At 38.1% G+C, this 60,948-nt stretch overlaps 2 protein-coding genes across 13 annotated transcripts; one reads left to right on the top strand and one right to left on the bottom strand.

Annotated features, from left to right (window-relative positions):
• Positions 1 to 9,658: 9,658 nt before the first annotated feature.
• On the bottom strand, positions 9,659 to 37,890 carry LOC113637676 (regulator of G-protein signaling 3-like). Of its 11 annotated transcripts, XM_027138474.2 has the most exons (27): positions 37,724 to 37,890; positions 36,578 to 36,757; positions 35,507 to 35,682; positions 33,426 to 33,476; positions 33,121 to 33,179; positions 32,662 to 32,756; positions 32,101 to 32,169; positions 31,881 to 31,944; positions 31,221 to 31,311; positions 29,818 to 29,885; positions 26,728 to 26,809; positions 26,489 to 26,594; positions 25,026 to 25,395; positions 24,595 to 24,643; positions 24,188 to 24,444; positions 23,765 to 23,848; positions 22,127 to 22,238; positions 20,075 to 20,118; positions 16,902 to 17,024; positions 16,422 to 16,448; positions 15,044 to 15,308; positions 14,556 to 14,935; positions 13,287 to 13,357; positions 12,846 to 12,950; positions 12,569 to 12,630; positions 12,299 to 12,465; positions 9,659 to 11,912 (listed from the first exon to the last, which is right to left on the bottom strand). In XM_027138474.2, the coding sequence occupies exons 1-27, from the start codon at positions 37,792 to 37,794 to the stop codon at positions 11,700 to 11,702; spliced, it is 3,441 nt and encodes a 1,146-aa protein (XP_026994275.2). In that variant the 5' UTR covers positions 37,795 to 37,890; the 3' UTR covers positions 9,659 to 11,699. The 11 variants fall into 11 exon arrangements, with proteins under 11 accessions (XP_026994275.2, XP_026994271.2, XP_026994272.2 ...); XM_027138470.2 differs by having other exon boundaries at positions 14,556 to 15,308; positions 37,724 to 37,888; XM_027138471.2 differs by having other exon boundaries at positions 14,556 to 15,308; positions 31,881 to 31,941; positions 37,724 to 37,887.
• Positions 37,891 to 48,010: 10,120 nt separating this feature from the next.
• On the top strand, positions 48,011 to 58,088 carry ubac1 (UBA domain containing 1). Of its 2 annotated transcripts, none has more exons than XM_027138384.2 (10): positions 48,011 to 48,485; positions 49,221 to 49,341; positions 49,471 to 49,544; positions 49,662 to 49,769; positions 49,867 to 49,969; positions 50,073 to 50,181; positions 50,395 to 50,668; positions 50,811 to 50,897; positions 52,013 to 52,151; positions 55,189 to 58,088. In XM_027138384.2, the coding sequence occupies exons 1-10, from the start codon at positions 48,348 to 48,350 to the stop codon at positions 55,302 to 55,304; spliced, it is 1,269 nt and encodes a 422-aa protein (XP_026994185.1). In that variant the 5' UTR covers positions 48,011 to 48,347; the 3' UTR covers positions 55,305 to 58,088. The 2 variants fall into 2 exon arrangements, with proteins under 2 accessions (XP_026994185.1, XP_026994186.1); XM_027138385.2 differs by having other exon boundaries at positions 48,014 to 48,485; positions 50,395 to 50,647.
• The last annotated feature ends 2,860 nt before the right edge of the window (positions 58,089 to 60,948 follow it).

Genomic DNA, 60,948 nt, shown 5'->3' with positions numbered 1-60,948 from the left:
CCCCCATGATCAACAGCAATGGGCATTGAAGATGTCAGAATTCTTCTGAGACCATTAAATAAAAACACATATTCAGTAATGAAAAAATTCTCATGCAGGTAATGATTGTGACAGGTCAGGCTTATTAAAATAAAAAGAATCTTTAATGGAAAGAAATTCCAAGCACTGTTGAGGCCACTTTATTTCTAAGTATGGGTAATATCTGATGTTTGTGGTACAAAATGTACCGAGACACTAAATGTGAGATTTTTATGAGCCTGTGCTGACACTCACAAAATTCACTGCCTCTGAGAAAGAGCTGCAGTGCATAGCAGGTTGGCACAGAAAATTCCTACGGATTGTGTTACCCTCTGAAACACTCTTGGCTTATAATCAAGACGCAAGGCCATTAACCCAACATAGATGCCTAAGCATTTCGTTCTCCCCATATAATTTCAGCATTAAGTTTAAAGCAAAAACATGAACTTTCAGCTCGTATTTTCCTACACTACAACCACCTCATCACTCTTCGCTCAGCTCAAAAAGCTTTACACACTTTGTCCAAGAGACCCATCAGAGCCAGGCCAACACAGGAAAGCATTAAACCATGTTCTCATGAAATTCAAATTACATCTTTCACTGACATGTACCAAGATATTATTAATATTATTGAGATTATTATGAAGGATGTTTTTGAGGTAATATAGTACAAGAAAAGCGAAGTAACTGCTGGTACATCATCCATCTGAGGCTGTTAACTTGGCTTTTGTTTTTTTAGGGCTTCTCCATTTATATGGAATTCTTTACATGAGAATCATTTACATCCATTAAGCATACTTTGTTTTGGTACCGTCATGGTACATGGCTTTAAAATCGCAAATACAAAACCGTGAAAACAAGAGTGGAAGAATAGAACAACACACTTTCATTTGTTAATGAGACACACTTAAAGATTTCAATCATTATATTTTATGATTTTTTTCTCATAGTAAAATGCTATAAAACTTATCAGAATAAGCTCTGATTGAAGCAAAGGCATCTGGATTTAGGCCATTTTATACAATAAATCATTTTCTGTTTCAATAAAAACAAAAACAAACCATTTTAACACATAAAGAGGATGCTATGTCAGCCATAAATTGCTCAACCACATAATCATGGAAGCAAATAAAAATAGTTTTACAGTATAGAGAAACAGAATATTGAATCTTAGGACTAAATAATGCCTTTTATAATCTTCTTACCTTAATCTTAATCCTAATCTTAAAATGCTTTCCATTACAGAAGATATAAACCAGGTGACAACCTGCAAAATAACACAAGAGGGATATATAGAGGGAGTCATTTCCTCATACAAAAGGTTCTGAGTGTCTTGTATTTAAAAGTCAAACTCTATTGCAAGTGCCAGTTGGTGGGTTTTTGTTTATTATAGGGAAAGGTCACAGTATATACTGGCTCACAAATGTGATTGGAGGAGGATGTGCCTTACAAGTCTGAGTAAATCACCATGCATCATAAATCAAGGTGGAAAAATCCCATAGTTTCAATTAGAATGGGAAAGGTGTATTGCAGTACCATACTGTAGGAGATGAACTCTGAGGAAGAGGACACATTCAGTAACTCAAAGTGTTTCCTTGTTAGTAGGGATTACTGTTGCCATGAAGGGGTGTTCTTGGTCTGCAACAATGTGTAGGTGGTACATATTAAAGTTTCATTGTCCACAGCATCACACTGCCTTTGCAGGCTTGCTTTCTTCACTAGGTAAGTGATGCACACTCAGCTGGCCATACAAATGGTGTAAAAGCTATTGTTATTAATAAAATTAGGCCACCTTCTTCCATTGCCTTATAGTCCAGTTTTGATGCTCATGTTCCCAGTTTTCCCCAGTGTTCAACAATTTTTTGTCATAGCCAGCATGAAGGGTTTGGGTAATTTGTTCTACATCTTCTGTGGGATCAGGCTAGACAGGCTAGCCTTCTCAATCAGCCTTGTGTTCCCAAGACACTATCTCCAGTTCACTGTTTTCCTTCCTTTTTTACCTATTTACCTATCAACTACATATCGAGAACACCCCACAAGATGTGTTTCAATGATGCTCTGATCCAGTTATCTACCCTTCACAATTTAGCCCTTGTCAAAGTCACTCACAACCTTCCGCTTGCTCATTTCACCGAATCAGAATCAGAATACCTTATTAATCCCCAGGGGCAAATTAGGTTTGTTACCATTGCTCCAATTCACCAAAATAAGAATACAAAAATCGAGACTTATATACTCTAAGATAAAACATACAAAGCATATTATTAAACTAGGTTAAATAACTATACAGGGGAAGATATATTGTTGCACAGTGAGATATGTTCTTGTAAAGTCTTATAAAGTCCGGTTGACACAGATTGACTTCCCAGACTGAAGGGTTCCCAGGGTTGAAGGAGTCTGCAACTGAACATATTCATGTATCCGTTCATGGAGAGGGTGGAACATGCTGTCTGAGATGGCCAGTAGCTTAGACAACATCCTTCTTCCTAACACTACAGTCAGAGAGTCCAGGTCTACCCCAAAACATTACCGGTCGGATGTGTTTATTCAATCCACTGCCCCAGCATGCAACAGCAAAAAAGATTATAGCACTAGCTAAAATAGACTCATAGAATATCTTCAGCATCATCCTCAGCCTCCTCAGAAATTAGAGCCGGCTCTGGCCCTTCTTGTAGACGGCTTCTTAGTCCAGAGTCAAGTTCTTAGTCCAGTCCAGGGTATTATTACTGTGAACTCCCAGGTATTTGTAACAAATAAAATAACTCTGATAACTGACTGTTCACTTGCGTCATATGCTCTTGAGTCCTCTTTGTCATTTATATCTGTGCTACAACATCACATAACAATGGAAATACTGCCAAATAGCCCTGTTGTTGAACTTCATTATCCAGTGGATTATAAAAGAAGTAGTCAACACAAATAAAGAGATTTGTTTTCTAGGGCATGGGGTCAGGGCCGGTGAAGTGCATTGCTCTTAGATGTCACGCACCACAGATATGCGAAGAGCAATACACAGCTGTTTAGAATTAGCCAGGAATTTTGTTTGGAAGGCTGGGAAAGTGGGGGTGGGTTTAGGGGGGTCATGTTGTGGAAACCGGTAATCTGTTGTTTTGCTTGTCAATTCAAACCTGATGGACTGCATCAGGTGAACATTTTATACAATGGTAAGAGAAGTAGGTTTAGCACACTATTTACTACTAATAATAAGTAGAAGAAAAAAAGAAAAGTGAGCAAAAAAAAAATGCATGTACATAAAGTGAAATTTTCAGCATAAACATTATGCTAAAAAAATTTATTTTACTTGTTTTAACAATTAAACCTAGTAGTTATGCTACTAGAAAAGAAACTCAAATCAAGAAGCTTTTGTCATCAGTTCAACCATACAGTATATACTGTAGCTGGTGCAGGACACAGTGAAATGAAACCATCTTTCCCCAGGACCAGGGTGCTACATAAAACAACATAAAGCTACATAAAACAACACAGAGTTAAGGACACAGACTTGCAGTTGTCCTAGCCACATAAAGTGCAACGTGTGAAAGCTACTACAAACAGTGCGAGACAAAAGACACTGCAAACAGACAATACAATACACAACAGGACAAATACACAAAATAGTACAGACCAGTGTGCATACTGCAAACATATTCAAAAAAAACACTCTGAAAGAAATTGTTGAACATTTCCATTTACTTGGAAAATATGACTGATAATCCAAAATATTTTTTTTCTTATTTAAGGATAGTGGTCACATGAAGTCATCAATTATCACCTAGTTGTTTGACTCCTTATTAAAACCTAATGATGACTAAAATCACCCAAACAACCCTGATAAAAATTTACATATCCTTGTTTGGCCACATTATAAACATACAGGCTGACACACAGAGGTTTAAATAGCTATTAAAGGGAAGTTTTCATACCTTTGACTCATTGTAATTGTAATTAGTGTCTATGCATAAATAGTCAGTGAGTTTCTCATGAGGTGATGCACTGACTTGGCTGGATTCTGCACCAAGGGGAAGACGAAGAATTTTCAATGGGCCTGCATAATAAGGTAGAACTTTATAAAGCAGGAAAAGGATATAAAAAGGTACCTCAACACTTGAAAATGCCAGTCAGTACTGTTAAAGAGGTGGAAAATAAATAAATAATAATCCGTTGATAAGAGACGGTCAAGTAGACCAAGAAAGATTTCACCCACTACTGCCAGAAGACTTGTTCAGGATGACAAGGAAAACCCACAAACAACATTGAGAGAAATGCAGGCTGCTCTAAAAAAAAAAAAAAGTGGTGGTGTTGTTTCAAGGTGCACAGTAAGGAGGTAATTAAACACAAATGACCTGCATGGTCCAGTTGCCAGGCGCAAGCCATTACTGCACCCATGCCACAAAAAGGCCTGCCTTCAGTACGCCAGACCGCACATAGACAAGCCTCACAGCTTCTGGAGCAGTCGTTTGGAGTAATCAGACCAATATCTAACTTTATAGTCACAAACATAAATGCTATGTTTGGAGAGGAGTCAACAAGGTGTAAGGTACACCATCTCCACTATAAAGCATGGTGGTGGATCTCTTATGTTTGGGGCTGTATGAGCCCCAGTGGTACAGGTAAGTTAGTAAAAAATGATGGCAAGATGAATGCAGCATGTTATCAGAAAATACTGGCAGATAATTTGTATTCTACAGCATGAAAGCTGCGCATGTGATGCACTCAGATGTTCCAACATGACAATGATGAAAAACACAATGCAAGATTGGCCCTCTAATGGCTACAGCAGAAAAAGCTGAAGATTCTTGAGTGGCCATGAAAGACTTTTGGCCTCGAAAAATGGACAGTTAAACCAGCTGAGAGAATTTAGGACCTTAGAGAGAATTATTACAAAAGACTGCATGCCATCACTGATTCTAAAGATATTTACATTGATATCATTAAAATGCCTTACTGCTGAGCCAAATCTTCTGCCACTAAGCAACTGTGAACAAACCTCCAAACTGTGAAAGTTTTACTCTAGTTCTCTTACCCTACTTGTGTTGCTTCTTGTGGTTATTTGTTATTACTACTGGAACGCTGCTCTCACTGCACAAACAAGCCCAGAAAATACTCCATAAACCTGCAGGCAGTGGACAGCAGAGTGCTTGTAACCCATTACTTCATCATACCTCTTCAGAGCTTGGTTTGGCCTAGTTCTTGTTACAACCACAACAACCAACAACCACTCTGCGCAGCATGACTGGTTTAAAACTACCAGAATTACTGCCAACAGGCCTGGCTGCATGAAACTGTTGCTTTTTTACATGCCTTGATTTTTTTTTTTTTTTACCTAACCCTAACCCTAGGCTACCTACTTGCCGTTAATAATTTTCAAACCTACACTGTTGGCTTGTCCATTAACCTTGGATGCCCTTTCACTCCAACACAGCTCCCTGTAATTGTCCAGATTTTTAATCGGCCTGTGGCAGTGTTTGAAGGAGCAAAGCAGTGTTTGAAGGAGTTAAGCATACTTTGAGGTGAATGATGCAAAATGAAAACTTTGTAGGATTTCAAGCACTGGCAGAAGGACTGTGGAATGGGTTATTTACAGTGGAAAAAGGGAAAGCCCTAATTTGAACCATCTGAGCCTTTGAAAGGAGTTGGGCACCAGAAAGTGCAGCATGACAATGACGGACAAAAAAGTAAAGGGGGCCACATCATTAAAACAAGGCCCTGGTGGATTTTTATACTTCACGAATGATCAAAAATTCATCAGAGTCGCCATGACATACATTGTTTTTTTTTATAGAATATACCATGTTAAAATTAATAAAACAAGAATTAAAATGGCAGTGAGTGCTGCAGCCACAGTTTGGCCTCTCTAACTGATTTTATTTCATTCATCAAGCTAGAGATTTAGTTGCCAATTCACCTCAGCATGGCCTATTGATTAAAGTCCTAAGCACAGGATTGATGTCCTCATCAGAGAAGTCAAGAAACAGTGCTACGTTGGTCATACTCTTTATATTACACTCCATAAACTCTCTGACATGGAGAGCCATGCTCGAGTACATGATACAGTCTGGGAAGTCAGTGTTGCTCTGCAGGGTTTTGGAATTATGCTTCACTGGATTTGGTTTCATTTCTAGTGGAATCAAGCTGCTGCCACAAATTCTTTTTTCTTCTGATTGTCTCAGAACAAAGCTTATACATTTCACAGACATAATCAATATCCATAAATTTGCCTGAATTGTGCATGTGAGAGAGGGAGTGTAAATGAGGAGAGTAAGAACAAAGTCTGACTTTCTGACATATAAGTACGTGCAAGAGACAAAGCACCAGATAGGGAAAGAGCAGACAGACAGTGATAGTGTGAGATAGGGTGTGAGGGAGGACTGTTCCTTTAAGAGAAAAGAAATCTGGCACAGAGCCCATTCTCCAATCTGCTGATGATGAGGCGAGGAAGGAGCCGGGAGCCATATTTAGCGATGAGGTCATCCTTTATGGATAAAAAAAAAGAGAAAAAGATAAGGGGAAAAGAGCAGCCATAGAAAGTGCAGTCACTGTTACTGTCTGATCCTATCAGCCATCATATGGGATCACTGCCTTTCTGCATCTGAAGATCTCTGAATTCATGAGACTCCTACACGTGACTGTCCTTTACTGCATTGTGGACAGTATTTTTTTTATTTTATTTTTTTTTAAAGAAAAAGAAAAGAGGACTTAATAAATGCATATGCAACAGGTTTGATTGATTCGTCACATTTGTGAACAATTTGCTACATCAGGAGGCATGTTCATCGGATCATAAGCATTGTTTATCAAATGGAAATACAAATTTATTTAAATAATTCTAACCTATTGGCTTAAATGTAATAAACAGGTTTCACTGTACATGTTAGTTCTTTACCATATTGCTAGAGAATTAGTGAATGAGAAGAGAAAAGAAGTTTGATGGATTGGGATTTGCCCTCAAACACCCTTACTATTGAACACACACACACACACACACACACACACACACACACACACACACACACACACACACACACACACACATTCAACTGTTCATCCCTCTAATAATTTACCTAAATATAGACAGTGTGGCCAGGACAGATGTGCCAAAGGAGTAATATGGGATTATAGCGCCATCTATAGGAATAAATGCAATTTATAATCTAGCAAACAAATTTTATTGTAACTGTTATTACCAATGCATAAGTCCAAAAAGTCTTATGCCAAAACTATACATATTTTCTTTTCTTAATTCATTAATTTAATGAATGGCACCCTGTTGCTCTGCCAGAAGCCCCCCCCCCCACACACACACACACACAAAGCCTCCCCCTCCCACACATAAACACACACACACACACACACACACACACACACACACACACACACACACACACACACACACACACAAACACACACACACACACACACCGGATGTTAACAAATGCTCAACCCAGTGTACCTTTCTTTCCACTGATGATGTCATTGCCTTCATCCTACACACCAGAAACAAATATGTGAGCATGCTGTTTGTGGAATGCATCTCATCATTCAACACCATTGTGCCCCACAAACCCAGTGCCCACCAGCACTTCTATTGCTACTGTTTCTTCTTCCTCACTTCCATGCACTACAGTCTTTTATGGACAATGCACCACCCTCAAATGGGAATCTCTTCTGTAAATGGTGCATAGTCATTGTCTGAGGTGAGCGTCCTTCCCTCCTGGACATCTACAGCAGGTAAGGAGAGCACAGTGGATCATCAGAGGAGAGACCACGGCAGACAGTATCACATCTTTAGATTCTCACTATCAGAGACCATATTCTTGCAGTTCATCAGACTGTCAAACTATAATAACAACCACAAGCACAGCCCAGTCTTCCAAAGACTACCATCGTACCCTATTATTACATTTATATTTACACTGGATAAAAATCTATACCATTTCTTACATTTATATATATATAAATAGTCAATGTAAAGTTGTTCATTTTTGACTTCTCAAGAAATGTGGTATTGTTTGTATCATACAAAAAATGTTTGTATGATACAAGAGTGAGTTTGTGGTAAAGATGTATACCAAGTTTAGCCAGACCAAATAGGATAAACAAACGTCCTTTGTTTAAATAGAAGATTATTTAGTGTGCCTGTGTCTGATCAAAATGTTGTTAAATGCTATTCACCCTGAAATTAGCTTCTGCGTCCACATGCAGCTGATTTGCATAAGTCATGAGTCAAAAAACTTCACAGAGCTGAAAACAACACAATGATTGTTATTAACAATGATATGCATTGTTAAAGCTAATCTGCGAATGTGTGCCTCACAAGCAGAGAACATGTAAAGCTACAGCATCTTTTTTTATTATTATTTTATTTGAATGATTAAAATTTCATCCAAAAAAATTTATAATCATTAATAAGACATTTATTAATATGAAATGGATGAGTAAAAAATAAAATTTGAGTGTGAATCAAATAAATAAGCTGTTTAAACTTTACAGGATTATCTTTATATAAAGTTGCAGTAACTCAATTCAATTATATCATTTTAGATTTTCAAAAATATCAAATTTGATTCTGTGAATGATTTACATGTTAAAATTCACAATGCATGTGAACAAACAGAAAATAGTGTATAGCTCTGGTAAATGGCTCCACAATAACAAATATAAACATATAGTAAAGGTTTCTGGGTGATTTCAAGGATTCATTGCTGAAAGTTATCTGACACATCCAGGGTCACCAGTTTGATGTTGAGCTCAGTGTATTGTTTGTACAAATTCTTTATGACAGTTTATGGATTTCCTCCAGGTTCTCTAGTCTTCTATGTGCCAAAATCCTGGCTAAATTACCTACAAAGAAAATGAGTATGTGTCCGTGTGTGTTCTCACTCCCAGTGTTCCCAGAACAAGCTCTGGATCCATTTTGAATCTCACCAAGTTATAAAAGGTTACTGAAATGGTGAGTGAGAAATTTTTTCTTAATATTACCTTATGGTGTTTATGTGCACAACCGTTGGTTGACTAACATATCAACTATCTACAACTAAAGCATATAGACATGCCAAAAGGAAGAAAGATTCCAGCTTTCAATTTCATTCAACATGTTTTTAGGCCTTAAGGCCTGAATCAGCCAAATACAGTCTTGTTTTCTTACCAATGTCTAATTTCCTTTAATTTGTTTTTGTAGTATGTTAGCCCTCGGCTTACAGGGATGTAACAGTTTGAAAGCTCTCCTTAAGAAATCCTTCCAACCAGATAGCTCTCACACCTGCACATTGAGCTTTATCCTAAACTAAACACTAAGACATAGTTTTAGTTTTTTTTAAAACACATATTTCCTAGTGATAAAGAGGGCATTCAGTCAGTAAGTCACACAGAGCCCCATTTAGTACCTCAAGAGGGTCAACATCAAGCTACTGTAAAAACATTAATGCACTGTCACCATCTACACCTTAATATACATTACACTTTTTTCATATTTAATACAGTTTAGCCAAAAGACAACATTTCATGAATGTAGTGGACTATGATCAGAAAGTCATGAGTTCAAATCCCAGTATTCCTGCTGGACCCTTTAGCAAGGCTTTTAAACCTAAACCATTTCTGAGAACAGCAGAGAACATGTAGAGCACATAAATACATCAATAGCTGTGATAGCACATAAATATTTTTTATTTCCTTATGTGACTAACACTTAGCCAAACATCTGCTGTCCACTAATGGTATGACAAATGAAGTGCATTAATTAATAGACAACAAAAAGAAGTCTTACTAAAATGAAATTATTGATGAAATGTCCCTGATCCAGTAAAATACTTTTACAATGCAAAGGAACTTTGTAAAGTTATGTAGCTTTATTAAACTCAATTTAAAGCACTCACAGGCACATGTAAGTGAATGGTGAGTGCACAAATAAATATAGTAAAGATCATATTTATAGCAAGAAGTTTGAATTAAAAAAAGGAATTTAACATAACTCAGATCTCCCAGAAGTCTAAAACGTTAAAACGCTGTCCCCTAAATGAACATGGAATTGATCACTTCTGTTTGCACTAAATATATGCTCTATGCTTAGTTACTCCATAGCAACTAGAGAAAGAGTAAGGGGGGGACGGGGACAATATATGAGGTTTTATTATTGTTTAACATCTCAGATGTATACTTAAATAATATCAGACCTCTCTACAAACAGGAAGCAGAAACATTACAAAACAAAAGGTTTTACCATGACTAAATCACGTGTCTCCTTATAATCACCTTTATCCACTGGGAACATAACATTTATTTAGTGCCCATTTATTTATCAGTTGTGAGGTCAGCTGGTGGGGAGAGCTCATGTATTGCACTTTTAAATGAAAACAGGTAGACATGGAATGAATCCTACAGTGCTGAAAATGTGTTACCTAATCATGTATTCACAATTTGTGTGTCTGATTCAGACTGATACTTGTATGAAATGCTGCATTGGCAATGGATCAGATTTAATGTTTACAAATCTGATCTACTGACAAAATTAATAAACATACCATGAACTTGTGACATTTGTTTTCTTTCCTTTTTTCTACATAAAAAGCCACTAAGATGGCTGGTTACATGATTTATTTATTTATTTTTTATTATAGCTTCACTGGATATAAGGTCAAAGCTCTTAAGAAGCTTTTGTAATCATCAAATGGAAAAACTTCAGTATCTGTTATTTCAAACCTGCTGGAATACACAAATCATTTGTCATGAAATATTATAAGCCAGGAGCAAGCTGCTTTTACCTGTTTTTGCTTCCCTTAACAACTCGATTAGTATGAAATTTAACAAAGTCCATCTGACCTGTTATAAATCCTACAGAATTGTAAGCTCAGGTTTAAATCTATGCTATCAAAGCTCATATTTATGTACTGAAATCTCATACATGCAACAACCAGCTGTTGTAATCACTGAAATCATGTGATTATGATTCTGTTTAAACTCTCTGATGTACAGGCAGGTGACAAATTAAAAAGGATAAAAAACAAAATAAAGCATCTTAGAAAGGCACTTGTGTTAGCCCAACACAGGCCACCAGAATAACTCAAGTTATTAATTCATCAAATTAATTTGCTGGAGGGGTTAATATAATTTTTTCCAAAAGCTATTGCCTTAGTTGGTGTTTTGGTGTTTCCCCAAAGTTGTTCAACTGGGTTAAGATCTGTTTAGTGTGATATGCCATAGGATAAAGGACCACTCCAATCAGGACAGAAAAGTTTCAAGATAATTAAAGGTGATCAGCAAAATACCACTACAGCATGACAGAGACTGTTTTTTTCCTTCATTTGTCACCCATCTGTGTCTAGGTCATTTTGAAAAACTGATTAATGAAAATTGCAACAAAACAGTACCAAGCTTCTTCTTTGCTTCATTATCCAACATGCTTTTCACCCTCTTGGATGCTTGTAATACAGCCATAGAGATCAACATTTCATTTTCATTTTAAGTCCATGTGTCATCATTTTTACCAGCATCATCCAACAGGGGTCAGCATATAATCAAAATACACCTCAGTGGTACATACTGGGTTTATATCAGCACGAGAAACAAACACACACTGTGCCATACACAGGCTAGAAAGTCTGAACAACAAACACTGTTTACTGCTTGACATCCATTTGATAAGGAAAGCTTCATATCTCCCTCATGCTACTGACAGATGTTAAGACTTAGCAGTCAGAATCAACAGCTTTAAGAGAGCTCTGCAGTAGCACTCTCTTTTGGTGGGTTAAATCCAGGTAGAGGTCAGATCTGAGGAAGCGAGGGTATGGGTCTTTTTCCATCAGTCCAAAAATCCGTCTTTGAGCTAGGTCAAAACAGTCAGCACCAATGTTCTCCATGTTCTCCTTGGTCTGCTCTCTGGTGAAAGAGTCCAGATTAACCTGGGAGAAAAGAATAAAGAAAAATCATGCTTGTGGTGATTTGACCTGGTTTAATTTTTTTAGTACCTTTGAATACTTGGATGAATTTTAAATGGCTGACTGTACAAAATTCATATTTCACAGTCTTCTAGCACTTGATGTAAACAATGTCTATAGACTCAGTTTAAGGCAGTTTTGCATATATCACACCTGTGATAGCAGTTATTGTGAACAGCTCTTGACCTGCAGCTGAAGGTGCTGCTGCCACATGATTGGCTGATTATATACCTGCATTGAATGTGCAGGTGTACATGTGTTATGAATAAAGTAGACGAGGACTGTAAATCCTGAGCTACATTTAGCAGACATGCCTACAAACAAATTTTCATTGGCACGTTTAAGACTACCTCTTTAGATGACTGGATTGAGATATACACTTCAAATATCTTTTTTGCTCTTGAAGCCATCTTGGATAAAGATTTGATCTTCCTGTATTCCTCACAAGCAAGCCAGAAGTCCAGATTCTCCTCACTGAACTCCGTCTGCAAGAAGGCGTGGAACACGGCGAGTCCATCTGTTAAAGCAGATAACAGTTACACACACACAATTTATTACATGCCATTGTACAATAAAAATACCGTACAGTGTTTGAATGATAGAAAACAAGCTGTTCTTACATTTGTGAGACAGCAACAGGTCAAAAGATTCTCCCCATTTAAGAGCTTCTTCTGGAGAAGGCCTAGTAGAGCAACAGAGCAAAATCCTTGAATTTTTGCATTCAATCCTACCATTTACTTCACCCCAATTCCAGAAATGATATAAACACTTAAACCTTGGTAACTTTATATTTATGACCATTCACATGTTTCTTTTCATTCTGTTAAATGACTACACCATGACTCATCCCATCTTACTCTTTTCTGGTAAATAGATGAAGTAACTAATTAAACTAACTTGTCTGATTTAAGGACTTTCTCAAGCTTGCTGGAAGGATGGCTTCCGGGTCTGTTGTTGTTCTTCTTCCTGAGGAAAGTCAGACGATCCTTCATATCTTTTGCACTGCAGGAAGGAAAGAAACTAAGTCTCACCAGCCAGCTGAATGTTCTAATGTGTGCAGTTGTTTGGTGGTTTAAGAAACACACTAATAGACAGTTAAAGAAATTATCATCAAGAATATTGGGACAGCTGCTGTGTTTCATTGTGTAATGGAGCCAACATTCCCTCATCATGTACTCTATTGGCAAGATTCAATCTGTGTTTAACTGCAGTGTGAAGGCATCAAGCAAAGAGCATATTTTTTGAAGAATAAAAGGTGTTATAAATACATATTCAACAACAAATGAATTGCAACACTCAATACAGATTTGGCAAAATAGATAAAAATAGATGACTTACAGATTTTTAGATTTCTTCTTTTTTATGGCACTTTTCCCCATTTGACATTTACAGTTTGGCTCCCCACAGACCTAGTCATAGGAAAGGAAATGCATTAATACTGTATAACATCCTAAAACAATAAGTCAAAACACAGGCAACAGAAGTGTATTGCTATATACCCTGAAAAATACCGTGCAATATACACTGGCCTGCCACTTGACCCAGTCCTCCAATTTTGTGGCATCACAATGGGGAAAAATGTGATCTCAAACTGTGGCGTGGTTGTTGATGCCAAATGGGCTGGTCCCTTGGGATTTTAAACAGTGTGTGGAGGTTACACAGAATGGTGGAAAAAAAAGCATTGAGTGAGCAGCAGTTGATGATAGAGGGCTGAAGAGATTGGTTTGAGCTGACTAGAATACTATAGTAACAAAAATAAGCACTATTTAACAAGTTTTGTGCAGCCAAGAGAATGCTCAATAGATTGAACATTGTGGCAGATGTGCTACACAGCAAAATATCATATCAGAGTCACATCAGGTTTTACATCTGGGGCTACAGTTTACGGTAAATAGAGTTTAAAATTGTACACTCTAGAATAAAAATACACATGAAAATCCCAGGAGATCAGCAGTTTTTGAAATACTCAAACAATCACATCTGAAAAAACACATGAGATCACATCACACACAAAACCTTCCCCCATGCATGGGCTTATAACTCGTATGTGCATGATTTTATGTACTGTATTCATTGCAGCAAACAGTAGTTTATCTACTCTATTATTTTATATAATTTACACATTGCATTATTAAATTATTTATGCATATAAATAATCTATCCATCCATTATCCGCAGCCATTATCCTAAGCAGGGTCACAGAGAGCCTGGAGCATATACCAGGGGATTTGGGGCACAATGCAGGGGACACCCTGGACAGGGTATCAATCCATTGCAAGGCATAACTGTGTGCACGCACACACCCATTCACACACTATGAACAATTTAAACATGAGAACCCAGAGGATAAGGGAGTACCCACACCCCCAGCAGAGAAACTCAGCACACAGGACAGAGACTGAAATCAAACCCAACCTTGGAGGTGTGTGGAAAGCATCCTAACCATTAAGTCACCATGCCACACTGCCATATAAACATGCAACATATGATAATGGGATTATTATCCATTTTCTACTTTAATGCAGGGGAACATTTTGGTGTCACCGAATCACTCACGTTATACTGTTGTTTGTGAGGAACATTGCATTCAGTGAGGGATGAACCTACCCTTCTACCAGTGAAGAGTAGGCAGATCTGATGGACTGATCCTCTGTTCTTTGTGAGCTCTTTCCTCAGGGTCTGAGGTGAGGGGACAGTCCAGCGCTGCTGTGTTTCTCTGCTGTTCTCCATGCAGTGTATGGCCTGGTCAGAAATAAATCGTGGTGAGCGTGGCTCCTGCAGCAGGCTGCCCTCACTGTGTGTGCGTCGGTGCAATGAGCGCTGCACACACAGTCTCGAACTCTGCTGTCCCCTGCCAGGTGACATCTCCACCAGGCTCCTCCGCTTTAGATAGCCTTCATCACTATCCTCTTCTTCCTCCTCCTCCTCGAGGTCTTCATCATCATCAGTGGATGGTGAAGTGAGAGCATCTGGATTGAAGGAGCGATCTAGGCACAGTTTAGGGATGATAAGAGGTGACGAGGAGGAAGATGAAGTGGGCCTGGCACTCTCACCTTCACCCTGTTCCCTCTTTTCAAACTCTGGCTCCCGTTCACCTTGTTTTGGCTCCTTCACCCTCTCCTTCCAGATGGCAGCAGGCTCCATGTGTACAGATTTAGAGGTGTCTCCCAGTGTAGGCGGGGGTTGGACACACTCACTGGGATATAACACACAGTCAGAGGGAATACTGGTTCTAGCTCTTGTAAGACCACCGAGAGGTAAGCTGGTGCCTTGTGATGGAGAACATGGTTCTGAAACAGTGTGTGCTGCGAAGCCCAGCAATCCCAAATCAGCCTGATCGCCATCCTTTTGCTCCAGCATCTGCCGAGAAAGCATTCACCAAGTGTTACTTTTATAAAGTCCATCTGGCTGAAAAAGTCCAGTGCTTTTCAACCTAATCTCTATCCACTGAGCCTTACAATGTGTTTATAGAATGTATTAATTCCTTAGTCAAAGATATTTCCACATTTTAAATCTGTACATATTTTAGAGCTGGAACTACTGCTACACAGTTTTAATGTTTTACCCTACAAAAGTGTAAGAAAGCAGTGTTTTGCAGAGAAGAAAGAATCCAGAAAGAGGCAAGACACAGAACACAAGAGAAAACACTGGTAAAGTTTTTCAGTGCTAATAATTTTGCCGAGAATCAACACATATCTAAGGCCTGTGTAGCTGCACTTACCATTTGCTTGTATGTAGATTTCAAAAACACTGACATAGCTATTGCCTCAATGACAATTGATCCAACCAATAATTTGCATATCCAATCTGTATCATCACTGATAAGCTTCTTTAACTGGAATTAGGTGTCTGGCATTTTCTGTATTTTAATTATCCATTCGTTATCCCTTTAGACTGTGTACATCATTTTTTTGTTTTAAACACAAGAAGACTAACTAATATAAACTGTATATGCACATGACAGCTTTAAATGCTGTCATGCAGTGTTGTTACAGACAGATATTTGATGCCACATCTGATATGTTCCATTTCAGGAAATTACAGCATGATGTTTATACAGCATTAAGGCAATAACACTCACCTCTTTGACATTAATCATATTCTTACTAGATTTACAGCTTAATTCTCTTTAAGCAGAGAATAAACCAAACACTGTCCACCAAACATTAATCCAACACAACGCATTTTGAGCTTTGCAATATTGGCAAAATAACAATACTATCTGAATGGCAAAGTCAAAAATGTCATCCATCAACATCAAACACTAAAGCCGCTGTTTACTTTAAACTATGCATTTGGCAAAAGCAAACAAGCAAAAATGTGCAAAAGGAAAATAAATATATAAATGTAAGAAAAAATAGTTTAAAAGAAAAATCACTGACAACGCTTAAAATGCCAAATGGAAATGTGCATTGAACATACAGTACATGCAAATATCTAGTATATCTATTGACAAAATTCGAATGACCTCACCTTCATTAATGATCCCGTGTTTATCTCCTAAAAACAAATAATGTGTTCTTTCATCAAGGCAGCAGCACTGGAACAGCTCTGTGACATCTTCCCTTTCCACCCTCCCTCCCATTCGCCCTCCCTCACTTTCTCTCTCCAAGTCACATGTACATATCTGTTTGTGGTGCTCTGATTAATGATGCCGCTGCTGAATCAAATGTTGGTAATGCCAGCCCAGGGGGCACTGAGTCGCAGCAGAAACACGAGATTGACAAAATAAATCTGATTTCTCCTTCATCGTTTTCAAAGGGAATAAAAGAAGACTGAAAGAGGCATCCTGTTTAAATACATACTGAATTGAATTTAAGATGGAACTGTGGTATAAAGCACACAATCTCAGGGGAGAGACTCTATACAAAACAGTGTACCTTACACCAGTGTGATGTTGAGTGTGTCTGAATGTTTATGTGAGACAAATTGAGAAAGGTGAGTACTTTGTACCTGATCAGGACCCATTCTCTCTCCCATAGTGAGCTGCTTGTTGATGTTGTCTCTCAGACACTGGTACACTCTTCTCTTCTGCTCAGCCGAAAAGGCCTCCAAGCTGAACAGACATTCAGCTCTCTACATGCAAAAAAAGAGAGAAGGGGAAAGAAAGGTAAACAGAAAGAGAAACGCATCTCTTTCATTTAGCCAAAGAGCAGCCAATATGTGCTTTATTGTCAGGGTTTATTATGTGTGTCCTTCTACTGCTCAGGCTCTGAAAGGCAACCTTTGTCTCACACACTGCACTGAAAAAGAGGTGAGGGAGCAAAAGCAAGGGACAGAAAGAGGGAGCGAGGGAGAGAAATGATGAGAGAAGGCAAAAAAGAAATGCTGTGTGTGTGTATGTGTGTGTGTGTGTATGAGAAGGAGAGAGAGGTGTTGTCAGGGAGATGGGCAGATGGCCGTGTGTTTAACGCTTCGCCTCTGCGTGTATTTGCTGGAGTGAGCCGTCTGTCTTGCTGACATGTCTACTCTTCTGGGAGAGAGAGGAGCTTGGAACAAACTCAAACGTGACGTACGCCATATCATAATTAAGAGTCACTCCAGCATGGACATACTGTAAAAGCTTCTAACATGTGGTAATTATATGAATCAAGTGCATGAAATGTAATATATGGTACTGTACAGCAGGGCCCTCAAAGTCTTATGAAAATGTATTCAAATTTTATTTTCATAAAAATTTTACTCTTTCAATGGGATTTGGTCATAACAGCAAGGGAACTATTACGATGTAAGTATTTAATACTAACAACATTCAAAAAAAGAACTAACACTGGCAGCAGAGCTGTGACACTATGCATTCATATTGCACCCTAAAACACCTGTCGTTATATCTTATGACCTTTGCTTAAGAAGGAACATTTATCCTTTTTACTGACATTTGGTCACAAGTCACAATAACCTGATTGGCTGATATGATTTATAGAGCAAAATAATTTCTTATTTAAGGATAGTGGTCACATGAAGTCATCAATTATCACCTAGTTGTTTGACTCCTTATTAAAACCTAATGATGACTGAAATCACCCAAACAACCCTGATCAAAAATTTACATATCCTTGTTTGGCCACATTATAAACATACAGGCTGACACACAGAGGTTTAAATAGCTATTAAAGGGAAGTTTCCACACCTTTGACTCATTATAATTGTAATTAGTGTCTGTGCATAAATAGTCAGTGAGTTTCTCAGCTTATGAGGTGATGCACTGACTTGGCTGGATACTGCACCAAGGGTAAGACAAAAGAACTGTCAATGGGCCTGCATAATAAGGTAGAACTTGGAAAGGGAGGAAAGCAGGAAAGGGATATAAAAAGGTACCTCAACACTTGAAAATGCCAGTCAGTACTGTTAAAGAGGTGGAAAATAAATAAATAATAATCCGTTGATAAGAGACGGTCAAGTAGACCAAGAAAGATTTCACCTACTACTGCCAGAAGAATTGTTCAGTATGACAAGGAAAACCCACAAACAACATTGAGAGAAATGCAGGCTGCTCTAAAAAAAAAAAAAAAAAAAAAAAAAAAAAAAAGTGGTTGTTTCAAGGTGAGGTGCACAGTAAGGAGGTAATTAAACACAAATGACCTGCATGGTCCAATTGCCATGAGAAAGCCATTACTGCACCCATACCACAAAAAGGCCTGCCTTCAGTACGCCAGACCGCACATAGACAAGCCTCACAGCTTCTGGAGCAGTCGTTTGGAGTAATCAGACCAATATCTAACTTTATAGTCACAAACATAAATGCTATGTTTGGAGAGGAGTCAACAAGGCCTACGGTGAAAGGTACACCATCTCCACTATAAAGCATGGTGGTGGATCTCTTATGTTTTGGGGCAGTATGAGCCCCAGTGGTACAGGTAAGTTAGTAAAAAATGATGGCAAGATGAATGCAGCATGTTATCAGAAAATACTGGCGGACAATTTGCATTCAACAGCACGAAAGCTGCGCATGGGATGCAGTCGGATGTTCCAACATGACAATGATACAAAAAAAAGGCAAGATTGGCCCTCTAATGGCTACAGCAGAAAAAGTCATCACAGTCTCTTGACCTTAATATCATTGAGACACTTTGGGGAGACATGCAGTTTGTGCAAGAAGAATGGGCAGCTATATATATATATATATATATATATATATATATATATATATATATATATATATATATATATATATATATATATATATATATATATATAAAATGTAAAATAATGAACAGAAGTGAAATCCAAATCTAATGTTTTCTTGTATGCAAAACAGCATACATTTTTCTAGGTACACTTGGAAAGGAATTTGTCGGGTAGATTGTTCCAGGTAGATTGTTCCAAACAAACAATCCAAATATTCTGCTGCTAAAGAAATCAATCATATTCATCCATTATAGAAGTGAGTGATGAATAAGTATCTGCCTGTATCCCTCATCACTGAGGACACCATTAATCCCACAACATAATATTTTATATTTTGACTGTCACTGCTGGACATCTGATGTCAAAGTTCATTGGCTGACCACTGCGTATCCGTTCCTCAACATTGCCCGCTTTTTGTGTTTCTTCAAAATAGCTTGAACAGCACATCTTGAAACCCCAGTCTGTTTTGAAATCTTCAGCTGGCAGAGACCTTGCTGATGCAGTATAACTACCTTGTGTCTTGTTGCTGCGTTCAGACTTGCCATGGTGTATGACCTGTGACATGAAACGGTCTTCCACAAAGTCACTTTAGTAGCATAGTTTGCTGTTCCTCACCCAGTTTTGATCCTCCTACAATGCTGCTTCTGTTTTAGTTACTGAATGTTTTAACCTATATATGACATTGATCATTTGCACCTGCTTGGTATAATTGGTTAATGATTCACCTGATGCTGATCCTACAAAATCCTTGAATTTTTACAAGTATACAAAGTGTGCAAGAAGCTGGTTTGAAGCCATAGGGTAGTCACATCAAATATTAATTTAATTTAGATTTTTTTTCTTCTGTTTTCTTTGCTGTTCTTTACTGTAAATGATTTTCTTTACTCCCACCTAAAACATTTGCACAGTACTGTATGCACATATAAACTATCACCTTATGCATTTATTCAGAACCTTTGTGGGGTAACATTTTTGGGTGGTGAGAGATGTGCTCTTACCTCTATTCTGTATGAGACATACAGGCGTAGTTTTTCTGCAGGAACTGAAAGGAACAGATACATGTCTTAAAATAATCAGTGATGGTTAAATGGACTTCATGATTAGTCAACTACATTATTGTAAAGACTTTCATTTATTTTTCACCATAACCCACATTAATGTAATGAATACCCATTAGGCAATGACAGACTCTTCCGAAAAAAGGGGGAATTAAAAAGGTGCAGAAAAAGCCTAAAATGCCTGCTGTGGTGCGTCTATGGATATTTCTATCCATCATCAGGAAGATGAATAATACACACACCCTCCCAGGCAGCCTGGGACTGACTCTACCGGAGACAAGGCCATTGTTTATGGCGGACACAGCAGCAGAGTGCAAAGCAGCTCGGCAGCCAGTCTCAGACTGATCTCACACACACACACACACACACACACACACACACACACACAAAAACCCTGCTGCCTCCTTCCTGAGTGCTGCCGTGTCTCATATACACAGTTACAAATAATCCAGGGTGGGGCTTGTTCACATCCCCTCTTATCTAAACAATCAGCTCAGAGATGCTACACACAAATATACACACAGCTGTCTATTTCTCAATTCTGTAAACAGCAGTTTGGCAAACCAATGAAATACGCTAGCTGTTCTTTTGCACTGTTATTGCCTTTATTAAACATGCCCTGTTTCTGTGAGGAACAAAAATGAGGACGTTCACATGTACAAGGCATTTGGTTTACATTACCATTAGTGACATGAACAAATCATGTATTAGATGATCAGGTAATAGAGGTAATAGTTTAAAAAAAAAAATTCAACTTCCCATCACTCATCCCAACACTGTTTGGAAGTGTTGCATTAAAAAAAGCAATTCTATAAAGCACATCATAATATATGCCTCCTGAGCTTCTCCAGGTGCAATAAAATGACATTTGGCATTATGTGCTGTGGTCAGATGAGGTAATCCATCCCCATGTTTTGTGATAAAAGGAGTCTGCATACAAGGGAAAACACTGGATTCCCACTATAATTAATAAGGTGGCTCAGTAATACTTATTTTGTTGCTGGTGGATGGGATCTTGTAAGGATTGATAGCATTGTCATTGCACAGTACATTATTTAATGTACCAGGATAGTTAAGCCCAAACCTTCAGACTTTGCCATAGTCAGAGCATTCAACAATGTCATGAACCAAGCATACATTCAAATAACTAGAGAAATTTAGTCTCTGGATCCAAGAGAACCATCAACAGGTGTTTTATAACTGATGTTTCAATCATTTTCAAGCCTGCGTTGTACTATTTTACTCTATTTTGTACTATGTGAAAAATTAAAGAAAGCTAAACCATTTTCCTGTATGTTTGAGTTCACATTGTCACTTATTGCCTGTTTAATATTTGTACTCATTCCCATGAAGGGTGTTGATTTTTCTAGAAAAAAAATATTACCTTTTAAAATGCTTACATTTCACACTAATGCAAGGTTCTTGAATGTGTATTCTAGCTGGCAGCTAATGATAACACAGGGCTTTTACAGCTAACCAATAATCCGCTTTAATTAAATTCACACAGGAAGTGAACTTACACACTGGCATAAGGCTGTATATATGAAACTGAAATTCACTGTATAGTGTACAATTTTAGGAACATTAGCATTTAATTTTGATAATTTTTTGGTGTCCAAGCGAGATGCAGGGCACCAAATTGCCACAATATATTTTGCTAAAGAATTGGGAGACAAGGAGAGACAATTTGCTATTATTTCTCCTCCATTATCTCTGTGCTTTCTCTCTTTGTTGGTCTCTTATGTAATTACTTATTTTGTGCTTTTTTTTTCATTCTTCCATTTGTCTCTTTTTCTTACTCTCTTGCTTGTCCTTCTTATCTGTATAATTTCTCCATGAATTTACACCTCATTTAACTCTTAATCCCTTTTTACCATTTTGTGGGTACCCTTTTATTTTCACAAGCCCAGGGTGTGTTTATTTAGCAGAATATCTGAAAGCAAAAAAGAAAATACCCCTCGTTATGCAGTAAACCAAGGTAAGTAGACATACCGTCTTGCAGCTGGATCTGGTGGAGGTAGAGAGGACTCTGCAGTACATTGCATCGACTGGATTCGTCCTCTCTAGTCAACAGCATGAGGTCAGTGTAGATAAACACTGTGACCTATAGGGGGAGATAGAGTCAATTACCAAAGGCATACTCAAGAAGCCATTGTCCTTGTAGTAGCCATGCATCATGTGTATGTGTTGTAGCTTTTTTCTATTGTAAAATCAGTATGTTGTATAACTGGCTATCATCTGCAAATCTCCTGAGCTAATTGCTTTGCTTTTTATTAGGGTTGAAGAAGCTGATGCTATTTAATTTATATTAACTTTTAGAAGAATTTTTTACATTTGTCTTAAATTCACCCAAACCCTGTTGAAGACCATTATTTCAGATTAGTCTGCAAATATGCACATACTTAGTAATAATAATTATATCCTTTTATTTTATATGATTCAATAACACTTGCCTATCAGATATTCAACAGTAAGATTTTACACTGAAAGCCAGGTTTCCTAAAATACTGCAGCAAAACCTCTGCAGTGACAGTGTTTCATCTTTCGCTTGTTTGATTCCCACAGAAAAGCCAGCTGGGTCAGTGTTTGTTTTGATCCCTACTCCAGACTGGAGCAAGGCCAATCTAGTAAACTCTGCAGCTGAATACCACAGGCAAATACACACACACAAATGTACTTGTGGGAGTCCACTGGGGGAATGAGAGCTAGTGATGAACAGCTTCTCCTTATTAAACACACCAAACTTTACAAATGCCAAACTCCTCAGCATGCATTCACAAGAGCTTCAAAAGAGAAAAAAGGTCAGTTAACAGTGGACCCCTAGTGAGAAAGCACTAGGACAGGACAAAAAGAGAAGGCTGGATTGCTATAGATACACCATGGATCAAGGTGACTATTGTGGCACAGAGAGATTTATCTTTACTCAATATGACTCAAGCTGTGTTATCTAGAGGTCAGACTATTCCCAAACTCAGAGTTTCTCAAAAGCTGCTGCCAGAAGAAAAGTCAAATCCAGGTGTCTCCTTGCCTGAGTCTAAATCTGATTAGACATAGTTGCTAAGTACTTTTGATCAGTACTTTTTGTATTAAACACACCACAAAAGACTTTAATGGAGATATATTATTAGCACTAAATAATAACTTTGCATATCAAAATAGTGAAAACTGGCTCCAAGGAAATTCTTGTAGCAAACCTGAAACAAATAAAAAAAATAAAGAAATAACCTTTTGGGGTAAAAACTACTAAGAATTAATACTGAAAGATTTGATCTATACAGCTAGCAAGGCAGACACAACAGTAAATGTATTACAAGTATCACCCAACCTATAGTCAGACAGCATGGCTGCAAGCTGCTAGCTTTATGTCTGCTCGGTTGTACTGTTCTTGATACAATAGATGTGTTACCTGTTGCACACTTAAGCAGTAATATCATTTACCAGAACTGACCAGTTTTAGCAAAATCTCCAGACCAAACTACATGTCAAAAGCCCTGAAACTAGCCCAAAAATGCCTTTTTAGCTTTTATGCAGAAAATAGAAGCTGATATTTGTTCCCCATAATCCCCTTTTTCTCATGAATAATGTAGCCTTTAGTTAGTAAAACATTTCTAGGGAGCATTTTGGCCTTACCTTAAGTGCTATGTTTGTGCTGTCATGAAGAATCATCTCTTCAGATAACAATAGTGTTCTCTCTGGGCTGCATAGGTCCAATGGCTGAAATTTAAAAAAAAAAAAAGGAAATTTACAGTATACAACTGTATATCCAGTTTATACCATTCCATTAGTGTGTGTATATTTGTGTGTGTGTATATATATATATATATACACATATATATATATATATATATATATATATATATATATATATATATATATATATATATATATCTATATATATATATATATATATATACACATATATATATATATATACACATACATACACACACACACACACACACACACACACACACACACACACACACACACAAAATAAATCGACATAGAGAGAGATATGATCATCATTGTGGGAATAAAAACATGGTCCTCCACCTGGACAAATACAGGGAAGATGAGGATCTTGGGGGCAAGGCTGACGTAAGTGCCATAGCTGGAGTGGGGAAGATGTGACTGTACAAGAGTGCAGTTCTGGTAGTTGGCAAAGCTCTGTCTATAGGATGAGGGTGGAATTGTAGCTGTTTTACTGTTCAGAGATCTGCGTAATGTGGCTTGTGCCTCCACTCCAGTGTCCTGCAGGTAGGCTGTGCTCTGTTGAATCCCTCTTGATGAGTGAGTCTGATAAATTCTCCCTGAAAGTGCAGAGTACTATTTAGGAAACGCTATTCCAAAAATTCACAATTATTTGGTCCAACAAATATTTTCAAATGTTTTATTAATTTACAACAGCATTATTATTAACATTATTAATGTGTTAAACCACAATAAACTGTGGGTCTTACCAAGTGTTCCCAGTGTTCCATTGCTGTCTGGATAAACAGGTTGCAATATCTGAATATAAAAGAAAAATTAACCTGACAAAGCAATCTTATAAGAGCATTTAGCCTTGTTCAGTGACAATATCTAACAGGTCTAAGCCTAATAGGTATGATAAGACTAACCTCATTGTCCATTTATTGAAATATGGACAATATAGACTAATAGGAATCTACAGACTAGGACTTAGAATATATTATACTGAGCGCTTCTAAAGAAAAAAGATATAAATATGAAATCATATACGAAAACACATTAAAGAGATTAGAGCTCAAGCTGTGTAGAAATGCACCTTAAGAAAAATGGCCACAGCATGAGCACGAATGAGAGAAAAGAATTTATAAAACAATGTACCGTCTTAGAATATGCGTAAGAGATGAGCTGAATTAATATTTACCTGGTTTCCTGGATTTACAGGAGACAAGATGATGTAATTGTCACCATTTGATGATGTCACACGGGTGCCCTTGAGGGTCTGCGTACGAGTTTTGTAGTCATTTTCTTCCCGTTTCCCAGTCCATGACCATCTCGGCTCCCGGGTTCCATTTCCGCTGCTCTCAGAGCTGTTTCCCTTCTTACGTCGGCTTAGTTTGTGGTTGGAAGGTCGGGAAAGCAGCGGTGGTGTTTTGTTTTGGGTCTTGGTGGAGGGAGACAGACTGTCAAAGGCAGAGGTTTTATATGAGGGCCTGTGAATCAGGCCTTCATAATAGGGCTTCATGACTGGCACTGTCCTCCAGACCACCACTGTGATCTCGTTCCGACAGTTTCTAAAGGAGTAGAAACATTTTCTAAGCATACAACTTAAAATGTACATTTTAATCAATTATTTCCTATGATCTTTCCCAGTGGTCATTTCAAGGATAAACATATTTCCATAATTGGTTAGTTTCCATAAAAGGTTTCATCCCTCCAGCACAGTTCATTAGACATATTTTTACACTATAAAATTTTACTTTGTCAAATAATATGTCAGTAAGATAATTACTGTATTCTAGCACTTTCAATCTGATGTTTCCTTTGTGTATCGCAGGAATATAGGAGAAGTAAAGGAAATTAATGAACTGATGCTGAGAATTTATACATCCAATTTTTAACATCTTCTGGTTTCCTTTACCTATAATAATTGCAACCAGGCCTGTGAAATATTTTGTTATAACAAACAAAGCACTGAACACTTTATAATGACACTAAATGATGGCAACAATATTTATAACAAAAAATTTAGCTTGCTTTAATCACAAGGGACATAAAGTCAGTTAACTGGTTAAATTGATAAGAAGTTCAGTTAGCATTTTTTGGTTAAGACTTTTGGTTAAGACTTTTTTAATTTTATCAGTTGATTCATATAAGCAAAATTAGCAAAAATTATTTATTGCTTTATTATATATTATTTATTATATATTATTATATTATATTATCAATATGATATAAAAAGCTTTCATAGGCCATTTAGCACACATTATAAATGTGAAGTATTGTTGATTTCTTGTAGCTGTAGCTTACATTAGCTGTAACTTGTAGCTAGCCAATTTATTTTAGCCAACTGGTAACATGTAGCCAAGAGTAATGGTAATATCCAGTTCCAAGATCAAACTAAACAGGTTCACTGCTGGCACTAGAGTCTGATCAGGCTTATTAAGCTACTCAAAACACACAAGAAAGCTTAACCAGTTGTGAAATAATAACAAAATTAAATACTTTTAATTTCATGAAAGTCTATTTATAATAGATATTTCTTGTCATTTATTAGAAATCTCGAAGCATAATTAAAACAAGGCAAGACATTCAAGAATCTACGCGAGTAATGTTGATCACACACTAAAGCTGCTATGTGATATTAAAACAGTAAAAATGACAGACCTGATGGCATGTGCCAGGTCCACACATTTCCAGTGCTCTACAGGTTGGCCATTCAGCTGAAGGACTGTGTCCAACTGCTGCAAACCAGCCTGGTGTGCTGGACCACCTTAAATAATTTCAGAGAACAAAACTCCATCACTTACATTCCATAGTATACAATAATGGAAAATATCAGATATTTATAAACACATCAGTTTATGTTCTGCATGAACAATTTTCTAGAATGCCATGGGACTGACCTGGGTCCACAGCTTGCACACGCACAGGTGAGTCTGAGCAGATAGTGAAGCCGAAACCATCCTTTCCCCGCAAGATGGTAACCTGCATGAACACAGCATCAGAATTACTTCACCTTTTATGTGTTTAGCTCGGTCAAGCAATCAACATCTGGGTCAGTTCCCATTCAGAATCCAGTTGCTCAGGGCCTACACATTGTCCTTGGTCAAATTTATATCATTTATATTTATTATTGAGTTTATTATTGAAAAATGTCCAGGAAATATACTAAATGAAATATTTCATAAAAGATTATTAAATAAAAGACCACTTAGATTATTTTTGCTGGGATTAGAGAAAAGAAGGTCAAGCAAAACACACATTAAAGGAAAAGTACTTCATGTGAGAAATACAGTATCCTAGCAGCAGTAAAGTTTAAATGCCACAGCTCCAAACAGTCTGAGATATTAAAATGTACAAGTTGCTGGGAGATGTAGGGAGGCCTTTACTCTCAGTGGGAAGAAAGGGAAACGAGTTGCTTCTGAAAACCAGGGCTCAGTCAAACAGTGCAAAGGGGGATATTTGGACATGGCAGAGGTGAAATACCAAACGAAGTGGGTGCCAAAATAAATAGGGAAATGTGGAAAAAAAAAAGTCTTCCATGCAACAAAACTCCTGGTAGACAACAATAAAGTGGATAGATTAAGAGAGAGAGCGGACAAAACTATAAAATTTTGTTAGCATTCCTTTCATTTTTTTGCTTCCTCTGTGTCAGCTGGTTTAAGGACAGCACTGAAACAATATCAGATCTGGCTTTCCTCCTCTTCATCAAAACAATCTGCTTTCTTTTTTCATGTCTAAGGCCCACATTTGTAATGGCCTCTAACTGAACGATTTTACACTTCGTAGCATCCTCCATGGACAAGTACTTCTATGTCAGTAATCCATTATAATTTCATTCATGTAGTTTTACAAATTTCAGCAGATCTGTTTAATATCTTGTATTCCCTGAAAACCAAAGCACTGAAATAGTTTGCATAAAAAATGAAACCAGATCAATCTATAACAGAACAGATGCTTAATGCTTATTACTAAATTACTATAATGCTAAGAATATTTAGAAATAACATCAACTATTCAGTAAAAAAAAATATTCCATATATAAGTATGTCTCCTATATCAGAACAATGTAAAAACACTCCAACATTCAGCGTTTCCAAATTTCCCCATCAGCAAGACAAAAATAAGCAGCACAGACTAACCTGAGGTAAGTTGCGCTCAATGCAAAACCTGCAGAGTCCATGAATGGTATGCATAGCTCCTGACCTACACCTGCCTGCACATGTACACAACTCCCCTAAAGCTCTGTATGATTTGAAGAAGCCCGAATCACTACATGCATCAGTGCTGTTGTTCAGAGTGCAGTGCTAGTAAAACACTGCATGCCCGCTCATGGGAACCGCTCTGTATAAAAGAATCACAGGAAGTAACCTTCCAACCCCCCAGGCCGTAGCCAGGCAGTATGGCTGCACTTGATAAGCCAACAGGTTTCCTGAACAGTTCGGTACTGTAAGAGCTCTGCTCTCTCTCTCTCTCTCTCTCTCTCTCTGTCTCTCTCTCTCTTCTGCTAGGCCTGATTTCATGTAAACACAAAACATCCATTATGACTATGGGGCATTAAAGACATGTTTGTTTAAGCTGGGCACATGTCAGCAAGGTGTTACAGCGGGACTTTCTCCTGTACGTGGCAAAAAAACATGTGCGGCACAAGTTGTGGAACATTAATTTGCACACTTGATGATATGTATCTATAGGGAATAGGAATGCACAAAACAAAATAGATATGTTAAAACAAATTGAGCTTGTTAACTAAAAATAATAGCTCATTCTACAAAATTCACAAATGTAGCTCTTTACTAGATACATTCCCCTCAAGATTATATCAGCCAATTACTTCTTTATTAGTCCAATAAAAGTCAGGCGACAAACCTTAGGAACCTATAGGTCTCATTATTGTAAGACAAGAAGGAAAGCCATCTATGATTATAACTGGCTTTTTCAGTTTCCAGATATTAGGTAGGAAAACATGCCTTTGCCAAGAACAAACAGACTGGCAAGCGCAGGGAACGCAAAAGGAGATAAATCATAAACAACACGTAGAGGCGGGCTTCCTATTACAGCCACTTTGTTAGCCTTTCCCGTTTCCCAGCTTTGTCTGGAGAGAAAAGCCCAATTGGAGAGCAAGGCCTGGGAAAAGCTGCACGCTAAAGTGGATGGGCGGGTTTGGAATCAGTGTGAGGGAGTAAAAGGCAGAGACAGACAGAGAGACATAGAAAGAGAGAGAGAGAGAGAGAGAGAGAGAGAGAGAGAGAGAGAGAGAGAGAGAGAGAGAGAGAGCATGACAGGATCTGTGTGTGCGTGAGAGACAGAGAGAGACAGATATGAGAGACGGACAGAATGATGATGAACAATGAAGAATAATACAATGTATAATATCCACAACCACGCACTCCCGTTCTTCAGCATTAACACAGCTGTTTGACAATGACATTAAGCCATTAATGACAACTATGGATGTTTATTCATTTTTCAAGTTCTAAAATCACAAGTATAAAAAACAATCTACAAAATTAAATACTGTTAATACCCCACCATTTGAACCAAGCAAATAGACAAAGTTTATAACAACAGAAATATCCAGACTCTGGTTTATCTATCTTAAATGAAGTTTTGCAGTATGAGTAAAGTTTCAGTTATATTCCGTCACTAAGAAGAACCAAGGAGCACAGAAATTTGTCTGTATACAATATCTTCTCTCATGTTTGCTTTTTGCCTCATATCAACTTCGTACTATATCAGATGTCCATTTCTGCAGTCTGTCCATGCAAACAGAGACAGCAAATGACATTCGTCTTATTCTTGCAATCATCACTATGGTATGTGTAAAATTATGGATGCACAATTAATCAAATTTTAATTTGAATCACAGTTTTGTCTTCCTTGAGAAAATACTGAATTAAATAATTATGACGAAAAATTGTGATATATTTTTTTCCTTTTTATCGCTACTGTGCTACCTAATTAAAAGGTTTAAAAAGTCGAAGCTCACTCACGGTCAGCGATTGCATGTTCTCTGGGGATGAATTATCAGGTCCAGCATCATGTTTGGTCAGCGCAGCTTCTGAAACATACACAAGAGAGTCCCATGAGTCCCAGGAGGAAAGAGTGGCCTTTGAGAACATTGCTCCTGTCCTTGAGGAATCCTGAAACACAGCAGCACACTTTAACCAGAGTCTTGCTTCGGTTGACAGTCCCTCTGAGATGAAATGGAGTTAAAGAGATCTGTGTCTGCCTTTATTCATCTCACATGGAGCTTTACTCACTGCTTTAGCCAGAGAGAGAGAGAGAGAGAGAGAGAGAGAGAGAGAGAGAGAGAGAGAGAGAGAGAGAGAGGAACCAGCTTCTCTTAATGTATTATCCCAATCTAGCAACTACAGGCTCCCCCCACATCGCTCCCAGGAAACAATGTCTTTTTAAGCCTTCTTCATTGAAGGTGCTTTCAGCTGGGACACAATACAGCTGCCGTTCTCCCCTAAGGTCTGACCCAATGCTCTAACTATCCACTCTGTTATTCTCTCTCTCTCGTGTCATTTTGTCTCATCAATTTAATCTTTTCTGATTTCACACTTGGGACACGTGTCCTCCAGCTCTCTTCATCCTAACACACACCACAATTGTCAGTACTTTTGCTCACATAATTATTAAAGCAGCTTTACAAAGCCTTTAGTTAAATACAAAAGTAGAAGTTACACCCACTTGCGTTCGCCCTAACTAGTCACTCTGAATGAATGTCTCTGCAGGATGGTTGTGAAAGAATCTAATCTCAAAAGTAGATTTGAAGTGACTTGGACACTCCATTAAGCAATTAAAACAAATAAAAAAACAATAGCCTGTGTACATCTTTCTTATTACTGAATAGCACAATGTATTGAATACACTGTACAGTGATACATATGCTTCCTGCACTAAGATCCACACCTATGTAAGAAAAGTGCAAAGATGCTGCCATTGTCCATATTGTGAGTTTTAATGAAAAAGTTGATGACAGGAGCATTTCTGTGCAACACATTCAATAATGAGTAGATACAGTTATAAATCCATATAGGAAGTGATGCAAGTTTATAAGTCCATTTTAAGATTACAATTTGCTTAAATGTGTCTATTAAACAACATCCAGAGAGTGAGTAAATCAGCAAATCCAAGCATGAATACACTGTCCTTTCCCTTTATTGGTAAAAGGAAATACAGACATTTTCAAGACAATTCAACAATTCCTGGTTACAAAAATATAATTTCTGTTTTAAAAGGTCATTGCCCATATAATGAAAAGAAAAACATAAAATGTAAAAAGCATTAGAGAGGCTGTTAGTACAAACAGTTTTTCATGAATTTCTAGGCCTATGGCAGATAATCTATGTATGTAGCTATAAGCAGAGAAATAATCATCTTAACTCACCATCAGACTGCTTGATGTGACGTGTAGCTACTCGCAGATGTTTGTTCCTTCCCAGCTCCTCACCCAGGAGATAATACCAACCCCTGATCTCCTTCATCGAAAATTAAAAAAGTGAGCTTTGTCACAGGGCAGGGAGAAACACAACACACAGACAGACAGAGAAGGGGGGGGGGAGAGAGAGAGAGAGAGAGAGAGAGAGAGAGAGAGAGAGAGAGAGAGAGAGAGAGAGAGAGAGAGAGAAAGAAAGAAAGAAAGAATCTAAACAAATGTTCACTCAGTGTCTGTAAGGCCAACACTGATACAATGATCACCTTCCAAGAATACACGAGCCCTCACACCACAGGAGAAACCTTGGTCAATTTTGTCCTTGTCAATGTGACCTTTTTAGTTCTGGTGGGATAGCTGCAAGAAGACAGCGGTATATAAAAAATCTCTCTCTCTCTCTCTATCTATCTATCTATCTACAGTATATATATACACTGTATAAGTGCTCCATTTTCTGTTAATATAATCTTTAAGGGTCCAAAGTAAAGACCATCATATCTCTATGCATGTCCGTGTATATGCCTGGCCTTTACTTGTAATTTTATCTTATGCTTTGTTCATTTAAGTAATAAGCCCTAATGCACAAAAAAAGATTATTAGTGCTTATGTGTATACCTTTGCTGAAGTGATGAGGGAGTGAATACCAAAACTCATACAGCCCAGGAACTCACTCTGCCTGCTAGAACAAACACGCATCCAGTCAAACAGAAACTTTAAAGCTAAAACAGCAACAGGTTTAACAAACAGAAAGAAAATTATTGCTTATGGGTGCGTTGATTTTGCAGAAATGTATCAAATGATTCAGTACATAAATACAGAAATAAATATAGACCACCTAGAGGTCCGACTGCGATTCCAAGCGGTCACCAATAGTCTTTTCACTTGCTTCTCCTCACCCACATCTCTGTGCACAAACATCAAAAAACTCAAAACCATCAATCACTGTCCAACCAGATAAGGACAAAATACTAGAGCTCCGCTCCAGCAAATGCCTTCTATGTCTAATGAGGAAAAGCTTTTTTCTATTGATTCATTTTGGTCAGCACATATAGTTCCAACTATAAAATCATGCATGTAAAGCTAGGAACATGACAGAGCGAAATGAATAAACACGATTAATTATTCAGCTATGATAATGTGACATTTAGCTTACTCTTTATTTTCATGCATAAACTATTACTTTTGTGATTTAAAGCAAATGTATTAGGGATACTTAAATCAATAGCAATATGTTCCAGTAATATGCAAATAAGTCTGTAACAAATGCATCAAAGTATGAACCAGCAGCTACCTTTAAAGATAGCAAAGCATTTTGCTCATGTTATGTACCAGTTTAATCACATACTATTTCTGGTCATAAAATGTAGCAAAAATGTATAATGTATACTGGACTTACACAACAAAGGACTCATTAAAGACAGGACTCTTGCAATTGATGACAGTTCTGGTCTTTTGCCTTCTACTGTGGTCAACATCTGGAACCAGAGCTATCTGAAATAGAACATCTCTAATAAATGATTTAGACTAAGAAGTTTTACTATAACATGAGGCCATTTCTGTCATGGACGTAGAGGATGTCAGTCAATACATTGTATTTTAAGTAGTAATTAAGAGAACAGATGACTCGGACACTGAAAGCAGCACAACCTGTGTGGGTTCAGTCTAAGGGTAAAGCTCCTCAGAGGTTGACATGACAGAAATGGATGAAAACACAAATCTAATTTCCATTATATCGAAAACATTCTAAACATTCTAGCTACAATTAAACATTAAACATGTATTTTAAATGTTGCATCGTCCACTTTAAACACAAATTTATTTAAAACAGCAGTGTAAAGTACTGTATCTGACCTACCTTGACATACGAGTCACATGGCCTACACTCCCGTCCCAGCAGACCCCTAGCTTCTAGAACTGTAGGATTTTAACAGCAGAAAAGTTAGCATTTCCAAAGCAATGATACAATTATACAATTATATTGAAGCAAAGGTGAATAACCAATAACATTGATTTATAGCCTTTAAGTCATTTTAACTGTATACAAATACAAAACCTTCAAGTTTTCAGAACACACAATGCAGTACAACTTCAGTAGTGATTATCCAACTCACAACTAATTATCTAAACCTAATAGAGTACATGAGGGCTTATGGTACTTACTCCGAATATGTAGCAGATCATTGTCTGGTGTTACTGTCAGTTTCAGCTGACCTGTGTGCAAAAAGACATCCATTTTAAACACGTGTTATTGTATGAAAATCATGGTGATCTCAAAAACTCTACTTACTCTTTCAACAGTAAATGTATTTTTAACTATGACCATTTTGATTCTTAGACGATGATTTTGTAGTTGGGTTAAATCATGCAGAACTAAAAACCATTTTAGTTAACTGCCATTCACTAGAGAAACAATCGCTATAAAAGATCAAGACTCACCACAGGTTTGTAATATAAATGAGAATTTCTGCCATTTGTTAGACCAACCCAGTGCCTTGCTCTCTGTATGTTGACAGTCCATACCAAAAATACTTAACTAACAAAGCTAAATATTGCTCAAAACTCAAGGAACTATCATTTAACCAATGACAAAAAAACAACAGAAAGCAGGCACACATTTAACCGCCTTTCCACTTTTGAATAGCTGATAAGGCAGCTGGCATTCTGATTGGTCAGAGCTGCTTTAAAAGGAGCACAGGGGGTGTGTCAGCAGCTCTTGTTGGTCCTGCTGATATCTGAACAGACCAGTCATAATCTATGATCTGAGCGCAGTGTTGCCACGTACCTTATCATGCTTAACATATAATCTGAGTGAATAAAACAGGAAAATTTATCCAGAAGATAAATCACCTTCTCCTCGCTCCATACTGTATGCCTGTGCTCACAGCACAATCATTAGATCGCACAGATGACAGTTCAGCTGCATGTACATGGAGTGCATAGCCTTTATACTAAACCAGATACTGAAATCCATCATTGAAACAATACATATACTGCAGTCAGATATTTTATAGTAACATTTGTAATGTTTAAAAATCATTGATCTATAACATCATATATTGTATCAAAACTAAGTTCATGCTGCTGGAGGTCCCTGTTTAGTCTGTTAATGGACTTTACTTCCAGTGAGTCACTCATTAACCCAACAGGAAATAAACCATTCGTAAAACCCATGATGCCTCATTAATTCCTGCATGAGGTTATTCACGACCCTCAGCTAAGCCCAAGTTCACAGATCTGACTCATGTATGGAAACAATAACAGCAGACTTTGTTATTCCTATGTCATGAGCTTACTGTACATATGAGCTCATTTTTGCTGACGTGAAGGGCAGTGGTATGCAGGGGTCCCAGCAAAAGCAGAATAATTTTCATACTATATTATAACCCTAGAAATTGAACCAAGTAAAACACCCACTAAACACAGCATTACATGTACTAATGGCATATTGTTTCAAGGCAGAACAAATAATAGTAGCAGAATGAAACTATGCTTTACACAATAAAAGATGGTGATGCAGACAAATGCAGTGTTTTGTCACCAGCAGTTTTAGAGAGTGACTTACTGATACTATGCAGCATATGTAACTAAAGATTTGTGCACATTTGGATGTTAATACTTAAAATCAAAAATCAAAGTTTAACTGCATATAGTGTTTCTAAATGGGTCTTTCTTATCCAGTGCTTGGTATTTTGTGGCTAGTTTAAGGAATGACTTTCAACTGCCTATTACAGGGTTATTTTCACTAGATCATTAGTTAACTAAACTCTAAACTGAAATTTGTTTTATGCTATGTTGTTATTCCTGCTGTCGAGCCCTACAAAAATCTATGATCTTCAACCACTTTGACATGTTGGTTTATGGTTGTCACTTCTGCTGAAGCAGGATCCAAAACTTAAAAGATATTGCATGCTGCCATCTAGTGGTTAAAAGAGTGAAGATCCAGAACAAAAGATACTGTTTTCTGGACAGAGCATTCTCAAAATTTTAATTCCGCTGAAAAATGCATCATTACTGACTGAAAGAAATATGTACTCGAACACATAATACAACACAGACAGGCCTTTACTAATGATCTCAGTTACAAGAAGCGTGTATGTTTTACTGTTTTAAATATAAAGTCCCTCCTATCCCAACTAATAATATTCTTTGGGATGTTGAGTGTATTTGTTTCCATATTGGATGAGTTGTAAATCTACAGTGGCATGAACGTCAGAAATTAGAAAGTATAGAAATATGCTTGCCTTTGCCCCTAAATCCAGAGGGGTGAATCTTCCTTCTTTTTCTAGGGGCAGGTTTTGGAGAGGTACAGGTTTTCAGAGAGGTTTTAATAACTGTTGCTACTTTAACTTGTGCCCCTGGACTCCTGTGACACACCGTCCTCTTCCATTCACTGTTCTCTTGCCAACCTGGACGAACACTGACATAACCAAAAAATTAATAAATTAACTAAATTACCAAAAATTCTGTTTGTAATGTAGACATGGAACTGACCGTTTTTATTATTCCTATATCTACTGTTTAAAATTTCACCCTCAAGGTATCCAACCCAGTCTGGAACATCACCTGCTCAGCTCTGCCCATTTTGAATAAGAGACAACTCATGAGTGATATAAGTAGTTCCAACAGGGAGGGTTTTTGTGTGGGTGAAGAGGAACAATTCATGGTATGTGGACTCCAAGACAAATCACACTCATATGCACTTGATAAAATGCATCCCATTCCAGATTCCAGTCAGCGTTCCAAATCAGTCGATAAATGACCAGTGGGGTTGAGGTCAGGGCTCTGTGCAGGCCACTCAAGTTCCATTCAAACTCCACAAATTAATGTCTTTAAAAACCTTGTTTTGTGCACCAGGACAATGTCATGCTGTGCTTTAGAGGTTTAGCTTTAGATAGGTTTAGACTGCACCCCTTAGTTCCAGTGAAGGAAAATTTTAATGCTACAGCATACACAGTTTGGGGAAAGACCCAATATATGGGCATGGCAGTCAGGTGTCCACAAACCTTTGCCGATATACTGCATCATTCAATTGTACTTATATACTATGCTAGATCATTTTAGTGTGTATATACAGAAGAGCATCAACAGAATGAACCTCACAAGTTTGTACAGTAGGAGAGGTCAAGTTCTTCTCTTCTCTAAGAATGATCAGATGATCACTGGAACTGAAAATGGCAGTGAAACCATTTTTATGGCTTGGCTGAAAACTTTACATACTGTTATATTCAGATAAATATCACTAAAAGTAGATGTACGAGTTGCATGTAAAACATATGTGTTTTGATTTGAATAAAAGAAATTAAGTTGTTTACTTTAACTGATGTGAGGGAGCGAGTACCCTCCTCTGCCGCGCATCTCTTGCCGACGATTTCCTCTCCATGTTCTCTGGATGTCCTGTGATGTCTCTCCAATCTCTGCATAGCCTTTTCTCTAGTGGTCCTTGATAAATGTCTGGCTCCTGGAGCCAGCATGGCTCTTTAAAGGTGCTCCTCCTTGCAGAAGAAGAAGTAGAAATAATAATAATAAATAAATGATATGGCCAAAGGTATGTGGATACAAGAACATATCATACCCATATGTGCTTGTTCAATCTTCACACTCTAACAATAGCACCATTAATTTCAGGAAGGAGTTCTGGCACTCTTATTCAGTCCGTGATGGCTGTGTTTTGCCATCGCATTGACCTGAGCAAGCAAGAGCTTTATGAAGGAGAAGACTTTTAATTCTACATAACCAATCATGGTTAAAGATCATGTGTCATGATTAGCAGGTCAAGGTTATCAAGGTTAGCAAAGAGCCTCAGAACATGTAATTGAACATGCATCAGCTTTTGTGATAATCTTGAGTCTCCAGATCCACACATTCCCTATATTGGCAACAAACAAATGCCATAAAGTGAAAAAGTAGTCAAATTTTTGAGATAGATCATTAATGCATAATATTTTTGTACAAAATAAACAGGTTTCCTTTCCTTTCTTAGTATAGCAAAACAGGTCAATTAGTAGTAATTGTACAAACACTACAGATGCAGTAAATGGAGAGAATTTTGAAAAAAAATGGTGAAACAATCCTTCAAGGAATGCAAAAGAAAAAAGCTGCTTGAAAATTAACACAGCAGGAGTTTAATTAACTAATAACACAGTGAAGTCTAGATAAATAGGTTTACTACATAAAGAAGGATCTAATGTGTAGAACCAAAACAATGATTTCTCCTTAGTTATTTACTGTAAATCAGCAACATCAATTACATAAGTGAAAGTAAAAAAAAAAAAAAAGAACGCCACAACACGTTATGTAGCACAGCGTTGATAGCACAGTTTGGGTCTAATTAAAGCTCTAAGATTCACTGATGGATATTTCTAGAAAACTAAGAACCGTTTACTTGCCCGTGGCGGTCTTAAAAACGGTTTTATTGTTAACGGTTTCAAGAAAAAACTCCTTCTTGTATCAACACCCACCTTTTCTCCAAGTGTGCGGACTTCCTACGTCTTCTGCGGGTCTCCATCTTGGCGGTACCGACAGGCAGCATTCACACGTCCTGTTGTCAAAAGCTGGAAGTTCACAGGAGCCGCCTCTCACATTCAAACCCTTCGCGTTGTCACAGCGCGAGCCCGACATCCGCCAATCCGAGCTTTGCATTTTAAAACCGCTGGCTACGTCCATCCTCGCGCACTACCCTACTAAACAGTACAGCAAAAATCAGGATCTTCAGCAGTCACCAGAATAAACAGCATACTCATTATTAAGGTAGTATGCAGCTTAAAATAACATCAGTGCAGGGTGTTAGCAGAACTGCAGCCTTAACTACAGGATGTTTCGATTCTGTGTATATATTTTAATTTATACAATAATATATAGGCTGTTATAGGAGCCATAGAGTTTTATATTCCTTAACCTGCCTCTAACAAATCATATTAGGCCTTTATACGGTTAATAATACTCAGAAATAATAAAACATTAACATTAGGAATGGTTGATTTGTGATTTGAGAAACATGCATTTTATTAAGTCACTTGCAGGAATGGAACTGTATGATTGGTTGATAATATAATCATATAGAAGTGAATTAAATATGCGTTCAAATTTCTAAGTGAGTATCAGTGTAACAACTCCATACACAGAATTGTCTCTACATCTTCCAAGGAAAGATAACTATGTATATGTGTATCTGTACTGTTTGCATCTTATATGAAACACGTGTACTCTTATCTATAACTAAGATGAAATTTTAGATGTTTATCTAGATCTAAATTCCATGTAGTATAATAGGCTACAGCTTGTAATCAGCTTGTCTTTGGATTAACAAATAGTGGCATTCTAGATGAGAACTGATCTGTGCCTGTTTGCTCACTTGGGCCTGAGATTGAATGACTACTAGAGTGTCCGTTGTTGCCAGGAATCAGTGAAGAATTTCGATTCTTCCTTTTCTTTTTTCGGCTCTCAAATCGTAGGATGCAGTGTAAATGTACTGTAGACCATGAGAAGACCATTTGTTTTTTTCTCAACTGACTTTGGTGAAAAAACTAGCATCTACTCATGTATTCATTCATTTTTAACTGGAAATAAACTAGTACTTAAATAATTAAATACATAATCGACTTATATATTTATGGACAATTTGATTTAGTTTAAATCAACTACTGTGTTCCTCCATGTCAAAGTCGGCATGGTGAGATAAAACAGTAATTAAGCAAAATAGAAAAAAAACCTCTTGAGCAGCCATTAACACTTTTCACAGTGGGGGTCAGGACCAAGAGACAGTACAAAAGAATACGCTTGTCCATGAACGAGGGCTTAACTACTAAGGAGGTGACCTCCATTATAATGCAAAAGATGGAAAACCTTTAGGCATCAACATAACACAGACTTACAGGAGCGGATTTGCAGCGGATTGCTTCTTACTACAATTTTTTAAAAGTAGGTATGACTTTTAGAATGAAATGTTTTAGAATGAAGGTTTGTCATAAAATACTTATATTACGGGAATAGGTGTTTCTGGGTATTGTAAGACAAAAAAATCCATTCAAATGGAACATTTTGAGTGAAAGCTACGTAAAAAATAATGTGAGAGCTTTTATTTTGGACACTTGCTTTTCAGTTTCTCTGTTTCTTTTCTTGTTGCTTTTAACTCCCCCCACCCACCACTATACTAGCAGAAGATTGTACACACAATGTATAAGTGTGATTGAGTTAATGCTCATCTGTTTAGGCGAATGAGAGCCTTACTTTAGACTCCAGAATCCTTTTATCCCTAAAACCCATGGGGTGAAACATGTTTTATATCTTAAACAGAACTGTGCCTCATTGTGCAAGTATGTCATTGGAACCAGATGTAGGGGCTAGTTTCTGGGTTTCAAGTGACTCGAGACATGAAACAAATGCAGGAGTCTTGGATTGTGGTGAAGAACCTACACTGTATGGTATTTCAGTTTGGCCTTAATCACACTTTAAAGAAGTCCAAAGACATTAAAGATATTAAAATTTGAAGATAATTTGACCTGTGATTTAATTATCAATCCATTCATGAAAATTTTATAAGGTTTTCTTTGCTGTTTGGGGATTTCAAAGCTAAAAGAAAGATATGTGGTTTTAATGTAATTGTGATGATTAGGGAGTTCCTGTTCCTCTGATTTGAGCAGTCAAGCCTCCCAAGAGCTTTAGCTACACAGTGAACTGCTTTTGAACCTTAAAATATGCAGAGATGTGCTGTTACTCTGGATCGCCCCCAAAAGGCAAATATGCACATAACACAAACTCTGATGTAAAAAAAGAAAAAAAGAAAAAAAAAGACTTAAATCAAACTAGCTTATGAAAATGTTTATGATTTGTATGTTTTTGAATGTTTATGAATCTGAAAGTCACCGCAACCCTTGCCAGTTACAGAGGATGATTTAATGGATTTAAATTTCAATGTTTTTCAACTGATAACAATTGATATATGAATTTCCTTGGGCTAGTTACATCTTCCACAGTTTCATGAAAATACAATACACTGGCCACTTTCTCAGGTTGGATCAGTGGCATTAAGATCCAGGGGACACAAGACAGGCACAAGACACAAACACATTCACATTATACATTTAAACAGAACTACCCATTAGCTACCTAACAATTGGACGCATGTACAAAGGTACAGAAGGGAAATTCGAAGAGATGCATAACACTAAAACAATTAAAATCTGTGTATATCACTGATAAATATTGGGAAACATTGTTGTTGTTGTTGTTGTTTCTGTTTTTTTTACTTATTCTCAACATTTGTTGACTGGATATCTTTTTTTCATTTAGTCAGATTAATCCCATTTTCCCAGATAGTGCTATTGTGTAGCCTCTTTTTTGATTGGCTGATAAGTGTCAGGCTCGACTACTGCTTGATTCCTGCCCGGTTCCATAGAGACAGCGGTGCGGACTGATATATTTTGGGCGCTGCGGCATGTTAAATATATGATATATGATTTAGTCGAAAAGTTTTTCTGCGTGAGAAATACGATGTGTGGCGGGAGAGCGTGACAAAAGACCAAAATGCGTGCTGGGTCCATCTCAAATGTTGATTGTCAACACATTTGAACTTTTCACATTTGAACTAGTTAGCTCTAAAATTGTAATCCTGGCTTAACAGAATCCTGGTTTTGTTTTTATTATTTAGATTTTGTTTTGTTGTGATGGTTCACCCGTAATATTAGGTACACATTGTTCTTTTTCTAATTCTGTGTCTGTTGCTGAGCATCTAGCCTTAACATTTTAACACCTCAGCACCACAATACAGCATGGATATTGTAAATGTGCTGCTAACTCTGTGCTAACCCCACTTATAACCCCCCTCTTCTCCACACATAGTGAAGTGTGAAAAGCCTATAAATTTCCTAGGTGTGTGTGTGTGTGTGTGTGTGTGTGTGTGTGTGTGTGTGTGTGTGTGTGTGTGTGTTGCCCTGCAACAGACTGACATTCCAACCAGGGTGAATTACTAATTTGTTCGTTAAATCTTTGTTTCATTAACATGTATTCCATTAAATTGTTGCCACCATTACTTTGAGACACACTGCTTTTGTTAAGTCAAATGGTTAACATGTTTACCCTTTAAAGTTGTGCAATTAAGGAAAATACATCATTGATTTTTGCTAACATGTATGCCAACTAAATGAATAAATACATCTGAAATGCATATTTAAAACCAAGATGAATCATATTCCTTTCCTTTAGAGTTCTTGTTATAAGTCAAGCCCTAAACAAATGACTAATGGCTACGCTCTAGTGTGAGAACGAAAAAGGTTTCTCAGGGAAGTAACTGAATGAGTGAGCCAGTGTTTAGCAGGGGGGCTTTTGTTTGATGTAAGCTGCATTAAGATTGACCTTGAGAGAGAAGGAAGTGAGGTAGCAGGGGCAAAGGTCAACAAGGATAAAATATACTTTAGACTATATTTAAAAATATACTGAGAGAGGCTAATGTCATCTAGATGTCATGTGCTTTTATATTAAAGCAGTAATGTGTCCAATTTTATGCACAAAGAACCAGCATCGGTTGGAATGACACCTGGTTGGAATGAAAACTTGCACCCACATCGGCCCTTGCCGGAAAAGATTGGGCACTCATTTGTTAAAGTATTCAGAGGATGTGTACTCTAGCTGTGTCCCAAATGGCGTACTACAAACTATGTGCTTAAACCATGCACTATGTTCTCTACCACCTAGTATATGTATTTTAAAAGGGTAGTAACATCTCAACTAAATGGAAGTATAAACCCTTTCCCAGTCAATGCCAAATGACATCAAAAGCTTGTAGCAGAATACAGTTTTTTATGCTTAAAAATAAATCACACAATGTGGGCTAATTTAAAAGACTTTTGTAAAATGTCTCATCCACCAAACTGTCATCAGGTAGTAATTTTTATTTCTTATTACAGGTCAGTGCAAGAATTAAGTTTATGAGCATTCCAAATTTTTTTTTTTTATGTGCATTATCCAGTTAAATGAAGTGATTTCTTCTTTTTGCAGTTTTCAGTGTAAACAAGCAACTCACCCTTTTTGTACTACAAAATGACATAAAATAGTATAAGTTATTTGGGACACACCTTCCAGGTCTCATGTGCTGAAAGTCACGGCATCTGCTTCATTTATATTGTGTATAGCTTGTGCTGTTAATGCCATGGATAACCATAAGACAATCAATCACGTGTAAAGATTTGCGTGGGTGTGTTGGTGCTTGAGTAAGGATACAGTAGTTTCTTCCTGCCTGGAGGGATCCATTGCTAATAGTTTCTTGGGAATCTGTGGATCTATTGGTTTTTGTTTGTGATGCGGGAAGTCATCAGCTTCAATGATGACAACAAACAGACTAATACAGAAAGACAGAAAGGACAGAGCAAACTGTAGAGAACATAAGCAGATGTGTCAAATGAACAGACCGATATATTGAGATTAGTACAACACACACAAGCTATTCATGAAAACTGCATAGTCATGGTCATAACATTTTTTTAAATAGTCCCTTCCTTGGCCTTTTGCAAGTCATGACTTATAAAATGCCATGTAATTGTAGGATTGTGATAAAGATAGCATACAAGAACATTTTACTAATGTTAGCCAGGTAAACTGCTAATTAATGGTTATTATTAAGGTATAGTCAAAAGGTAGGAAGGCGTTGATTCATGTTCGGATTCAATTCTTGCATTAAATGCTGCCTTTATGTGCTGTTATGAAAATACACATTATTTGTTATTGACTAGCTTAATATAGCTTGTGTATACACAGAACAGAAACTTCGTGTATTTGAATAGAAATCTTTGTAGATTTTGAAGTGTGTTCTAAAATACTTACCTATAGTATGCCAAGGTATGTGTTGTACACACAGTTTGTAATTGTGGTGGAATGTGTTTCTGTAAGTACTCAAGCCGCACCTCTCCTTCTTTCCTGCCAGAGGGTGTTTTGAGCACTTCTGGGTTCCACAATCATTTCCTGTTTCCTAGGACATTTAACCCATTCTCACTGCAAACTATTGTCAGTTTACTGCCTTACCAAACCTTTGTTATCTCATTGCCATTGTGATTCGGTGTATCAACCTCACCTTTTTTCCCTGTTTGGATTCTGTTTGTTTGACTCACTGTTTGTCTTCCTGGTAAGTTCATCAATAATAATATATGATACTGAATTACTGATATTATTATACTAATAGTATTGAGAGGAGGCAAATATCATGAGGAAATCTAAAGTGTGAGTCAAGTTGTCAGGGAAAGCAGATGTAGACCCAAATGCAGGACAAAGGTGTAAACTCAAATTCAAAGTCTTTAATTGAAATAAGCAGGGTTCAATGTAGTGGCAGGCAATCCAGAAATTTGCAACACACAGGACAAGAGCTAGGCAGAGTAAACAGTACATCAATGTCACAGAGAGTCCAGTAATCTGAGCTGAGTAATGCAGGGCAAGCGTCCATCAAACCAGTGTCCATCAAACCAGCATCAAGAAAACAGTCCAATAATCCAGTACACAGGCAAACAGGGCAATGCAAAGCAGGTACAAGACAGAGTAATAAACAGTCCAATAATCTAGTACACAGGCAAACATACAGTAGCAATGCAGGGCAGGCAGAAAACAGAGTACAGTACAAGCAGTCCAATAATCCAGTACACAGGCTAACAGGGCAATGCAAGGCAGGCAGAACATTAACCAGAAACAGGCAGGGTCAAACCAGGCAGCTTGTCAAAGAGCAGGCAAGAATCGGCAACAGGGAACAAACAAGACAGGATGACTACATAAAATACATCCACATAAAATGGCTGCTGCCCTGGAAGTGAAAATTCAAGGTGGCCACCAACCCAAAATGTCGGTGAAACCATAAGTGCGTTTCTTTTGTGGAGAGGAACACTCATTGTCCAACATGGTAAGGAGGAGCTGGGTGGCACTTGCTGTTGGCCCAGTGAGCGTAACTCTGGGAAGACTTGGGTAAGGTGGAGCAAGCTCTCCTCTAGATCCAGCAGCAATGTCTGATAAAGGCCAAGGTGAAAGGAACTGAGGCTTCTAGATCTTGGGTGGAGAGCAGTGGTGGTTGCTAGCCATAGGCTGCTTGAAAAAGGGATAGACCGATGGCAACGGACGGCATGGAGTTGGCATAATCAACCCACAATAGGTTGGAGGACCAGGAAGAGGGATCATTGGCACATAGAAGGCAAAGCCCAGACGCAAGCAGACTGGTGTTGAGCCACTTGGCTGCTCTGATGAGTTTCAGATTCTTGTGGTCAGTCTATACCAGAAACGGCTACTCTGCCCCTTCCAGCCAATGATGCCACTCTTCCAGTGAAGCTTGATGACAAGCAGATCATGGTCCCCAACCGTGTAATTCCACTCAGACTGTCTCAGGCAACGGGAGAAGGCAGTGCATGGATCAAGATGGCTATCCTTGGGGTCTCTTTGTGACAGAATGCTTTGGACACCGAGATTCGAGGTGCCCAACTCCACCACAATCTGTTGGGGTGGGTCTGGCATAGTCAGGATGGGCGCAGAGGTGAACAGATCTTTGAGTCTTTTGAAGGTGTTCCCAGCTTCTAGAGTCCACTTGAAAGGGTGCAGGAAGGAGGTGAGGGCATGAAGAGGTGCAGCAACAAAGCTGTATCCCCGGATGAACTTCTGGTAAAAGTTCGAGAACTCCAAGAATTGTCGCAGCTGCTTCCTTGTGTGGGCGTGGCCAGTCCTTGACTGTGGACGCTGCCAGCCGAGCTTATGAACCCCAGGCAGGTGGTGGTTGGGACATGGAAATCACACTTTTCTGCCCTCACAATCCTGGTTCTGTAGGAGGCGCTGGAGCACAGTCCGGACATGAGTGACTTGTTCCTCCAGCAAGCATGAAAAAATAAACAATCACATAGCAGTTAAGCATGTCTCGGAGGATGTCGTTGACGAGGGCCTGGACTACTGTCGGCACAGTAAGGCCAAATGGCATAGTTCAGGACCTGTAAGAGAGGAGTATGACGGTAATGTCCCGTAAGGGTGTTAAAAGCCATCGTCCACTTGTCCCCTTCCCAGATGTGGACGAGGTGTTAGGCATTACAGAGATCCAGATTAATAAGCACAGTGTCTCCCTGGAGGAGTTCAAATGCTGAAGAAATGAGAGGTAGTGCCTTGTTTGTTTTAAATTAGTTCTAGACCGCCTCCTAGAGTAATCAAGTATTTTTAAAAATCAACAACACTCTCTCTCTCTCATCTCACTCATTTTCTACCACCTATCCAAACTACCTCGGGTCACGGGGAGCCTGTGCCTATCTCAGGCGTCATCGGGCATCAAGGCAGGATACACCCTGGACGGAGTGCCAACCCATCACAGGTCACACACACACACTCTCATTCCCTCACACACTACGGACAATTTTACAGAGATGCCAATTAACCTACCATGCACTCCAGATGCAATTTTTCCTCTGAGAATCTTAATGGAGAAGTTCCGAGATTTAGGGTAAGCATATGAAAGCGTGTCGAGAGAGGAGCTATGGTACTGTATGAAAATGTCAGGAGTGGCAAAGAAGTACGTGAAAGTAGTTCAGGATATGTATGAGAGGAGTATGACAGCAGTGAGATGTGCTGTAAGTCAGACAGAGGAGTATAAGTTGGAGGTCGGGCTACATCAAGGATCGGCTTTGAGTCCCTTCTTGTTTGCTATGGTGATGAACAAGGTGACAGATGAAGTCAGACAGGAATCTCCATGGACAATGATGTTTCGGATGACATTGTGATCTGTAGTGATAGTAAGGAGCAGGTGGAGGAACACCTGGAATGGTAAAGGTCTGCTTTGGGAAAAGAAGGAATGAAATTCAGTAGTAGTAAGACAGAATACATTTGTATGAACGAGAGGGAGGGAAGTAGTACACTGAGGTTACAGGGAGCTGAGGTCAAGAAGGTGCAGGAGTTTAAGTATTTGCGGTCAACTATCCAGTGTGACAGGGAGTATAGAAAAGAGGTGAAGAGGTGAGTGCAGGCAGGTTGGAGTGGATGGAGAAACTTGTCAGGTGTGTTGTGTGACAGAAGAGTGTCAGAAAGAATCAAAGGAAATGTGTAAAATACAGTAGTGAGACCAGCTAAGCCAGCGGTGTCCAATCTTATCCACAAATTGCCAGTGTGGGTGCAGGTTTTCATTCCACCCAAGCAGAAGCCACACCCGATTGCACCTGTTTAATAAGTTGTTCTTGGCTTTTAGTAGACTTCTGTGTGGCTTCTGCTTGGTTGGAATGAAAACCTGCACCCACACCGGCCCTTTCCGTATAAGATTGGACACCGCTGAGCTATGCTGAATGGGTTTGAAACTGTAGCAGTGAGGAAAAGACATGAGGCAGAGATGAGGATGTTGATGTTCTCTACATTGCAGGTGATCCCAGCCCTCTGGATTGCAGGTGATCCCACCCACCCATTACACAGCTTCTTCAGTCTGCTGCCATCAGGGAGGAGACTGTGGAGTCCCCGGGCCAGGACCAACAGATTGAAGGACAGCTTCATTCATCAGGCTGTCAGGAAGCTGGACTCGCTCTCGAACTTGCCTCCACTTCCCTTTTCTGCCCCAGGCACCACAGATCTATGAACTCAACTCACCCCTCCAGATCCCACATTCCCAGGTCCTTCCACTCCCCCTCCCACTAACATACGACAACATGCACCAGTCACTTTGTGCAGCATTGGTCTGCTCATTTGCACTTTATCTGCCTTGCACTGCTTTATTTAATTTCCATTGTTAATATTACCTGTATGCACCTTGGGACTGAGAGAAATACAATTTCAATTCTCTATGTATGTACTGTACTCCTGGAAGTGTTGACAATAAAGAAAATCTTGAACTTTTGAACTCTTTAGTAGTGACGAGGATGGACAGAATTAGGAACGAGCACATGAGAGGGACAGCTCAGTTTGGCTGTTTAAGGGACAATGTCAGAGAGGGTGAATTGAGATGGTATGGACATTTGCAGAGGAGGGAGATAGTTATATTGATAGAAGGATGTTGGAGGCCGCCAGGGAAGAGGTCAAGAGGAAGGCCAAAGAGGAGATATATGGATGTGTTAAAAGAGGACGTGAAATTAATTAGTACTAAAGTAGAGGATGTTCGAGAATAAAGTTAGGTGGAAAGGCGACCCCTAACTGGAAAAGCCAAAGGCGGAGGAGGAGGAGGAAGAAGAGGAAGAAGTAATACAACATTTTAAAATACCGTTTAATGAAGAATATTGATCAGTCCCATATTACACCTCAAAGATTGGGGGTTTGAAAACCAATAAATACACTGATTCTGCTTTGCTAGGTTGCACTAACAATGCCATGTCTAGTATTATGTCTAAAACTCTGTTTGGAGGTATTATAGAACACAGACAAACATTTTGTCTTTTTTTTGTTTGTTTTGCATAAATGTGTGTGTGCGTGTGTGTGTGTAAGTTTGTGTATAGGATAAATGCTACATAAATGAATGTACGGATGGATGGAAGTATGTTGACTACGATAAAATAGGACTTTATTGGTCCCATTGGGGAAATCTGAGTGTTCCGACATACAGCAAACACAAATGACAGGCAAATTTCTATAAAAATAAAGCTGGAATAAAAGGAGATAAAGCTAAAATAAAAACTAGAAAATAAAATATAACATCTTGAAAGCAAAAAAAAATATGAAAACGTCTGCATGATTTAGCTATAATACATATAGTTTAAACCTATGTTGTTGAGGCTAGATTGGTACGTAAACTTTTGATGGTGCTCTGCTCTATGGAGAAGAGACCCTCACGCATGCGTGTAGGAGCTTTCCCACTCTTCCGTGTTCCTCTGCTGCTGCCTCTATCACAGGTGCGAACGAGACTCTGCGAGTTGCTTAGGAGAGCCGAGGATATTAGGTTGCATTGACGGACTAAGTAAAGCACACGCTGACTGGCGGTATCTCACGGCTTGCAAAATGGTCGAATAACAATAACTAACCGTAGTCTGTTGTGGTTGTATTCGGCAGAAGGAGAGTGTAGCTTAGCCAGCTAATAAACAGTTAGCACGCTAGCTACAATACACTGACTGCTAGGCTGCGGTGCGGCTTTATTTCGGTAGAGCTGCTGCTCGGACTAGAGCTTGTTTCTCAACCATGTTCGTACAAGAAGAGAAGATCTTCGCAGGGAACGTGTTGAAGATCCATATCTGTACCATGGAGGGCACTGAGTGGATGGAGGAAGTCACAGAAGATAGCACTATAGAGAAGCTGAAGGAGAAATGCCTGAAGCACGTATGTATACAGTTAACAGACTAGCTGTCAAGAGCTGTGTTTGTTCACTTGGCTCACATCCATCAGTGGCTCACCAACGCGTTCAGAGAGGCCTTTTAAATCCGTCAGTGTCATTGCGGTGTATTTATAGACTCTAGAAGGCAAGGAGACACGGTGCTATTTATAATTAACCAAGCTATCTTGTTAAGACTAGAACTTATTTATCCCACAGAGGAGCACAACCTGGTCCTGTACACTGGAGTGTTTTTTCACTTGATTTGACTGAATTGTACAGTTTATTCTGAGCTGAATCAGGTGTGTTAGACCTGGAAAACACCTATAGACCTATAGATCCTTCCACAGTCCCATTAAATTATTATCATTTTTGGCTGCTGAAATCATAACCAGAGAACTGAGCCTGAGCAGAACACTCAATGAAAGTTATGCTGGTCCCCTGAGATCTGTTTCTGTCATGATGTTAACAGCTAGAGGAATTGTAAAGGGTCAGTCGGCATGTTCCACTCGTGATGTTAGTGTGAATTTCAAGAAAAAGAAAAAGGCAGCTTTTAGTTTTTCCCTTACACTTTATTTTCTGCCATGGACCTGCATATCCTTTAGTCAGAATTAGGTGCTTTCTTTTCAAATGTACTTTTATTTTGCAATTTATGAAAATAATTTTTTTTGTAAAATGTATATGTACATAGTTTTGGAATAGTTTTAATTGTTTTAATATATTGTGGTTTTTTTTATTGACAGTGTGTGCATGGGAATCTAGAGGACCCCAAAACCATCACGCATCACAAACTCATTCACGCATCTACAGAGCGGATTCTAACCGAATCCAAAACCGTCGCAGATGAAAACCTTAAAGATAAAGGTATAAGCACCCTTCTTTACACTTTCTATCGTTTTCTGATACATTGAGAGATGTTCAGTCATTTATTTACTTCACATTTATTGCTTAAAGCTTTTTTCCTTTCAAATCACAGCACTTGTTTCTTTCCAGACTGCTTGTTATTGATAAAGAAGAGAGCGCAAGCACCCAATCCTAAAATGACAGACGTATCTGCGGAAGAGAAGGTACCCCGCTGTTTTTGCACAGTTCTGCAAAATATCTACTATATTACATTGAACACGCAAAATACATTTTTTAACAAAAAAAAAGCTTTAATTTTTTTCCTTTCGGTTCACCGGCAGAAGAAGCAGGAGAGCAAGGCTCCTGATAAAGATGCTATACTCAAAGCCACTGCAAATTTGTCCATTCGTCACTCGGACCGCACTGTTACACAGCACAACATCAGAGACGTGAGTGCAATTTTTCTGTCAGTGAATTTTCCTTTATTTCGAAAAAGTGAAATTTGTTGGACATAAATGGGTTTCATGTGTGTTTTTTCTACACTAGTTCCAAACAGAACTGAGGAAGATTCTGGTGTCGCTCATCGAGGTAGCGCAGAAGCTCCTCGCTTTGAATCCAGATGCTGTTGAACTTTTCAAAAAGGCCAACGGTGAGTGTATGAAATAATGCAGGTGTAAACACTTGCATTTTCTGTCACAGCTTTTACCATAAAAGTAAACTTTCCTGTTACCAACTCTGTCTGTTTATTTCAGCGATGTTGGATGAGGATGATGAGGAACGTGTGGATGAGAACGCGCTGCAGCAGCTGACCGAAATGGGTTTCCCAGAGAGCCGTGCAGTCAAAGCACTGCGCCTTAACCAGTGAGTGTATACTCACTCTTTGTGTCTTTGTTCTGTTTTGCAAGTTAAAACAAATGCACTCGTATAGCATGAGCTTTAAGCTGCAAGTCACACTAGAAAAGCACTGGAAGTGTGAAAAGACTGAACGCAATGTTCAGCTGTAATTTCTATGTAATACAAAGTAATTTGTCCTAGCAGGTTCATATGCACTAATCACGGTCATTTTTCTCACAGCATGTCTGTAACACAGGCTATGGAGTGGCTGATCGAGCACGTCGACGACCCCACAGTCGACACACCCCTGCCGGGCCAGGAAGCTCAAGGAGCAGCCGGATCTTCAGCGCCTGTGTCTGTGTCTGCAGGTCCTCCTGCTACGGCTCAAGCAGCCACCGTCTCAAAGTCCAACGCTGAGGAAGCTAAGCAGGACGAGCTGACAGAGATCTTTAAGAGGATCCGGAGGAAACGAGAGTTCAGGCCGGACTCACGGGTTAGTGCCGTTTCACAAGAGGTTGGTTTTTAACTTCACTGAAAGTTTGTCATATTCCTTTGTTTTCCTGCGTTGACTGTAAACAGAATTGTATGTTGTCTTTGTGTTGCTGTTGTTAGTAATGTTTTGAAATAGTTGAACTGTTTACGTCTGTTGTTTACAGGCAGTGATTGCACTGATGGAGATGGGATTTGATGAAAAGGAAGTGATTGACGCCCTCAGGGTCAATAATAATCAACAGGATGCTGCTGTAAGTCACTCTTTCAAAGATTGCAAATTACCATATTGCTCATAGTGAAGTATTTATACTGAAACCGCACACGTCACAGATAGTCTCCTATTATGTCCCTTAATCATCTTCTCATTCATGTTAGTCTGTTTATATTTTTATTGTCTTTATATCACATTGTTTTGCTCTGCACATTTTTTATCCAACTTTAAATTTTTTTCAACCTTAAAGACAAATGCTTGCAGTTAAAAGTAGACGTTTTAACTCTATTTTAAAAACAGTGTGCCAGACGGTTCTATTCGGGGACAGTTTTAAAGGCTTATATAATGATTTGCATAATCTGAATAAAGATCCCAGAAAATTAACTTTCCTGGCATAAATAGTTTTGAATACAATGTCTCTATACAGAACTAAGTGGACAGAGTTGGAAATAAATATATAGAGGTGGAAATACTACCCCGACTGTGTAACCTGGAAACAATTATTTGTAAATCAGATATTATCAGTAATTTTCATAAAACTGACCGTTAAATGTTTCACCACTTACCTTACTATTCTACGTACGACTCCATGAAATCTAATACTATGTAACTAAGATCCAGAACAGTGAGCTTTGCAGCCCAAGTAAGTCTCTGCACACCTGAGTCTCGCAAACTTTGTCAAACGATACCAGTCTTTTCATGATGAATAATACCGCATGCTTCTTTATTCTTATCCTCAATTAGCAGAGTACACTCAATTAGTCCACACGTGTTGTGTTACCTTAAAGGGAAATCAAGTTAAGCTAAAACTTCACAAACAAGTCTACTGGATGTATCAGAAAGTAAAGTTATAATTAATTCCTACTCATAACCCAGGACTCAAGTTGTACTAAGTGTTGATGTACTGACTTCATGTAGCCAACTGCAGCCAAAAAGATGAGTAAACACTTGTGGTAACAGATAACAGGTTTATGTAGCACGCAGAATAATCCTCTATTAAAGACCAGATCTGGATTTGAGTCCTAGATATATCGAAGACATTAAAATGCTTTAACAGGCATAAAATTGTTATGATGATGTATTGCTATGTTAACGACATCCATTTGATTTTTCTGTACGTCACCCCTTGACTTTTTTTGGTCTCCTTTTACATAGTGTGAATGGTTGCTCGGTGACAGAAAGCCTTCAGCTGAGGATCTCGATAAGGGCATTGACACTGACAGCCCTCTGTTTCAAGCCATACTGGAGAATCCTGTGGTCCAGCTCGGCCTCACCAACCCCAAAATACTGCTGGGTATGTCTGTCTGTCTTTCTGTCTGTCTGTCTGCAAAAAAAAAAAGTGCAATTAAATTAACAAAAACATTCGTTTTATTCATTCAGCGTGATTACCCTATATCCTAGATTTAATATGACACAGCTTTGTTTTCAGTAATTCAGTAAATTGTGCACACAATTATATGTAGGCACACGGTATTAAAGAAAAACAACTAAATGATATGAGGAAATGGGTAGAATGGAAGACATTGTTAAGACTGGAAGACTAAAAGATTAAAATTAAAACTCAGCTTTGCCGCTGGAGTATAAATAAGGTGAGTAGCACTACACTACAAAAACAAGGGCATTTAAAGAACTCAGTTGATGCACTTATTCAGCAGAAAAAAAAAAGAAGTGTGGATAGTTGGCCGCTACAAGCATTCGACCCTTGCAGCTTTGCTTACATAGTGGAAGAGTGCAAGATGGCCGACAACACTCCAGTGGGCAAGCCGTCTTACGTCGCTGTCGGGCGGAATCCTCGTATCTCCAAAACCATTATTTTTCAGGAAATTAAAAAAACGGCGTATCTTATCTGCAATGCACAGGGTTTAGTCCGCTTTGCAGTGGATTGTCTTGCGCTAAATTCCTGTCCTCAGACGAGAACCAGAACTAGCGGGGGGTCAAAATTTTTTTTCTTTGAGCCCAGTGTTTTGAAGACATTCACCTCAGAAGACGTGTTGATTCGTTGCGACTCAATCTTGAGGGTATGCCGCAAGGCTCTCCCCGGAGTGAAGAAGAGGTGGACAGTTGAAGTGCAGTTGAACTTTAGTACACCAAACATTAGATGTTAAACTACAGTACACCAGACGTTGGACGTTAAACTACAGTACACCAGACGTTAGATGTTAAATTACAGTACACCAGACGTTAGATGTTAAATTACAGTACACCAGACGTTAAACTTTTGTACACCAGACGTTAGACGTTAAACTTTTGTACACCAGACGTTAGACGGTAAACTTTTGTACACCAGACATTAGACAGTAAACTTTTGTACACCAGACGTTAGACGTTAAACTTTTGTACACCAGACGTTGGACGTTAAACTACAGTACACCAGACGTTAGACGATAAACTACAGTACACCAGACATTAGACGTTAAACTGCAGTACACCAGACGTTAGACGTTAAACTGCAGTACACCAGACGTTAGACGTTAAACTGCAGTACACCAGACGTTAGACGTTAAACTGCAGTACACCAGACGTTAAACTGCAGTACACCAGACGTTAGACGTTAAACTGCAGTACACCAGACGTTAGACGTTAAACTGCAGTACACCAGACGTTAAACTGCAGTACACCAGACGTTAAACTGCAGTACACCAGACGTTAAACTGCAGTACACCAGACGTTAAACTGCAGTACACCAGACGTTAAACTGCAGTACACCAGACGTTAGACGTTAAACTGCAGTACACCAGACGTTAAACTACAGTACACCAGACGATGCTACAGAGCCCAGTGTTTTGAAGACATTCACCTCAGAAGACGTGTTGATTCGTTGCGACTCAATCTTGAGAGTATGCCGCAAGGCTCTCCCCGGAGTGAAGAAGAGGTGGACAGTTGAAGTGCAGTTGAACTTTAGTACACCAGACGTTAGATGTTAAACTACAGTACACCAGACGTTGGACGTTAAACTACAGTACACCAGACGTTAGATGTTAAATTACAGTACACCAGACGTTAAACTTTTGTACACCAGACGTTAGACGTTAAACTTTTGTACACCAGACGTTAGACGTTAAACTTTTGTACACCAGACGTTAGACGTTAAACTTTTGTACACCAGACGTTAGACGTTAAACTTTTGTACACCAGACGTTAAACTGCAGTACACCAGACGTTAAACTGCAGTACACCAGACGTTAAACTGCAGTACACCAGACGTTAAACTGCAGTACACCAGACGTTAGACGTTAAACTGCAGTACACCAGACGTTAAACTACAGTACACCAGACGTTAGGCGTTAAACTTTTGTACACCAGACGTTAAACCACAGTACACCAGACGTTAAACCACAGTACACCAGACGTTAAACCACAGTACACCAGACGTTAAACTACAGTACACCAGACGTTAAACTACAGTACACCAGACGTTAGACGTTAAACTGCAGTACACCAGACGTTAAACTGCAGTACACCAGACGTTAGACGTTAAACTGCAGTACACCAGACGTTAAACTGCAGTACTCCAGACGTTAAACTGCAGTACACCAGACGTTAGACGTTAAACTGCAGTACACCAGACGTTAAACTACAGTACACCAGACGTTAGACGTTAAACTGCAGTACACCAGACGTTAAACTACAGTACACCAGACGTTAGGCGTTAAACTACAGTACACCAGACGTTAAACTACAGTACACCAGACGTTAGGCGTTAAACTACAGTACACCAGACGTTAAACTGCAGTACACCAGACGTTAGGCGTTAAACTACAGTACACCAGACGTTAAACTACAGTACACCAGACGTTAGGCGTTAAACTACAGTACACCAGACGTTAAACTGCAGTACACCAGACGTTAGACGTTTAAACTACAGTACACCAGACGTTAGGCGTTAAACTACAGTACACCAGACGTTAGACTTCATAGTGCGTAGTGTTCATCATTTGGGACATAACCTCACTCTTCCTCCTTGTATAGGGTGCCATATTTTTAAAATCCTAATTGAGTATTTATTTAAATATAATTATGTGTTTTGTTTTGGATTCATTTATTTCATGTCATTAATATCACCCAATGAATGTTCAATATAAAATTTATAGTAAAATATATAATGACTGTAATCCATATATAAAGGTACAGTGATTTTAGCTACATTTGTTGGATCACGGTAGAGAATCTCCTGTAATTTAAACACACAAGCGATCACTGGATTAACGGTTTCCATGACAACATTTCTTGTCTTGGGTTTATTTGGATGAAACGTGGCTCGATGTTATTCACGATGCTTGTTTTGAGGCGGTCTTTTAATCATGGTGTCGTATTGTGTTTTTGACCTGCAGCGTTTGAGGACATGCTGGAGAACCCTCTGAACAGCACACAGTGGATGAATGACACTGAGACCGGCCCTGTCATGCTCCAGATATCCAGAATCTTCCAGACACTCAACCGCACATAAAGCACATCATATCTCTGGAGTTTCTACAAACAGGACAGGCTTATTCACTAATAAGGGAAGTGTGTGTGTGCAATTGTGTGTGTGTGGCCGGTACGCTAAGTTACAGTGAGCAATGAATGTAACAATAATAACAGGATGGGAATTTTTCAGTTTTAAATATTATACAGATATCTATTTATAACTGACAGAACACTTGTAAAAAAACAAACCAAAAAACAACAAATGTAAACATTAACTTGATAACAACTGACAAATGCTCGCTTCACTATTTTTTTTATTTTATATAAGCTGTTTTTAATTCTTTTAAGTAGATATTTTATTTTATATATTTTCTCCATGTAAAGGCATCCAGAAAAAAATAACTGTTTGCACTGCAGGAAAAACTGTCAGATGTTTCATGCCTCATTATTAATCTCTTCAAATATCAGAATACACATTACCAGATGACTAGGATGATGATTATTTATTTTATTTTATTATTTATTCTTTTTGAAATGCAGGTTGTGCAAATACATTTACTGATATTACATTCTAACACGAGCGAGAACAAAACGCGCTATTTTCATTTAAAGTCCACATGAGCTACATTAGCCAACAGCTTTACAAATACTTTCTCATTTCAGGCCTGTGGAAGAACATTGTTAGGATGTTTTTTATGATGTGGACCTTTCTGCTGGTGGACTTAATGCCATCAATGGCTCATCCCATTGCACCACTTAATGTGTTTCTTTTATTTAGAGAAAAAGTTTTGAGCGTTTCAATCTTGAATTTATAGACATATTGTGTACGTCTATGCTTCAAGGTGAAAGGTAAATATCAAAGGAGTTCCTTGAGTGTACGCATTTGTGATGTTGCCACATAGATAGCTTGTGCTATTCTGCTGCTCTTTCAGGATTTTTTTCTGCTTCACTTCAGCTGTCAAGATTTCCGCAATGAAAAGTCTAATATGCAAAAGAAGAAAGCAGTAAAACATCTCAAAAAAAAAAAAGAAAGAAAAGGTTGCTGACTTCTCTCTCCCTTGTTCGATCGCTTTACAGCAGCACTAATTTCCCAGATGATGCGATTACCTGGAAACCTTAAGCTTCTCTATCTAATACAACGCCATAGTGATGGAGTTGCTTCTTTTTTTATTCTTGTTTCTTATTTCAGATCGTTTTTCATAAAATAGCCATACATAAAAGATGTGAAAAGGTGGCTACCGTGAATATGAACTAATAAAAAAAACAGCTCCTGGTTTGCAACATTTTTTTTCATCCTGTCATATTTGCTTTAAATCTCAAAGCTTCAGGTCTTGGTGTGAGGCCATGCCGGATATTTCATTTACACTTGTGTTTATTGAAACTCCTGGCTTTTGTAAATTGGATCCTGCTCCATTTGTTTCCAATTGTTTGGCACCGGTTAGAAAAACCTATTATGACTGACAAGAGATTGGTGCTCTATATGTCAGGTCACATGCTTCATTTAGCTTTTATTTGTGCCATGTTTACACCGATGTTACAGTTTGTAGGCAGTTGCAGATCCGCAGAGTTCAGATCCTGATTGTAGTGCGGTGCAATGAACAGAAACTTTAGTGTGGTCAGGTTTGGCTCTTCACAAATACTTCTTTTTGTCAGTTGCTTACTATTACTTTATTTAAAAAAACACTTTTCAAAGGAAGCATCTGAAACCTAAAGGAAAGTTTCTCAAACACTGCATTTTTAATAAAAATCTAAATCCAAAGCGGCTACTTGTAAGGATTGTGTATGACAGGATGACACTATGGACTAAAATCTATTCATTAATATCTAATAAAATCCACGAAAATGTTCTAAATGTTAAAATACTTGGGACTGTTTGTGACTTAGTTACATTTACACTTGGATACCAAAGTAATCATGATTTCTTCTCTCATTTTACTTGTGATGTGTGTGTTGGACATCACTTTATTTCCTCCTCCTTTAATTCTTTCTTTTGCAGGACTGACTCAGTATTTGTAATGGTTTTTCGCTCTGTTTGCTCAGGGGGGATTAGAGATCTACAGCAGGGAGAAGATTGCATTACTGTTGCAATTATCTGAAATCTATTTAACGATTAAAAAGCGCTGAAACTGAATGCTTAGCAAGCTAATGTGTAATACTCCGATTTATTTAAATACTCTTAATCACCTTAAGTGTTTCCTATTTATTATTTTGATGTGTTTCTTGTTTGTGTATGAATACATCTGTTTAGTCCATCAGCTGATTGTTTTTTAAGACTTAACATCTTGGGAATGCAGCATAACCAATTTTCCTTCAGTGGCCTCTGTATTACCTTTTAACGAACAATCGTCAGTGTTTGAAATCATTCTCTACACCAGTCATTGTTCTAAGCAATACACTACTCTACTCACTCTCCGTTCACTATCCAATAGTATATATTTCTTATCACTGTGTGTTTACAATCACGCTGTGTCTAATAATATCATGTGAAATCTCTGTACAGACTTTGTGTAAAGGTTTATTCAGTTTTGTTTAAAAAAAAAAGAGGAGGAGGTTGGTTACAGCAGTATCACACTAAGCTCTGTATTTACATCATGTTAGAAACACTGAGCTTAAATGCTTGCTTGTGTGTTGCTCATATTTAACGATTGTGTCACAGATACAACAATTTACAGCTTCCTATACATTGCTGTTCTTTAAGCTCAAGCAATGTAAAAATAAAATGACTGTTTCTGTTTTTCACATTGTGTACACTCTACACATCTACACAGAAGTTGACAAACTTGCTTTTGTTTTATTACAAATAAAAAGGTTTGACATGTATGGATTAAGTTGCATCGGATTTATTTTTATTTACATTTTAATTCAATTTTATTTGTGTAGCACTTTTAACAATGGATGTTGACTCCAAGCTCGGGTTGCAAGGGGCGGAAAGTTTTCGGTAAATTTCCGGAAACTTTCCATGGGAACTTCATCTGGGGATTTTTGGAAATATTCCAAATTGGAAACTTTATGGGAATTTACAGGAATTTATGGTAATTATTTGGAAATATAGGTAAACTTATATAAACTATATCATATACAAACATAAATAAACATTTTGTTTGGTCATAAGCAGACATACATGGAAGGTAATACAAATTTTAAAAACGATGTCTTGACTGATTTAATTGTAAGTGGAACTTTAATTCTTTCATTGAGTAACACAAAAGCATAATAAACATTATTAAGCTTGTAATAAACATAAACTTAATTGTGTGTGGTGAGTGTGTGGAGGAGGGTCATCAAATTATCTGTACATGTGGTAACACTCCTAATTTACTGCTTATTAAGAGTTAGTAAGTTAGTTATTATGTTTAGGTATTAAGTTATGTATGTATTAAGTTATTAAGAATGTAGAACAAGGTAATGCAGAATAAGGCATTAATATGTGCTTAAATGAGTACTAATAAATAGCCAATATTCAATTATTATGCTATCATGCTAATAAGCAACTAGTTAAATGACCCTAAAATAAAGTGTTACTGTGCATGTTATGGAAGAATGCAAGTACATGCAGGGAGTTTGGCCTCAATGGCCCTCCAGTAAGCAAAGTGCTGTGTGTAAGTGACTGAGGAATGCAGGGTACAAATTCAACTTAAATTGCATTAAATCTTGTTGTTTTAAACAATATTATGCTGCAATATTTTTTTAACTACATTTAAATGTCTTGTTATAGGCATCTCTACATTTTTTTAAATTCCCAGTTTATTTCCATATATTCCCATTAATTCCCATATATTCCTGTTAATTCCCATGGAAAGTTTGAAAATTCCCGGAATTTTGCAACCCTACTCCAAGAACAAAATTTTACAGAACATAAGAAATATATTACAAAAAGTTCAAGATCAATGTTAGACATAAGATGTACCTTTATTCGTCCCACAGTGGGGAAATTCCACATATTTAATGTGTTTGTATTTATCACCAGTGAGCAAAACTGAGGCGACTGTGGCAAGGATAAACTCCCTTAGATGGAAGAGGAAGAAACCTTAAGAGGAACCAGACTCAAAAGTGAACTCATCCTCATTTGGGTGACACTGAAGGGTGTGATTATAAATAATTTCCCTTCTGTAACATGGTCTGTTTTGTTAAAGTTATCAGCTGCTCACTGACGGAGACTTAAATGCAAAACTGTTTGTCCAAAGCCATCTCCATGGTTTCTAAGTGCTTTTATTCAAAGTAATCTCATGTATCTTCAGGTTGTCCATGTTTAACCATCTTTAGCAGCAGTGAGTTGCCTCCAAACAGAAGTAGGGCATCAGGATAGATCAGACAGGTCCAAAGAGCGGTAGGAGTTAGGATCTAACCCTAACCCCTTTTTCCCCCCTCCCCGCTGTGTTTTCCTCCAACAGCTTGTGAAGCTATTGATTTGCGATTTGGTTACAGACTGACAGAGCTAAAACAAAAAGGAACACAATCTCTAAGCCAGGCTATTTTATTAACAAATTATGGACAAAAACAAATACATCCCATAACTGTAAAATGCTTACAAACAGAATACGAACAAGCTGCCTGTAACATGCATACAGTGTTGGCTGGCGCCTTAGAACAATTATAACTTCATAACCACCAATCATTTTTGATCAAGTTTAGATCTCAAAATAGACTAATCACTGTTTAGCAAAACACCAAATCTAGCTAGCGCATGTTGTTGTGCTGTAAATTGTGATTGACGTCGTCATTTAACTGTCGTGATTAATCAGAGCAAGCAAAGTTTTATTTCCGGTTTATTTTAATTATCCTAAATTTATACTCGCATCATTACAACCTTTTTTAACACTCAACTCTGGCTTCAATGTGGCACATTTCCCAGAGACCTACCTTTTGGCCGTCTCTGAAAAACTACATGTTGCTAGATCAGCTAAGCTGTCATCTGTCCACACAGACCCTCCACGGATGTCCCCCTGAATACAGTACTTGGTCCTCTCTCTTTCTCCCTTTATACTCATTCCCTTGGTGAGGTTATATCCTTATTACAGAAATGTTGCAGACAGGTATGTGTAATGTTAAAAAAAAAAAACACTAAATAATATAAAATTACAAATGTAAGATTCTAAAAAGTCCAGGGAGGGGGTCCTTATTTTATAGAATTTATCTGTTTAGTTAAACAAGTTCTATGATCAATTACAGCAGCTATAAAACCGTATCAACCGCAGAATCTATCACCAGCCCCTTTCTCTCTCTTGAATAAGATAAAAAAGTCTTCTGTCTTAAAGAATTTCTTATGGCAGAAAACTTGACTGTAATAGAGTGCTGATACACCTGAGACTCTTGTTTTTAAGTTATATGAAGTGTCTACCATACTGTATAAATTATAATGTTGTTAAAGAATGACCATTATTATATCCCTGCGATATGTTTGGTCGTCTGAGCTATTGTCCCAGCTGCTGTTATAGAAAATTTATCATAACCTACTGATAATAATAATGCCTTGGTAAACCGTTGTCAAGTAAGTAGGCATATGACCATCAGACCCATATGCTCTTAAACCAAAATTGAGTTTGGTCTCTTCTAATAGATTAGGCTTTCTACAAGATTTTTCAGCATGGCTGTGTGAATTTGGTGAATTTGCTGATTCAGCCAGTGAGAGTTCTAGTTCATTCCACATACCACATATGGTTATACCTGTCTGATGTGCACAAACA

This window comes from Tachysurus fulvidraco, chromosome 9 (assembly GCF_022655615.1).
Source record: "Tachysurus fulvidraco isolate hzauxx_2018 chromosome 9, HZAU_PFXX_2.0, whole genome shotgun sequence".
Lineage (NCBI taxonomy): Eukaryota > Metazoa > Chordata > Actinopteri > Siluriformes > Bagridae > Tachysurus > Tachysurus fulvidraco.
This window is presented reverse-complemented; position numbering and strand designations above follow the sequence as displayed.

Excerpts from the sequence above, each read along its gene's own strand:
- ubac1 (XM_027138384.2), top strand. The coding sequence starts at position 48,348 with ATGTTCGTACAAGAAGAGAAGATCTTCGCAGGGAACGTGTTGAAGATC. Across the intron at positions 49,342-49,470 it reads TGAAAACCTTAAAGATAAAG|ACTGCTTGTTATTGATAAAG; the intron begins GTATAAGCACCC and ends GTTTCTTTCCAG. Across the intron at positions 50,182-50,394 it reads AAAGCACTGCGCCTTAACCA|CATGTCTGTAACACAGGCTA; the intron begins GTGAGTGTATAC and ends TTTTTCTCACAG.
- LOC113637676 (XM_027138470.2), bottom strand. The coding sequence starts at position 37,794 with ATGCTGCCTGTCGGTACCGCCAAGATGGAGACCCGCAGAAGACGTAGG. Across the intron at positions 35,683-36,577 it reads GCTCCCTCACATCAGTTAAA|TGTTCGTCCAGGTTGGCAAG; the intron begins GTAAACAACTTA and ends TGGTTATGTCAG. Across the intron at positions 24,644-25,025 it reads CTGTAAATCCAGGAAACCAG|ATATTGCAACCTGTTTATCC; the intron begins GTAAATATTAAT and ends TTTTATATTCAG.